Source organism: Miscanthus floridulus, chromosome 7 (assembly GCF_019320115.1).
Source record: "Miscanthus floridulus cultivar M001 chromosome 7, ASM1932011v1, whole genome shotgun sequence".
Taxonomy (NCBI): domain Eukaryota; kingdom Viridiplantae; phylum Streptophyta; class Magnoliopsida; order Poales; family Poaceae; genus Miscanthus; species Miscanthus floridulus.
The window spans coordinates 109,646,381-109,718,153 of record NC_089586.1 but is presented as its reverse complement, the minus strand read 5'-3'; the positions used below and the strand labels follow the sequence as shown (position 1 = coordinate 109,718,153).

At 46.7% G+C, this 71,773-nt stretch overlaps 2 protein-coding genes and 1 pseudogene across 7 annotated transcripts; 2 read left to right on the top strand and 1 right to left on the bottom strand.

Annotated features, from left to right (window-relative positions):
- The first annotated feature begins 13,100 nt into the window (after positions 1–13,100).
- On the top strand, positions 13,101–21,324 carry LOC136467534 (protein Brevis radix-like 2). 2 transcript variants are annotated; one of them, XM_066466283.1, is made up of 7 exons: positions 13,101–13,489; positions 13,839–13,999; positions 15,922–16,117; positions 18,996–19,459; positions 19,542–19,683; positions 19,782–20,203; positions 20,332–21,324. In XM_066466283.1, the coding sequence occupies exons 3-7, from the start codon at positions 16,007–16,009 to the stop codon at positions 20,408–20,410; spliced, it is 1,218 nt and encodes a 405-aa protein (XP_066322380.1). In that variant the 5' UTR covers positions 13,101–13,489; positions 13,839–13,999; positions 15,922–16,006; the 3' UTR covers positions 20,411–21,324. The 2 variants fall into 2 exon arrangements, with proteins under 2 accessions (XP_066322380.1, XP_066322379.1); XM_066466282.1 differs by lacking the exons at positions 13,101–13,489; positions 13,839–13,999 and adding an exon at positions 15,648–15,727.
- On the bottom strand, positions 21,038–31,326 carry LOC136467533 (cyclin-dependent kinase F-4). 5 transcript variants are annotated; one of them, XM_066466277.1, is made up of 18 exons: positions 30,787–31,326; positions 29,463–29,726; positions 29,056–29,215; positions 28,822–28,974; positions 28,633–28,711; positions 28,467–28,535; positions 28,301–28,390; positions 28,081–28,219; positions 26,359–26,461; positions 26,213–26,265; positions 26,038–26,104; positions 25,647–25,755; positions 22,340–22,405; positions 22,182–22,250; positions 22,035–22,092; positions 21,836–21,952; positions 21,637–21,747; positions 21,038–21,548 (listed from the first exon to the last, which is right to left on the bottom strand). In XM_066466277.1, the coding sequence occupies exons 4-18, from the start codon at positions 28,827–28,829 to the stop codon at positions 21,316–21,318; spliced, it is 1,371 nt and encodes a 456-aa protein (XP_066322374.1). In that variant the 5' UTR covers positions 28,830–28,974; positions 29,056–29,215; positions 29,463–29,726; positions 30,787–31,326; the 3' UTR covers positions 21,038–21,315. The 5 variants fall into 5 exon arrangements, with proteins under 5 accessions (XP_066322374.1, XP_066322373.1, XP_066322376.1 ...); XM_066466276.1 differs by having other exon boundaries at positions 28,822–28,949; positions 30,787–31,325; XM_066466279.1 differs by having other exon boundaries at positions 28,822–28,949; positions 29,463–29,719; positions 30,787–31,325.
- A 4,275-nt stretch (positions 31,327–35,601) lies between these two features.
- LOC136466044 (polyamine transporter PUT1-like) lies at positions 35,602–71,516 on the top strand (annotated as a pseudogene).
- The last annotated feature ends 257 nt before the right edge of the window (positions 71,517–71,773 follow it).

Below are 71,773 nucleotides of genomic sequence, written 5' to 3'. Positions count from 1 at the left end.
CACCTCAATCCCAACGGGATCCAGCACATGGCGGCGTTCATCGCCCTGTACGAGGGATTCCTAGGGATCAGCCCCCACTTTGATCTCTAGAGGTACTTCTTCACCACCACCCTGAAGAAGAAGAGGGAGAAAAGCGGCAGGTAGAAGCTGCACATGTCGATAGGGTGCGCTGGCATCTAGCTCCAGAACAATCGGGTCGGCGAGTACCCGTTGATGCGGCTATCGACATCCAACAAGGGATGGCACTTGTAGTGGTTCTATGTTAAGAACGACGTCGCCGCCACCCTACCAGAGTTCACTGGGCGCCTGATCGAGGAGGCCCTAGACATGGAGGAAGTGGGGCATCCCGAAGAAGGACAAGAAGAAGATCTAGGATCACATCATTGGTATCCACATCCTGAAGGAGGGCAACTTGAAGGGGTCGGGCATCATTGGGGCCTACCACACAAGGAGGGTGGTGCCGTTGATGATGTGCACGCTCCCGCTGTACGCGATGGCACCCAAGGCATCATTCGATGGAACGACTCTTGCCGAGGGGGCGCTCTCCAACTCTGAGATCACGCAATGCATCAAGGAGGTGATGGAGACTTTATGAGATGACATGGGTGCCCCCCTCGACTTCATTTATCTAGTGCTGGGGCATCCTCTAATGCGTCTGGAGCTAGGTCAAGTCGTCTTCATAAGTTTCCCCTTTTTGTGTCTTTTCTTCAGTTGATTTCCCGACCTCTTGATACAAACTTTGAGGGGGATGGGACTAGTCGAGGGACCTCATCTTTATGGATCACCTAGCTCCATTGCCGAGGGATTCGTCTGTGAGAGCGGGAAATCGCGCTGAGGGCGAGCGGCTGAGGAAGGCGAAGGAGGACAAGAGGAGGAAAAGGCAGCGGAAGTTGTAAGCATGGGTACGGGGGGAGGACACCAACAATGACGACGACGATGATGATGGCGACGTTCATAAGGTAGCCAACGATGTCGAGTGGGGCATTCTAGAGAACAAAGATGCGCTGACATGTAGTGGTTCGCCCTTACAGGAGTCTGGACCCTTTCCATTCCACGAAGGGGAGGGTACGTTTGGGGAGTCGGTGGAGGCGGGACATACCATCAGCCTCCCTCAGGAGTCAACAGGGACAGGTGGCTCTATCATCGTGCCTGAGATGCCAGCAGAGGCAGGAAACTTCGCTGCCATGCCCCAAGAGTCAAGGAGAGTGAGCCCCTCTGCCTAGGAGTAGGGGGCGGGCTCAAAGCGGCCTCGCCCTGATGAGGCAGAGCAGAGGTCAGGGGCTTCACCCCGTAAACGTATATGTCACCCAACGGCACTGAGGTAAGTAATCAGTTCCCCTGCTTCCTCTATTTTGGGTGGATTTCATGGTGACTTATGTTTTTTTGTTTCTTGCAGCGTCGGGAGGCAGCATAATCCTTTGGCGCTGGCGCCAAAGAAGAGCGTTGCCCTCTAAGCGAGGCGGTAGCCATTGGCTAGTACCGCTCCCATTTTAGGTGGGAGCGGCTCCAGTGCTACCGCGTCTCCAGCCGAACAGGCGCTGCCCACGGTGGTGCTCGTGCCCTCAGTTGGATGGGTAGACATGGGGGCCCAAGGGGAGCCTTCGGAGGTCGCTGAGTAGCCAGTGATGGCGCTGATACCACCACTAATGATGGGGCGGATGGGGCTACCGACCGCGCTCGTGGCGCCAACCACGGTGGGTGCGATGCAGCAGGTTGTGACCCCACCCACGTAGGTGGAGGTGGCGGTGGCTGTGATAGGTGGGTCATAGCTGGGCACTATCATGGTGGCATCTGAGGTACCGGCGTGACCCACGCCGTCGGCAGCCCAGGCGACGGAGTTTGACATGGTCCTCAGACTTTATGGTGCTGGGAGAGAGGTTGGCTCCCGTACCGCTGACCCCTTCCATCGCCAAAGGGGGTGTCCCTGTGGGAACATCATGGTGAGAGGGCTCGACGACGCTTGGAGCCGGTGGGGAGCCATCTCTGGCCCTAACATCGATGCTCTTCACCCTCGATGACATCGCCAAGAGCATGGAGCGGGAGAGCCTCAATGTGGGAGTAACGTCCGTGCTCGAAGCCCTAGGCCATGCTTGGGGAGCCTTGGCCGACATTGTCGTTTCTGCTGGCCGGGTATTTGCTTGATCCTACTTCTCGCCCTTTCCTTTCTCCACATATTTTTGTATTCTGACTATCGTCTTCTTTCAGTCCCTCATCGCTCATAGTCGGGGGAAGTCATGGTTCCTTCGTGAGTAGAAGGAAAACTAGGACCGCCTCGTCGATGAGGTGCAGCTGTGCGGGGAGGTGATGGCTCAGCTTGCTGCCGCCTAGCAGAAGGTGGCTGAGCTGACTCCCCTTGCTAAGGAGGCGGGTAGTCTTCGATCACGGGTGGCCAAGGCCTATCGACTTGCGGATGAGGCCGAGAAGGCATTCGAGGCCCTGTTGGTGAGGTCACGGATGAATGACGAGGAGACTGCCAAGGTCAGGAAGAAGAGGGATGAGCTGCTCTAGAAGAATGCTGAGACTCGCCAGCAGATCCTTGACCTTGTAGCCAAGGTTGAGAAGGAGAGGGAGCTGAAGCTGGGAGCCGAGGAGAAGCTTGCGCCCCTAGAGAAGAGGGCGAGCCTGGATGCCACGACGGTTGCCTGGTTGCTCAAGGAGCATGATGAGTTGCTCCAAACCTTAGAGAGGCTCCGCATGGAACAGGACATGGCTCATGAGGAGCGTGACCATGCCTTCTAAGAGTAGGACCAGGCCCGCCAAGAGCGCGATGACACACAGCAGAAGGTTGGCTCCCTCCAGGCCGAGCTCAGAATGGTGATGTCCCAGAAGCTAGAGGCCAAGAGCATTTCAATTAGGCTACCATGGACCTCGCTGAGGCGTGGAGGAATATTTAGGCAGAGAGCGACAAAGTCGCTATCTTGAGCATCGCCCTTGAAGTGGTCTATGGTGACCTTGAGGTGGTGCAGTCAGAGGGGGCTAGCTCGCTCGTAGCCTGTGTTGTTGAGATCACAACTCGAGTACGCCAGCTCGAGAGGAATGCCATTCGTGCCAGGGTGAATCAATCCTTCATGATTGCTCATTCTCATTATGGGGACAACATTGACTTGGAGACGACGAGCCATGGCTTCATACCTGGCTATGAAGCCCATGAGCTAGAGGAGATGGAGACGGTGGTGGCTCCCCTTTCGCAGGACTTGGTGGACAGAATAGAGAACATAGTTCTCCCTCTGAGGGGTTAGTTAGCCAGATAGGTCAGGTAATCATTCTTGTAACAAACGGACAAGCTCTGACCCCTCTGTATCATTTAAACAAACTCGTCATTTTGTTTCTTTTGATCAAGTATGTTCCTTTATTTTGGTGCGAATGGATTTGTTTTTCCTCCCATTTTATGTGTAAAAAGGGGTTAATGCATTCTGATCCTTCCATTTGTTAAGACCATAGAGCTTGAGGTATAGGACGGAAACTCTAATCATGCTGGTGAGCAAAGATGCCATAGCCGCCGAGGCGTAGGTCTCTCGCAGTCCGACCAGTTTTACTCAGCGTTCATTCCCACAGACCTTGCCGCTAGGTTTATCATGAGGAAGGGTGTCAGACACAGTGGCTATTTCAGAAAGGGTGTATGTATTCCCTTATTAGCTCTCGAGTGAGACCCAACCACTTGACGTCGCTGGGGTCAGGTGTCACTAAAGATCGAGGAGAGGATAGCGTAATTAGTAGGAAAAAACGTCTATTGTTTTTGCGTGTACCACCTCCATGGGATCTGAGCCATCATTCTACGACCGTGCGTTCGGTCTCTTTGCGAGTCAAACTTTTCTTGAGCCCCCACGTGTAACGCGGGTCTAGTCGAGTGTTGGCTCATCTTTGTGATCGTCGCCCCATCCATGGTTTCCACAACCGGAGGGGTTGAGCTAACGTCACTTGCCTCGATAACTCAAGTGACGCGCTTGATGAGCTCGCTAACAGGTATATTCGAGTGGAATCTAGGTACATCGTTTGTGATAGGTCGGCATAGCCCTCATGTGGCATTCGGCTGCTCCTTAACTCGCCTCTCGATAGATGCTCGTGTCGCTTCAGAGGGCGTCTTAGGTGGTCTCTTGACCTCTTCTTGATAGAGATTCTGTGGGCTTGGCTCGAGGTTAGGATCGAATGAGAAGGTCAAGATGACTTTGTCCGCCTCTAAGTGGGTCCAGCGAAGGTCGCTAGGGCTCATCTACGTTTTCTCCCCTGGCTCTGTTCGACGCGAGGTGGCCTCGGGCCCTTTGCGGGCCGGCCTTTGAACCCTGGTCTCCTGATTTTGGGTCGGGCAGCTCTAGCCCTCAAGCCCTGTGGGGGTCGGTAAGGGTCGACCAGATTTCATGCGTCACCTCATCCTCGATTTTTGCAACCGGAGGGGCTGAGGTAACGACACTTGCCTCGATGGCTTGAGTGTCACGCTTGGTGAGCTCGCTAATGGGTACGTCCGAGTGGAATCTAGGTCCATCATTCACTGACAGGGTCGGCATAGCCCTCATATGGCATTCCACTGATCCTCAACCCGCCTCTCGACAGATGCCCTAAGCCATTCGATTAGCTTGGGTGGCCCGGTGGCCTCTCCTCGATGGAGATTCTATGGGCTTGGCTCGAGATTAGGATCGAATGAGAAATGTCTATATGTCCCTGTCCACTTCTGAGCGGGGTCGAGCAAGGCCGTTGGGGCTCATCTGAGTTTTTCTCCCCAGGCTCTGTTTGACGTGAGGCGGCCTTGAGCCCTTCACGGTCTGGCATTCAAACCTCAGTCGGTTGCCGCTCATGTCGAATGAGACGACTACCGCTTTGTGACATGACGCGAAGCGTTGTGAAGCAATAATTGCATATGTAATGCTTGGATATATGAGATGAATGTATGGATGAATGTATGAATTCATGCATGAGAATGGATGAATGAATGTTCATGTATTGGAAAAGTAAAGTGGGGATTGGTAAAGTTACATCGATGGCTCGAGTGACGGGTTTGAGGAGCTCTTACCAGAACATGCCCGCATGGGGTCTAGGTCCATCGTTCATGATGGAGTTGGCACAACCTGCATGGAGCATCCTGTTTTTCTCTACCCGTCTGTCGGCAACGGCCTTAGCCATTCGATCGACTTGGGCGACCTACGGGCCTCTCCTCGGTGGAGATTCCGCAAGTAGGCCCCTCCAAACCCTTCTGAGGGAGTAGGAGGCTAAAGCTTGGGGTGTAGGGACAAAAACTTTGATCGCGCTGGTGAGTAGAAATGTCATAGCCGTTGGGGCGTAGGAGTCTAGCGGTCTGACCAGTTTTTCTCAGAGTTTGTTTCCACGCACCTTGCTTCTAGTTTTTTTAATGTGGGACGGGGTCAGTCATAAAGAATGTCTAGCGAACAGATATTCTTGCCAACCCCCGAGCGAGGCTCGACCCCATGTCATTGCTGGGGTCGGGGGCTTGATAGCTAAATAAATGCACGTACAGTAAGGGTGATCTGCTGGCACAGGAATTACCTCGATGGCATGCGTGACCAGTTTTCGGAGCGCTTACCAGATATGTTCGAGTGGAATCTCGGTCCGTCATTCATAACGAGGTCAGCATAACCTGCATGGGGCATCCTGCCACTCCCTACTCGTCCTCTCGGTAGTGACTAAGCCATCTAGTCACTTGTATTGCCCTGCTGGGATCGGACTTACCTACGGAGATAGAGGATGAGAACATCCCTCGAAAGACTTTAGTTAGGCAGATAAGCCAGGTGGCGAACTTATAATAAATGGACAAGCTCTTAAATTTTGTTATGGCCAAACAGTTTTTAGCCCTCCTCCCCTTTTGGTATAAAAAGGTTAGCGCGTTCGAACCCTTTCTGTCATCAAGGCCATAAAGCTCAGGGCATGGGTGAGCAAACTCTAATCACGCTGGTGAGCAAAGGTGCTATAGCTGCTGAGGCGTAGGTTTCTCGCATTCTAAGCACTTTTACTTAGAGTTTGTTTCCATATCCCTAGCTTCTAGGTCTCAACGTGAGAGGGAATCGAGCACGAAAAATGTTCGCCTGGTGGATATACTCTTAGACGCGCACCGACCTCTTCGGTAGCTAAGGCCAAAAAGCCTGGGGTGTGAAAAAAAACTCTGATCACGCTGGTGAGCAAAGGCCCCATAGCCGTCGAGGCGTAGGTTTCTCACAGTCCGACCAGTTTTACTCAGCGTTTGTTTCTGCAAACCTCGCTTCTAGGCCTTAACATGAGAGAAGGTCAGGCATAGACATTGTCTACCAGATAGGTACGCTCTTATTAGCCCCCGAGTGAGGCCCGGCCCCTACCATTGCTGGGGTCAGGCATCACCTAAAGATCAGGGTGTTGATAACAAAACTGATAAGAGAAAGTATGAGTATATTAAGGGTAGAAAGTGGCATAGCTGCTCGATGTTACAGGAATCAATGAAAACTTCATCGTCGATGGCCTTGTGCTTGTAGGCGCCTAGTCAGAGCACCCCCACGATGACATGCAGCCCCTCCTACGGTGGAGATAACTTGTGGCAGTTCTTGTTGTTTAGGATGAAGCGGAGCGGTAGGTCCCTGATGTTGAAGGCCCGACCTCGCACTCGATGGCCATGGTACCAGCGCAACGCTTGCTGGTACTTGGCCAAGTGGAGGAGGGCGATGTTGCGCGCTTCATCTAGCTAGTCTCCTTCATGTGCTCTTCCCTATTGAAGCCACCAGACAAGAACCGCTTTAAGAAGCCACAGTTCTTGTATAGGTGCTCGGTGGGGAAAGCATGGTTCAGGCATGGCCCTTCGAGCAGCCTCTCAAAGTGGTTCGTGGTACCCTCGGTGGGCTTCCGACCTCCCTTACGGTCGCCCATGACCATGAGCGAGCCCTCACGCTACTGTTTGTTCTTCTTCTTGTTGGAACAGTTGGAGGTGCCTTCACCGGCATCCTCGTCCCGCTTCGCCTTGCCCTTGAGGATGCATTGGCCAAAGGCCTAAGGTCTCGGTAAGCCAGGGCTTGGGCTTTGGTCCTTATCACTATCATAGTGTCTGCCATGACGTGGGTGGTAGCCATAGCTAGCCCCCTCCCTTGCATCGCTGCAGGTACACCTACGGGCATTGAGGATGTCGCATGCGTCACGGTGGAGGCTAAGATGCTCTTGCACCAGAACTGCGGTGCATGGCCTGCCACCTTGCTGTGCCTGGTGGATCAACACATCCTCATTAGGTTGTTCTGAGGGCGTGTTACGCCTGTGGGCATCAAGGGTGTCGCGTGCATCTTGGTGGGGACCGAGACGCTCATGCACTGGAACCGCGGTGCGCGGCCTGCATGGGAGCGCTGTCGGGGCGCTCCGGACTATGTATTCCAGAGAGAGCGGCTCTCCTCTAGCAAGCTGTGTCATGATGTTGGTGAATGAAAAAGTGAGGTGGCGCAGGTCCTCCTAGGATGGTCGGGGTCCCAGGAAGGCGCTGAGCTGGTGCTCTAGCCTCCTGTAGTTGAAGTTGAGGAGCTGGTCGCTTCCGGCGATATGGGTGTGTGTAGCTACAGCTCCTCTAGTACCTCGATGATTGCACCGAGGCTAGTGGGGTGGAGAGGTTGGATGGCGGTGGGAGCCTGTGCCAACTCTCCTTCCATCGTGGCGATGAAGTCTAGGTCCCCAAAGCGCACGTGCATGCCTGAGACCTAGCTGACGTTGCGATTAGCCATCCAAGGCCTGGTGTGGGTGTCAAGACACATAAAAGGCCCCTACCTGGCATGTGAACTGTTGGAGTTTCGAGTAAACATAAACTAGTAAATTTCTAATATTGCACGTCTGACTCGGATGGTATGTTAAGAGGACACGAGGTTTATATTGGTTCGGGTAGAATGTCTCTATGTCCAGTTCATTGCTGCTGCTCATGTTATTAGCACTAAAAAGTTTATAGTAAGGGTTACAAATGGGTGAGAGAGGGACAGGTCCCAAGTCTCTTATGGAAAGAATGAATTTGTACTGAGAGCTCGATCGCTGCTCTGCTATGTGTTTGAGGTTTGGTGCTAGTGGTCTTTATCTGATGTGGTGCGATGAGTTCTCCTACACCTTAGTGGGGTTCCCTGCTTTTCCTTTTATAGGCCAAGGAAAAGCGTGGGTTACACCGGGAGAAAAGAGGAGAACGAGAGAGAGAGAGAGTCCTTTAGGGTCGCCAGGCCTTTCTTTTCCTTTACGTGGGTCCCGCTGACACGATAGGTGGTGATAGGGATAGCTCCACACCGAGCGCCTGTCCGTCAATGATGCCATGCCCTAGTGTTGTCAGTGGGTCATGACGTCCCACTCCGGCTCGATGGGCGGCATGGTGAACCAGTGTGCTGATTAGTAGTCGTACAGAGAGTAGATACCATAGTGACCACATGTTCGTCAATGTGGGTGATGTGAGTTCCCTGGAATGACAAGTCGTGGGGATGGGTTATGTTGAGACATGACCGCTCTCTACACAATGATAGAAGTTTAACCTTGGGTTGTACTTTCTGGCCCATAGTGGTTGATGGAGGTGTGAGCTTCTGTTAGGACTTAGGAGCCATGCCTGAGGGATAGGACGAGGCGGAGCCTACCCTCAGGCGTCGTGTGAGGCGGAGCCCATCCCTAGAGGCCGGGCAAGGCGGATCGTATGACCTTGGGGTTGGGCAAGTGGGGAGCGCACCCTTAGAGGTCGGGCGAGGTGGAGCCCATGGCCTCGGTGTCGAGCGAGGTGGAGCCCATCCCCAGAGGTCGAGTGAGGCGGATCGCACGACCTTAGGGGTGGTCGAGGTAAAGCCCACCCTTAGAGGTCGGGCGAGGCAAAGCCCACGGCCTCGGTGTCGGACGAGGTGGAGCTCGCCCTTAGAGGTTAGGCGAGGCGGATCGCATGACCTTAGGGGCGGACGAGGCAGAGCCCGTAGCCAGAGGTCGGGCGAGGCGGTGCCCGTGGCCTCGGTGTCGATTGGAGCTATAGTCGCACCTTTGACTGCCTGAATGGATTAACATATAACGATCATTAGCCCCTCCTCTTCGGGTACCCTAGTATTGGTCCCCGACACTGGCTACATGGTCTACTAACTGCAATTGTTTCTGATTGTGACTGCATATTCACCGATAAATTGTGGCGTGAGCTATTCCGTCTCTCTAGGGTGGAGCTGAGAATAGGTTCCGCATATCACCCTCGGTCCGATGGATAGACCGAGCATGTGAACCAATGCATGGAGACTTTCCTCCTAAGTTTTGCTAACGTAGTACCCTCAAGATGGTTTGACTGGCTCCATTTGGTGGAATTTTGGTACAACACCTCCTGGCACTCTTCTCTGCAGCAGTCACCATTTCAGGCCCTCTATGGACCACGGCGTTCGCATGATGGGACGCCGAGAACGCCTTGCGCACGCCCTCATTGTAACACCCTTGGTGTTACACCATAAATCATTTACTAAAACACTATATGAGCATCATGTTTATGTGTTAATGCATGTAATAAAGAGTGTAGATAAATTTCCGCAACTCAAAACGATCAATGGAAGTGCAAAACGAAAGTTAATTCAATAGTCGTGTTATATCACTTAGGGTTTAAAACCAATTTTTATTAAGCAAAAATGCTATAGAACATGTATGTGATACTTAAATAAGGTTTAAAGTGCAAACTTTATAGATGACAATGAAATACTCACGGTCGAAAAATGATATTACTAGCTAAGATTTCCAGTAGCTTAGAAATGCAATTTGAAATAGAGTTAAATGCAAAACTTAGAAAACTTTCAAAGTTTGCCGACAGATAGACACTGCTAGGTTTGGCAATTTATTGTGTGAGATTGGGTTAAGCAGTAGGGTAGTATTATGGCTTGTTTTTGTAGTCTAATATACCCTATTGGGTATAGCTAAAGTGGTTTGGGGATGAGATCAACAGTTTAGTCATGGTTGATGCTTTAAAAAGCGTGCAGTACACGTTTTGGGCCAGTCAGCCGAGAGTGTGTGGTCATTGCATGCCTGGGGCACCACTGGCCACCCTGACCGGGCGCCTGGCACGCTACACACTACTGCTGGCACCACTGTGGCTGCACGTCGCCCTACTGCCCTACCCTACTGGTCACTAGTGCTGCTGCCATCGCGTCACCGCTACGATGCGCACCGCCCTCCACTTGCTCAGGGGGGCAGTGGCATTGCATGGCCATAGCCGCTATTGCCAACATGCGCACATTCCCTCTGCGCCACGTTGTCCCACTGAGGGCACTACGCGCACAGGGCCACGACACCCCCACGTGCACCTGCTATCCCTGGCATCCGTGTCCCACCAAGGTGGCACAGTGCCCCTCTGCACATCGTGCCGCTACCACTTCCTCCCTTGCTCTGCCTGGACATGTAGCGTCATGCCGCATTTCCCAACCACCACCGCTTTGAATGGCATCGCACCGGCACGATTGAGCCACGCAAAACCTACAACCGTAGTGCTTGGTCACCTCAGGGTAATTGCGCTCGCCTGAGGCTCGATTAGGAACCTAGCTACGCGCCAAGCCCACCTACTTCCACAACCGTGCGATGCCGAGCTCCAATTTGGAGTTTTCCCCGTCACCGGTCAACTTATGGCCAAATTCAAGCCACTCCAAAGCACCCCTTCACAGAGCTTTATCATCTAATTCTGTGGCACCGTTATCTTTGCCTTGATTCCCTCTTCACCCTACGCCCCTCTGTCGAACCACAACTATCGTCCTCGGGGTGTTGCCGTGGCCGTGTCCATCGTGGAGAGTCGCTAAGCCGGTCGGTCGCTCGTGGCCAGCGCCGCTCAGGCTGTCCCTGACCGAACAGTCACCGTGTCTAGGTTTATGGTCAGTCACTGTAGCTTGTACGCTAGCTAGTTGATCACCTAGCTGCCCTAGTTCGTCGGAATGGTCGCACCGCCGTGCGTCGCCGCCACACGCCCTAGTGCGTCCTCTAGCTCCCTACCTCTTTCCAGGGCGGTCGTTCGAGCTAGCGATGGCGATTGACCCATCAGAAAAGCTAGGGTGGGTCCTAGTTGCTCGGCGTGAGCGTGGAATGTCGGCGGAGGTCACGTCGTCGCGTGCGCCGCCACCAGGGGCTTTGCTATAGGAATTGGCAGAAAACTAGGGTGCTAGGTGAAAGGGCTAAGAGAAGGGGGAATAGTGGTGAGGACCGCGGGTTAATTTGCCATTAGCGTAAGGTCCTTTTTGCAAGGTTGCTAGTGCGCGCGGCCTCCCCATGTGGGCTGCTTTTGCTGGGCCTGTCCATTAGGCGTGGGCCACGCACACACGTGCACTGTGCCGCGTGGGCCGCGCGTTGTGGGCCACGCGGAGGAATTGGTTTTCTTTTTTTTCAGGGAATTAGTAAACGCTTTTGCAATTTAGTTTTGAGGTGATCTTTGGTAAATTATATAAAATCATGTAGGTGTCCAAAAGTTGTGAAATAAATTTTGTTAGATTCCTAAATTTATGATCTATCTATTAGTATATTTAGTTCATATAGTTCTGTGGTATTTTTAGGGTTACTTTATTTATTTTAGAATGCTTGTTATTATTATGATTACTTAGAGAATGAATTTTTGTGATGAAAGGGTAAAAATGCTAGCTTTGAAATTTTTACAGTAGGTTCAATAGATTATTATGTACTCACTGTAATTTTTGTAGCCTTAGAATAGGTTGAGAAATAGGGTAGCTAAGTACTCCCTGTTTTAGTATATGTATTAAATCAGTAATAAGAATAAGGATGCCTTTAGTTGCTAAGATAATACGTGGAATGTTTCATACCTGTTTAGCGGGAATAATATGTAACTTAGCGTCTTAGTCATTAGAGCTAGCTTAGTAGCTTGATAGATGTATTCTTATTTTAAGAGTTGTTGTTGTCGTATTACTAAGTGTTGCATCATTATTTCATGCATGTAGATAACAAGTTGGTAGAGTTTGTGACCACGGACGAGCCAGAGTATGAGGAGATAATCGAGGAGTACGAGGAGGAGATCCTCGTCCAGATGGAAGCCTCGGAGCCACCAGCTGCTGACTTTGCTGACACCACGCCTGCCCAAGACAAGCCCCGGTGCATAACCCTTATTTTAAATAATCACTATATATATATATATATATATATGTGTGTGTGTGTGTGTGTGTGTGTGTGTGATGTGCATTTATGTTACAGGCATTTTATGAAAACTACATGCATAGATATACCTACCTATGAGTCCTACTAGCTTAGGTCGAGTAGCTGCTATGCTTAGATTTTTCGGTAGCATGAGTAACATGTCGTTACTCACAATAGGTGATTATTATTATCACTCTTATGATAAAATGGTGAAATGAATTGAAGACCGGGCAGAGATATGATACGGATATTGGTGGGTGTAAGGGATTGTGTCCCGTGGCCACCGGGGCATAACTTGGTTACACTGTTTTCCTTGTCCGTGTCGGTTAAGTACTAGTCGTTGCATTGGATTCTAATCAGGTCACAAACTTATTATTCTGAGCACATACTTGTTTATGGAAGCAGGGAAGTCTTGTTGCTCTCTTGTCGTTCCGGCTCTTTCCGAACCGACTGATTGGAGGCGGGGATAGTGGATGTCTAAGCATCACACTGAGTCCAGGACTCAGGAGTGGAGGCTTGGAGTCCAAGTTTAGACGTGGATCTGGACCCCTTGATAGAAGAGTGATGTGTTGGTCCTGCTTGTGCCAGGGTACTGGCGGGCGTGTGTTTTGAGATGCCCAGCTGGGCACATTGATTCGCGAATCGCCGGATAATCCGGTACGAGTTGTCTACAAACTAACACCGTAGTAAAAACTGAAAGATGAAAGATGGTGAAATAAATATGTTTGCTTAACTCTTGTTTGAAAGTATAACCTATGTTTATATAGAATGGTTGGATAATGAACTAAGCATGAATGCTAATAAGAAATGTATGGCCTACTACGCCCCGGTGTGCGTGGCCTACTACGCCGCCACGAAGCAGGAAGAAGAAGCATCGCTCGCTAGCTCGGCATTCCGCACTGCTCCAATCCAGTCGCGGCGGTCCCCCGGCGGGCGATTCGGACGGGCCCGATCGCGTGGGGCCCGCCCACCCTGCAGCGCCCGTGTATAAATACGCGAAGACAGGCTCGGTCCGCGCGTGCTCTCGCTCGATTTCGGGGGCGCGGGCGGATCAGACGGCGGGGAGCGAATCCGGGGGGCCAGTTCCCGCACCTGCCTGGCTGCGAGGCTGCCTCCCCCCTCCACTCCACTCCACCCTTCTCCACCACCTCCTCCCCTGCGCCACTGCTGCTGATCTCGGACTCGGAGCAAAAAAACAAGGGGAAGAAATCTCCTCCCTCGTGCTGTTGCCGTTTGTTTGGCCTCGACCGCGGACCGCCGCTACCATCCAAAAGGCGGGCAGCAGGCCGGTGTCGTCGCCCACGCCCCAGCGGGATCTTGCTGCTCCACCGCCGCCTGCTGGGATCCTCCATTCAACTCGCGCCTGCTCCAGATATTTGACCCGTGAGGCGGCGGCGGCGGCGGCAGGTACCCAACCCGGGTGAAGAAGAGCAGGAAGGTAATGGGGACTCTGCGACCTCTCGTTTCCATGACAAGATCTTGTTCTTAGAACATAGCATTTGGGGCCTCGCTGGCTCTACTTCTCGCTACTCGTTTCTCGATATAGCTAGTGTTTTTTTAGGTGTATGTCTTTATCTCTGCGCGCTGCTCCGTTGGCTGTGATATGATGTTGATCATCAAGATCTCCGACCCTTGCCTTTTGCTCTGGCGTGGACACCCCTGCCGGGCAATGAGTACTCCTCGTTTGCTCCTTTATCGAGACACGATTGCTTGTTAATCTGCGCACCTCACATGTAGCCGCCGGCTTGCTTCATATAAATCGTTCCTCTTTTTTTATTTTTTGGCAGGTGTTCTTCACTTGAGCTCAGCTCATCGTCAGAGGCATGCAGGCAGGCCAGCAGTAAGCAGATTCCACTGTTGCTGCGGCGCAAGGAGCATTGTCGTGGCGTGGCGTGGCTGGCCAATTCGCGTGGAGACGGGGAAACAGCGGATGGGCGTTTGCTAACCAGTAAGTTAACTGTACCTAGCTTTGGCATCAACCACTGCCATTATTGGTTGCTTAACTGTAGTTATTTTTCATTAGTAGTGCTTAGTGCGGTTGTTAATCTCTGGGTACCATGTTTCTTGGGGAGATTTGGCAGATAAGTGATAATACAGAGAAGTTGTGTTTGCCAATAGTGGGCACCACTCCCAGTCACTGAACAAAAACAATTGCTGTGACCCCTCCGCTGCGCCTGCCTAAAAGCGCCTATTTATCCAGGCAGTATGTGCATCCTTCTTGTTTCTGCTCTTCTTAAGCAGTTTCTTCTCAATGAAAACAAAGGGCTTTCAAAGCGCAAGGACCCACGTACTACCATAGTAGGCTTAGTTGGCTCCAAGTGTTTGTCAACCTTCTAGGTGATGCTGCCAGCCACTGTTAGCCATTTGTTGCTGTTCATTGTTTCCTGTTCTCCTCCGGCAGCTTTGGTCTTACTGTTGCATGCACTTCAGCCCTTGTTTAGTTGGAGAAATTTGGATTTTGGGGTTGCACGTTCGTTTTTATTTGGCAAATAGTGTTCAAACATGGACTAATTAGGCTCAAAACGTTCGTCTCGCAATTTTCCACCAAACTGTGCAATTAGTTTTTCTTTTCGTCTACATTTAATGCTCCATGCATGGACCACAAACATTCGATATGACAGGTACTGTAGCAACTTTTTGAAATTTGGGTTCAACTAGACAAGGGCTCACTCGCTCTGGGCTCTGCTGGGCTCTGGATTTTGGTTTCAGATGGAGTGATACTACCGTATGGTAAGAGATCTATCAAGTTCAGAACCTTCTTGTCGTTGGCCACGAGTGAAGTCGGCATCATATTTGGAAGAGACACTCGTTCTCTCTAGGGAGCTCAAGAACCTCTACCGGTGCTCAGGCGTCCAGCAGCCAGCTTTGCTGTGATACTGGCACCTGCGTGTGCCACGCCCGCACACATCAATCAATCCGTCTATCCTTCTGCTTTGCCGTAGCTTCTCTGTGCCCGTAGCAAAGCGGCCTTCGCCACTCCGCATTGACTTCGTTCTGTCGATGCATAGTGCCCCTACTCCCTAGCTCTTGCGAGCTAGCTAGGTCGAGCTCAGGCTGGACCAGCTCAGGCCTTGTTTAGATGACTTCATTTTGCAAAATGAAGCACTGTAGCAGTTTTGTTGTTATTTAGTAATTAGTGTTCAATCATAGTCTAATTAGGCTTAAAAGATTCGTCTCGTGGATTTCGTCTAAACTATGTAATTAGTTTTATTTTTTATTTGTATTTAATGCTTCATGCATGCGTCCAAAGATTCGATGTGACGGAGAATGTGAAAAATTTTGCAAAATTTTTGGGAACTAAACTGGGCCTCAGTGGGACAAGCATGCACTGCATGTCGACTGTCGTAGCTAGCTAGAGTCGACAGTGGCATGCCTGGCCTGCGACATGCATGGCATGGAGCTCTGAGCTCTACGGCCCGGCGCGTGCACGCACACACGGGGCCGGCGCGGGCCGGGGCCGGTCGGGTCGGGTCCGCTTGCGCACGCGTGGGCTCTAGCGTCACTGTTTGGCTGTTGCCGGCCGTGCAGCGGTGCAGGTTCTTGATGGCGAGTGGTTGCGAACCGCTGGCCGTGGCGTGCGTGGGTTGGAACGGAACGGGCCACGGACGGCGCCAGCGTCACGCTGGTCTGAAATTGATAGCCTGCCGCTTCCTTCCCCGGGCACGGGCATGTCTAGGTGATGCATCTGCCCCTGTTCATGTGTTTCCTTCCTGCGTCGGAGCTCTGGACGCGCGCGTCCGGTGCTATCTGATCTGGAAATGTTCGGCCGCAGCAGTTCTTGCAAGCTTCTGTTGGATTTGGTTCTGACTTCTCTGAAGATCTTTTAGGTATGCTTGCGCTTGCATGACTGATGAGTTTGCTCTGGTGCAGGCGCACGTACTTTTCCATTCCACTTCCACCGGCGGTCGACGCGAGGACTGCTCTTGCCCTGCGGCGGCGGCAAAGGGGTTTCATAATGCTGGCGTGCATCGCCTGCTCGACCAAGGACGGCGGGGATCAGGACGGCGGCCCCGGCGCCGCCACGCCCCACGGAAGGGACGCTAGCGGCAAGTCCCTCACCTCCCAGGTAGAGTGCTCCACAATCTATACTATGCCTCGTTCGTTTGGCCGACAAGTCATAACTGAAATCATTGTTGGATAATTTATTATAAAAAAAAATATTATTTATTGACTAAAAAAATATAATTTATAAGCTAAGCGAACGAGTTGCTACTGCCCCACTGCACTTGCATTGCATGCACGCTCCCCCATCCTACGTGGATTATGGATGTGACGGCGGTGGATATCGGGCTGTCCTACTAGGTCTGGGCGGTGGTCTAAGGACAATCTCTAAAATAGAAGACATATTTATTCTTTGTGTAGCGCTATAGATAAAAAAGTTTAATATCTATTCAGCATCTTCTTCAATAACTATATCTAAAAGATAATCATTTTTGTAAATAAGTTTCCAACAAAAAGGATGCCTATATTAGTCGTATCTCTCAGATAACCCAAAATTATATCTTCTATATTAGTATTTGTTGAAGACTGATTTATATCATTTCCTATTTATTTTGGTTGTGAGTAGGGTTGCTTGTCGGAGACAGTCTTCCATGCGACGCATTGATCCGTGGATTCAATGCGCTGCGCAGCTCATCGTCGTCTCCCCATAATTTTCGTACGGCGTCTGCTGTTTCTTGTCCGGCTTATGGTTGTCTCCACGCTGTTGACGCCCAAACAGAGGCCGAGACAGGGAGCGCAGCTTTTCTCTGCCACACAAAATACTTTTGGCCACGTTTAGTTCCAAAACTAAATTTCAAAAAAATGTTACAGTAGCCATCGTATCGAATCTTACGATACGTGCATGGAGCATTAAATGTAGATAAAAAAAAATAATTACACAGTTTGGTTGAAAATCGCGAGACGAACGTTTTGAGCCTAATTAGTCCATGATTGAACACTAATTACCAAATAAAAACAAAAGTGCTATGGTAGCCAAATTCCCAAATTTCCCCCACTAAACACAGTCAGGTTTCCATAAGGTGGCTTATTAAGTCACGTGATCGAAAACCAGTGACTTATAAATTATATTTGTTTGGTTGTAGATGACTTATAAGCTCATAGTATCTGTTAAGTAAAAGGTGTGGGTCCATGCGAAAAAGGGTGGCTTATAAGTTTTAAGCAGGGGTGACTTATAAGTTGGTGGTGTTTGACAAAATCAGTCACTTATTTCACTTTTTAACTTATAAGTAGGTGACTTATTTGAACCAAACAGGGAGTCGTAGTACTCGCAGTAGTATTTCCTAATTTCGTTGACGTCAAAAATCCATTCTCGTTTGAGGTGGTGTTTGGATTCAGTGACTAAAATTTAGGAGGTGTGTCAGGAGGATGTTGCATAGGGTATTCGGATACTAATAAAAATACAAATTACATAATCCGTCAGTACTCCACGAGACGAATTTTTTAAACCTAATTAATCCGTCATTAGCATATATTTACGGTAGCACCACATTATCAAATCATGGATTAATTAGGCTTAAAAGATTCGTCTCACAAATTAATCGTAAACTATACAATTAGTTTTATAATTAATCTATATTTAATACTCTATGCATATGTCAAATACTCGATACCACAGCGACTAAAATTGAACCAAACACCAGTTGGAACTAGTACAGGGGTGAGTGTGACGGTGAAATAACGTTTGAAAACGTCCGTTGGGTATAAAGCTGGTGAAGGCCTAGCCTAGTGGAATGTGACGGAGTGGGTACATGAGTCGACGTGGTGAAGGCTGCTTTTCCTTGCACTTTATGGATCCCCACACCCAAGGTTTTGGAGTTTGGACTCTGCGCGCAATGTGATGTTGTGATTTGATTTTCTCACTTTTGTTCCCCCGTTCCGCTAGTACTTTTTTTTCCCTTTTGCACTTAGATGCTGCTGTACTCTAGCTCCAGCTCCAAGCAAGCTGATCCTGGGTTGCTAGCAGTACTCTGCATGATATTTTATCCTCTCGCTCCTTTTTCTTTGTTCTGCTGCCAAAGATGCGATCGTCTCGTTGTGGAAGCTGGAAAGACATTATTTGGTTGATTTAACCTGAGCTTTACTCTCTCGTCAAAGAATGTTTCATATCTGGTCCTTAGCAAGTCTCACACCAAAAGAAAAAAAAAACAAAGAATGTTTGCAGCCACACGTTGTGTGGTCCTGTACATGGGCTGGCTTGGGGGCCCTAGGCCCAGGCTGGGCCTGTCGTAGCTGCCTGTTGCATCCTCATGCTCATGACACGAAGTCACGAACAAGGCTGATGAAATGCATCACTTGGACTCGAGTATCCTTGTGTTGGCTTCCCGCGGCATGCTTTTGCCTTTGCTGTGCTTTAAGGCAAGGTACAAATGTGCTCTCCCACAGCACACACCAACACATGCACTCGTAGATCGTCCCCTCGGGGTGTTATTATGCGCAGCACCACTAACTGCTTTGTTGGTGCTTTGTTCGTACCTTGCTTCAGACGAAAGATGTGCTGGGTTAGCGGGGAGGGTGCTTTTGTGTTCTGTAGCCTTCGCCTAAGTCATCTCATCTAACCCCTAAAGCCTCAAGTGCCTTGTGTCTGCTACTGCTAATCTTAAGTCCTAACCGGAGTGGAATCTATCATTAACCATCTGTTGTTATCATTGACGCTTTACTTAAAGACTGAATTCTCGCTTACGCTTGATTGTCTGTAGGCTCTCGTTTGCTATTTGGAAAGAAATGTGCCTACGCCCTATACTTCCAAATTAAACAAAGTGATCGTTACTGTTGCAAGATTTGTAACTGAACAGTGTTAGGTTGTTCAAGAACGTAATCGTCTGAAAAATTAAAAGCCAACTACGTATTCCGTGCTAATTCATGCAAATATATCATGTGCCATGTCATAAATTCTGCACCTGCGACCATCTGACAAAGGAAGCCTTCGGCAAATGTGCTTTCAGCTCAAGGACATGGTGCTCAAGTTCTCCGGCTCCGGCAGGCAGTACAAGGCCGCGGCGAGCCCGTCGTTCAGGGGCAACCGCTTCCACCGCAACAGCCGCCTTGCCGCGTACCCGGGTGTCATCGACGACTCGGGCTTCACGTCGGACGGGACCGCCGAGGGCTACAGTAGTTACATGAGGACGACGACGACAGGCGCGACAGCCACGAGAACCATGCCGGCCCCTCCGCCGTGGGACGCGGCCACCAAGGTCGCCCGTGGCTTCCCGCAGCGCATCAGGAGCCCGAGCGCGATCTGGATACCGAGCATCGGGGAGGAGGACGAGGAGGAGGATGACGAGGTTGCCGTCCTGGAGGAGGACCGCGTGCCGCGGGAGTGGACGGCCCAGGTGGAGCCCGGCGTGCAGATCACCTTCGTCTCCATCCCGGGCGGCGCCGGCAACGACCTAAAGCGAATCCGCTTCAGGTGCCTATCATGCACGAACAGTTTTGCGCGCAATTGCTTGATCAAATGCGTGATCAGCTAACGGAGCATCGAACGTGTGCAGCCGCGACATGTTCAACAAGTGGGAGGCGCAGCGGTGGTGGGGGGAGAACTACGACCGCGTGGTGGAGCTCTACAACGTGCAGACATTCAGCCGGCAGCAGGGCATCTCGACGCCGACGTCCTCCATCGACGACGCCACTCAGGTCCGTCGCCGACTCGCCGTCTCGACCGCCGGTCTAGCGTACGTTTTTGTGCTGTCGTCGTGGATCAGACCACACCAACTGAAACTGTTGGCATGCAGAGAGACTCGTTGTTCTACTCCCGCTCCGGCTCGACGAGGGAGAGCCCGGTGATCCTGCCGCCGACGGCAGCGGTGGGCAGGGAGCAGCCGATCGTCCGCGCCACTTCGTGCAGGGCCATGGCGGCGGCGGCTTCCACGGCCCGAGCCGCGTGCAACCCGTCGTCCAGTGCCGTGCCGGACCCGTCGGACCACGTGTGGGCGCACCACTTCAACCTGCTCAACTCCGCGCCGGCGCCGCCGGCTGCTCCGCACCTGGACCCGTCGCGCGCTACCACGTCGTCCCTGGACGAGGCGTCCGTGTCCGTGAGCAACGCGAGCGACCTGGAGGCCACGGAGTGGGTGGAGCAGGACGAGCCCGGCGTGTCGATCACCATCCGCGAGTTCGGCGACGGCACCCGCGAGCTCCGCCGCGTCCGCTTCAGGCAAGTCAATGGCCACACTAGCTATTCATTCTCCGGATGCAAGATTCATCGTCGGACATCTAATCATGCTGGAAATCTTGTTATGCTAATGGGATGTGATCTCGCGTTCTTGTGTGCCGTTGCTGCAGCCGGGAGATGTTCGGCGAGGATAGGGCCAAGGTGTGGTGGGAGCAGAACAGAGACCGAATACACGCGCAGTACCTGTGACGTCGGAGCAAGCTAGCTAGCTTGCTCCTGGATGTGCAGTGCACGCCTTGGATGCAAGCCAAGCCACCAATCCATGGACAATACTAGAGTACTGTAGGGCTGAGTGCTAGTTTTTACTTTTTACAGGGTGAACAGAGAGGTGAAAGAGGTCCACGGAGTGGGGCCTGTGTAAAACATGTTTGCTACTACTGATCAGGGTTTGTGTGTTGATGACCAATGTATTTTCTCTCTCTTTGTGATGCACTAATACTGTATTGTGTTGATCTCATCAGATCAACTGTGCTCACATTACCATTTTCTAAGCGCGGGCACAGATCATCCACAAAAGACCCAACAAGTTGCCCCTGGCATAAATAACTTTGCCTATATGGGAGAAAATTCACTCTGCAATGACAAAAGAAAGCAAGACAAAAATTCTCGCCAGTTTCGAGTTTTTGACAAGTGTACGATAAGGAGGACGCGTTTGCCATCGTTACATGACGTACGTCAAATTGACACTTTACTGTGTCCTCACTTGTACGCTGTACCTGTACATTCAAACCATATGTGAAATGTCCGTCCCTTGTTGGGCTCAAGGATTTACAGGCTATTAATGTGCATATAAGCGGACAGTTTGTGACAGAAAGATTGGTGCAAGACAAACCAAATCAAATTAATAGCACAATCATGTTTATTAAAACATTGGGGGCAAGCTTCATGCAGGCAACAAGCAGATCAGCGGCTATAGCACTTCGCGAAGGAATTTGCAACCCATTCTACTCGATGCAGCAAAACTGTGGCATGGCAAATCCGCACAACCATCAACAGGTAAACGCTCAGCTATCCTCTTCAGCACACTGGTTTCTGCACACTATACACTATACCCCTCCTGCAGCTGATCGAATTTCCACTCTACATATCCTCATTTAGCTGACCAATTTTCTTGTCAGCCTCTTTGCTGGAGGGATATCGTCAGACTTACCAAGAAAGTCCGACTTACCATGTCCGGCCTTCATCATCGGGGCAGCAGGCTTCACAGTGCTTCGTATTCTCGAGGTCACAGACATTTGGGATAGTTTCTCTGTAATTGATGAGACCTTTTGTATTGCTCCTCGACCAGTTTCAGGCAAGCTGCGTGAATGCCTAAGTACAGGATTCCCTACAATTCCAAGAAAAGAAGTTTCTAAAAATCAAAACCCAAATTTCATGCAAGGAATTGGTAATGCAACCCTATATTGTAAACTTGCCTGGGCTATTCCGAGCTGGTACCCGATTTGTAGTTAGTTTATTGCTATTCTCGGTTGGTTTTGTACTCTTCTGTGATGGCTGACGATCCAAGTGAAGTTTTCTTTGTACACCTGCAATGTTGGTAACAAAATATACAATCAAACTAAATCCTTTAAATCTTGCTTGCTCCAGCCCAATTAAAACAGATAAGAAACATACCAGTCTTAGATAAACCATTTAATTTTGTGGATGCATTGCTATGAGATTTCATCGTTGAGAGAGTTCCAGTTGAGAATCTTCTAGCAACACTGTTCTCTGAAATTCCTTTTGCTCCAACTAAAACAAATGAACCAACATGTAAAACAACAATATCCTAAATGAATTAGTTGTAAAGCAAAATACTAGTCTGTTAACTAACCACATGGAGGTGTTTTAGGAGCTTTTGGACGGACAGGAAGTGGAACATATGTACAACCCTAAAAGTTGTCAACCGGAAAACTGATTATAGTCCTGAGGAGACAGTAACTGAACCTTGTCAATAAAAATAGAGTTGAAAGACTATTACCTGAAAGAAGGTATGCTGGAGGACTTCTGTGGCCTTTGGTCTCTTGCTAGGATCCCATGAGCATAGTGACTGCAAGACATGCAGAAATTTAAATTATCAAGTAATGCAATGATCGATTGATATACCATCTAAGATAATACTATAACTGAAGAACTTACTGATATGAGGTCAATTGCCTCGCTACTAGCTGTTGTCATCACCTCAGACAGTTGACTGCCTTTGATCTGCATGGATAGAATACACACTCAACATTAGATCAAACATTAACCAGTCATTCAACATGTATTCACATTCACAATGAGGGGGCAAAAGGTAGCACAATCCATCCTTTTCAGTGGAGTCCAACTATGGTAATCAAGAAAGAGAATGGCATAAACAGCATAACACTTCTGGTATCTGATGGGGATTTTGGAAACAAGTACAAGAGTAATAGGATTTGAATGGACTGTAGCGGAATCGATGAGGATTCGAGAAAAACTTAGGACAAACAGATTCTAACATTTTAGGACGAATTAAATGACGTGTGTAGTGCACTGTTTCATTTGTTGCAACAAACAAGTTCCTAAAAGAAAGTATCAAGAAAATCATGATGTGTGTAGTGTACTGTTTCATTTGTTGCAACAAAGTTCCTAAAAGCAGTGGCGGACCCAGGATTTGAAACCAGGGTAGTCCTAGTCAAAAAATTTCATGTGTAACACGACAAAATTCAAAGAAAAAGTTTGGTAAAATGGCTATAAATTAACCAAATTGAGATAATACAATTGAAAGGTTCAAAATTTATATAAATAGATCCGAAACTTGCACAAATAGATTATACATAAGATAAGGTCTTACATAAATAAGAGATTACAATACAAGTTCTAGTTCAAGGCTTTTGCTTTGCGCTTTCTCATTGCCATGAAAGCATGAACTATGCCATCCTCGCTTACAGTGGAGAATATATCACGCTCAATAAAGGTAACCAAACAATCATTCAATAACCTGTCACTCATACTATTTCTCACCTTATTCTTCACTAAACACAATGCAGAGCTTCAAAGCCTCTTCTACGTTTTTTTTTAGCAAAAAGCCTCTTCTACGTTCTGCAACAACCATGACGGCGTTGTGGCTCTGAGTTGAAAAGCGCGGACATGAGCCCGGGAACTGAAAAGGGCGCTGTATCAGGAGATGGGCTGATTCCTGCGGCAGGCGGCCCAGTCCCTCAGATCGATTCAAAGCGGAGCTGCTGAACGTCCAACCGACGGTGGACTTGAAGCGACCCCGAAGGCCTGAACAGATGGGGGGAGCTTGGCCCAAAGGAGCGGGCGGGACCTCTAACCGGCCGAAGCCCAGGACGGAAGGAACAGACGGCGGGAGATACATGATGCTTGCTAACGTGGGCTTCTTTTAGTTTTTTATTAGGCCAGACTTTCTATAGACTAAAAGATTAAAAATGTTGAGTACTAAATAAACTTTGGGCCAGATTTCAAGGTAGTCCTGGGCCTACCTGAACTACCCTTTGGGCCCGCCACTGGTCACTCATACTATTTCTCACCTTATTCTTCACTAAACACAATGCAGAGCTTCAAAGCCTCTTCTACGTTTTTTTTTAGCAAAAAGCCTCTTCTACGTTCTGCAACAACCATGACGGCGTTGTGGCTCTGAGTTGAAAAGCGCGGACATGAGCCCGGGAACTGAAAAGGGCGCTGTATCAGGAGATGGGCTGATTCCTGCGGCAGGCGGCCCAGTCCCTCAGATCGATTCAAAGCGGAGCTGCTGAACGTCCAACCGACGGTGGACTTGAAGCGACCCCGAAGGCCTGAACAGATGGGGGGAGCTTGGCCCAAAGGAGCGGGCGGGACCTCTAACCGGCCGAAGCCCAGGACGGAAGGAACAGACGGCGGGAGATACATGATGCTTGCTAACGTGGGCTTCTTTTAGTTTTTTATTAGGCCAGACTTTCTATAGACTAAAAGATTAAAAGTGTTGAGTACTAAATAAACTTTGGGCCAGATTTCAGGGTAGTCCTGGGCCTACCTGAACTACCCTTTGGGCCCGCCACTGGTCACTCATACTATTTCTCACCTTATTCTTCACTAAACACAATGCAGAGCTTCAAAGCCTCTTCTACGTTTTTTTTTAGCAAAAAGCCTCTTCTACGTTCTGCAACAACCATGACGGCGTTGTGGCTCTGAGTTGAAAAGCGCGGACATGAGCCCGGGAACTGAAAAGGGCGCTGTATCAGGAGATGGGCTGATTCCTGCGGCAGGCGGCCCAGTCCCTCAGATCGATTCAAAGCGGAGCTGCTGAACGTCCAACCGACGGTGGACTTGAAGCGACCCCGAAGGCCTGAACAGATGGGGGGAGCTTGGCCCAAAGGAGCGGGCGGGACCTCTAACCGGCCGAAGCCCAGGACGGAAGGAACAGACGGCGGGAGATACATGATGCTTGCTAACGTGGGCTTCTTTTAGTTTTTTATTAGGCCAGACTTTCTATAGACTAAAAGATTAAAAATGTTGAGTACTAAATAAACTTTGGGCCAGATTTCAGGGTAGTCCTGGGCCTACCTGAACTACCCTTTGGGCCCGCCACTGGTCACTCATACTATTTCTCACCTTATTCTTCACTAAACACAATGCAGAGCTTCAAAGCCTCTTCTACGTTTTTTTTAGCAAAAAGCCTCTTCTACGTTCTGCAACAACCATGACGGCGTTGTGGCTCTGAGTTGAAAAGCGCGGACATGAGCCCGGGAACTGAAAAGGGCGCTGTATCAGGAGATGGGCTGATTCCTGCGGCAGGCGGCCCAGTCCCTCAGATCGATTCAAAGCGGAGCTGCTGAACGTCCAACCGACGGTGGACTTGAAGCGATCCCGAAGGCCTGAACAGATGGGGGGAGCTTGGCCCAAAGGAGCGGGCGGGACCTCTAACCGGCCGAAGCCCAGGACGGAAGGAACAGACGGCGGGAGATACATGATGCTTGCTAACGTGGGCTTCTTTTAGTTTTTTATTAGGCCAGACTTTCTATAGACTAAAAGATTAAAAATGTTGAGTACTAAATAAACTTTGGGCCAGATTTCAGGGTAGTCCTGGGCCTACCTGAACTACCCTTTGGGCCCGCCACTGCCTAAAAGAAGGTATCAAGAAAATCATGATAATAGTCCCTCCATTGAAGAAAAAGCATTATTTTGGACACTGAGAGTGTCTTAAACATAATCTTAATCACTTGATGTAAAATAATTTTAAAACTAAAAAAAATTAAAATGTTCAGGAAATATTTGTTCCTAAAAGATCCTACTTTTACAAATAAAGAACTACAACTGATTTGACATAACACCAACAGAACAACTGGGGCATGTTGTAGTTTTCTGGTATTTAATCTACTTTTATTAGATCCAAATACACTTGCTGCATAATTCTAGGTTAACGCATGTTTCTTTAAAAAATTTGAGGCGGCATCAAAGAGAAAATAAACTAGTGAATATTGACCTGTGGGAACTGATACTTCATTGCTTCTGCAAGAGACAATCCTTGAGGCCAAGATTGCTCATCTGGACTACCGATAACATTGCATATCTTGTGAATCTCATCAGCTTCACTAATAAGTAGTGAAATAAGAAAACAAGGGGTAAGAGAATAGCCATGATGAGACAAAACAAGAAAATAGAGATTCTTAATTATTTAATTGAAATGAGGGGTCTGCAACAAATCTATTTTCTGGAGAGATAAAAACTAAAAGAAACTAAATTTTGGAACAAATTTCGGCATTTAATTTGAGATAAGTCAAACATTAAGGTGACCAACAAGAAAGCAGCAAACAAATTGAGCAACAGATTTGTGAGTTACAAGCTTTAGCAGCATACACAGTCAACCCTATTACCTGGTTCCAGGAAAGAGAGGATGGAGTGTCAACAGCTCAGCCATTATGGCACCCATTGCCCACATATCTATGAGATGGCAAGGTGAAGAAATGTCAGATTACGAGTTGAGTTGGTCCATCCATAAATAGGCAAACAATAAGCAAATAGTAAGTTTTTTATTTTTATTTTTCATACCAACTGCAGAATCATAAGCAGATGACTGGAGCAAGACTTCTGGTGCCCGATACCTAAGGCATTCAAACATAGGGATTAACAAAAGATAAGACACGACTGATTCCTTTTATTTTGGTGTCTAGCTTTGAAGAGAGGGCAGTGCTAACCAGCGAGTTGAGACATATTCTGTATATGGTGGCAATGATGAGACTTCCCTTGCAAGACCAAAGTCTGCTAGCTTTATGATATCTTTGCTAACCAACAGATTCTCTGCACAACCAAAGCATTATCAGTGCAATATGGCATACACATAAGTAAAACTGAGCTGCTGATTCAGATGCAATCATGACATATAGGCCTTGTTTGGCATGGCTCCAACTCTGGGTGGAGCTGCTCCACTCCAGAACTCCAGGTGGAGCCAGCTCTGGGTAGAGTTGGAGCTGTCTGATGGAGGTGTTTGGCTGGGAGGGTGTCCCCAGCTCCACAAAAGAGGAGTTTGAGGGTAGATTGCCATTCTTGCCACTGGTTTGAATAAATACACCATTCTTTAGACAAAATGAATGACTTGAACTTCTCACAAATATGAAATGAAAATACATGCAGTAAATTCCAAAATAATTACTAATACATTTCAAGCCAAGTCATCCCAATTTGTTCAACACATAATGAGTAGTATAGATAAACAATCAGCAGCCAATTAGTAGATATTTGGACTGCATCTATCTACTGCTCTCCATGCCCCAGCGCTCGAGGTCTCCCCAGCCTCGCCGCCCCCGCCCTCGTATCTGCTCGCCGAGAAGTCCAGCGCCGCGTCGCCGCCGCCGCCATGTCCTCCGCCACGTTCCACTTCCCGACGCCCGCGCTGCTCACGCTGGCGCTGGACTTCCGCAAGCGGATGTACGCGCCGCTGCCGTGGGGGTACTACGGCAGCGTCGTCCACTTCACCCGTGTGCGCGCCGACCTCGACGCCGGGCTGCCCGCCGTCGTGGCGGCGTTGGACCGCCACGTTGCCGGCGTGCCAGAGGACGAGCTGTGGCGCGCCGTGGAGTGGCTCCACGCCCGCCAGCAGCAGGAGGGCGGTGGCATTCGGCGGGGCTCGGCGGACGGCGGCGGGGCTCGGGCAGCCGGCGGCGGGGATGGATGGTGGCCGCCGGTGTGGGTGGTGGCGGGCAAACCCTAGCGGCGGCGGGGGTCGGGCGCCAGAACAAAGCAGTTGCGGATTGGAGGAGGCGCAGGAGGGAGATGTGGCGCAGGGGTTTCGGGAGGAAAAGAACGAACCGTTTTTCTGTGTAGCCAGTGGCATTGGTGGGTAATTACCCACCAACTCCACGAGGGGGTTCATATTGGGTGGTTCTGGAGCTACAAAAGAGGTGCTCCAAAACTCCACCTCCATTTGCACTACAGCTCCATGGAGTTGGCAGCTCCATGGAGTTTTGGAGCTGGGGTGTTTGGCTGGAAAATTGGTTGGAGTTGCTGGAGTTCAGCTCCAGAGCCATGCCAAACAGGACCATAATCCCTCTAGTGCAAGAAGTATCGTTTATGGGTTGCATGTGGTCAAAATATCTAAATTTCAGCCATGAATTGACATTTTTTTAGCAAGAATAATCATTTGAAAATGGTATGTGTACATTTTTTTAAAAAATAGTTGGTATGTTTTATGAACATCATGCGATGTTACACCAACGTGCTTATCTCACAATGTGGGGAGTATCTCGCCTGAGGGAGGATATGTACAGGGTGTATGTGAGTTTACTAGACTACCTATATTGCAATATTATATAGACTGGTAGTCAAATTTATGTTTCGGTAATCATTTGATGACTAAGTAACCATTTTTTTATATGCTATGGAAACATCTCAACTGATTGTTGACAACACTGAGAACCTACCAGGTTTGAGGTCACGATGAAAGTAGCCCCTCTGGTGCATGTAAGCAAGAGCCTGAAATATCTGAAAGCACCAGTTGCGGACTTCAGACTCTGAGAAAGGCTTGACCCTATCTTTCATAAGTTGGTAGAGATTACACTCCTAGAAAAACAAGGGTTCAGATTCAACAAGAGCGCAATAATGGCGCAGTACAATATTTGCTATCCATAACATCTTAATTACCATGTATTCCATTATGAAGTATAATATATCATTTTCCCTGATAACCTCTTTAAGCTTCACAATGTTAGGATGATTCATGCGCCGCAAAGACTTCATCAATTAAAAAAAGGTCAGCTGAAAGAACATAACAGGGAATGATAGAAAGAACATCACTGGTCTAAAATACCTTTACTTCACGCAGACTCATACATTCCTCAAAAGAATAATACTTTTTCTTCATTTTCTTAACAGCAACCTACATTAAAGCATCGGCAAATTCTCTTGTTATTATTATTTCATTCAGAGTTCACAGTAAAAATGTTTCCAGATAAGTTCTATCTTCAGATACATACAACTTCACCATTCTGTTTATTTATAGCACGCCATACACTCCCGAAAGTCCCATCGCCAACTTCCTTAATCAACTTGAATCTGCAAAGACATGTTGTAAGACAAAAATAACCTAAAATAGAGAATCTGTAGAACTAAGAAGTGTTATAAGATAAAAGCAACCTAAAATAGCCAGTCAGTATAAAAGTTACCTATCCATTGTTGTGGTATCTGAGCTGCCTTGTGCAAGTTTTCCCCTTCAGAATAACCTAGTCAAGAGAAATATGAACAGCCAACCACAGGCACGTGTTTGCCAAGTTCTAGCTGATCAATCTCTTGCCTGCAATTAGCAAATAAGATAAGGCCTGCAATTAATTGACAGTCTCAGAGCAGAGAAAAAAGATGATCCGTAAGGCTGATATGGTTTGAAAAAAATAAACAACTACCTCAGTATGTAGGATTCTGTTCCACTACAAGCCCACTGCAACCATAGCATAAGTTGCTAAGTGTAGCAAGGATGAGCCCTGACCTCAAATAGTACAAAAAGACAAAACAACTAACTAGGGCAGCAACAGATGTCGGCTGAACACAGCAAAGATATTAACCCTGTAAAAAGAGAAAATAAGAAATGAAATTTAGAATATTTCAAGTTAGCCACTAGAATTGAATTTCTTCACATGCCAATGTATGTGGCAAAGTGGAGAGATTTGCACACCCCACTTATATGAGCACCATCTACCTGAAAAGAAGCTTTTCAGGAGTTGATGTGCTGGTAGGAATTGGGGAAATGAGAAGGAAAAAACATGTGAATACAATAACACAAAACAAAGGAAGACCAAGGCGGTGGAGTTACATGTAGATGTCTGGCATAGACTGAAATATATAAACTTCAGGAAAATATCGCATCAGCCTGCTTGTTGTTGAGCATAGAGGAGCATATAACCACTATGTGTAGTTCACCAGAGAGGAGAGATGGGTGTTCCCACGAGCTAAGACACACCAATCAAGAGTTTCTTTCGAAAAGAACTGCTTGCATTGAAGGAGATATGCCCGGCAGATCACTTTTTCCATGTCTCAGATGAACGCTTCAAGCCCCCAAATTCACTGCTCCTGCAATCTAATCAACAGTTTGAGTCAGAAAGCACACAATAAGCAAAAGGGACTAAAAGACACTAATCAAAACTTGACAACATTTCAAGCTACAGAGCATGTCAAATTGTTGCAAAATGAATTAACCTTAGGCTCTTAGCATGTTCAAATATACCAGAATACATACAAATAAAAGGCACTACTGGAATTTCTAATAAAAGTTGGGCTACCTTTCTCGTGAAAAATAATGAAATTGTTCCGGCCACGCATTGGTAACAAGTCTGTTGCCGACATGGTGACATTCTAAGTCACCGTGCCCTTGGGAAAACCAATACAATTGCATTTGCAGCTAAATTCAAGATGAACTTGAGTATTATCAATGTAGAGCATGAGCACCACACCACACCACAACAGAGATACATCCAGGCTGCTATTCTATGAGTTGCAATAACAATTTCATGAAAATCATGATATACTCCAAACAAAAACATAGACAATGGTCTATTAGGCAATTAGGGGCAACAACAACTATCTTGCAAAGACAAACAAGCACAAACAGCCACCCCCGAAGAGGAAAATGATAGCATTAGGCTGTAACTTAGAGCAAACAGCCTGCATTGGCCCTGAATCACAATTTACACCTTCTCCGCAACAAAAAAACATAAATTTTATCGTCCAAACCAAGACAAGGAAAAAGAAGAGGATACTTTTACCATCTTGGATGAGGGGGAGAAAAGGACCGCAACAAAAAAAACATAAATTTTATCGTCCAAACCAAGACAAGGAAAAAGAAGATGATACTTTTACCATCTTGGATGAGGGGGAGAAAAAGACCTTTTTCCAACATAATACAAATCAAGCCAATGAAACAGATCCAAAACACCGTACCACAAAACACAGCATCACGCAAGAGCCATTACAGCGCACCAACTCGCCGCCCAGATCCGGCGTCCGGTGCACAGATCCAGGGCCAAATCCCGCCCAGCAAGCAAAACACAAAACAGAGAGAGGCGAGGAAGCCTCCGCAGAGACAGGGCGCACAGAAAAGCGCGAGGCGCCTAGAGGCGACACAGGAATCGATTCCATACCTTACCCTGCGGGCGAGGACAGAGCATAGGGTGGTGTCGTCGCCTCCCCACGTGGTTGCCGCGTGCCCTGCCTCCCTGTGCTCGCGCAGGCAGCCCTCGCGGACCGGGGGGGAAGGAAGCGAGCCGCACCGGCACCGGCACCGGCGGCGGCGGCGGCTGCTGCGTGTGTGGGACGGGAAGGAAGAAGGGGGCAGCAGCGGGCCTTCCGGATTCTACCCGCGTCGCGCTCCGTTACTTTTTATAACCATGGAGGCCACCGCAGCACAGCACCGCCTCCTCCTCTCCTCGCGTCACCTCTCGCGCTCCGCCCCCGCCTTGGCCTTGCCTGCCTTCCTGTCTGCCGCTCGCGGCGTCTCCCCTTTTTTGCCCGCTTTTTAACCGCTCCCCCTGCTCGTTTTTTTTGGGCTCGCCCCGCCGGACGTCAAAGCGCTCGCCTTTCACCCTCCCTCTTCTGGTCTTCTCTTTCTATGGAGCCGCTTGCTATTGGCAACTTGGCATCAGGGCGAATGCTCCGGAAGAGGAGTTGGCATCGATGCCGGCTGGCATGAGATCGCGCGCGGCCTAATGCATTGTTAATGACGATTTGGAGCGAGATGATGGGCCACTTATCGCCGGGTGGACTTTTCCGGCACGATGGCGACGCCTCTGTTAGCTAGTGAATATACCTACCAACTGCGACGATGCGTCGTATGCAAAACTGTATCTGCTCTGCTCGACCTTGATTTCTATCATAGATTGCGTGATAAAGAACTCCGTTGAATGGTGGTAATGTCTCATTCCGATGACCTTGTGGTGTTACTCGTCTTCAAACATGAATACTCAGAGCTGCAGTTCATTCCGAAATCTCTAGCCACGGGAATGATGACGGATATCCTATTATAGCTACTCCTACTTTCTTACGGTCTCACCGGTATTTCCACTCGGATCATTCCATCGGTCCTGCGTTGGATGGCAACGGACCTCGATGGCTCGATGGTCCTAGCCGACCAACCTAGCTACCTGCTGCCGTTAGGTTTGGCACTCGCAGCTGCTGAGCACCGCAGAGAGAGGGGCTGATCCGGCCATCCGGGTGCTCACGAGCCACAGGCCCCCACACCACAGGCCATAGCACCGAGTGCCGTGCCCGCATCTCTGCATCCCGTGCCATCGACAGCACGCAGTACGGTCCCCGCTGCTTGGCGGAAGTGTATAATGGCGGTGGATTGGTCCCGACGCAAGCAAGCAAGCTGACACGGATCCCTGCTCCCCGGTTGGTAGCCCGTCGCCATTGCTGGCTCGGTGGGCTAATCCATCCTGATACATAAGCCTGCTCTGCTCCAACGGACAAGTCGGTCCGATTAATTGTAGAAGAATTTCAGGTATACTACTATATAAAAACTATTTCGTTCTGCTATTATTGGGGGAGTTAAGTTAGTTCTCTATTCTCTGCAGATTTTGTGTTCTAGTGGAAGAACAGGTAGTACAATGATTTTGCTTGATCATGTGGGTGCCTGCCTTAACTGGTGATGAAATGATTGTCCGATTGCTAGCCTGACTTAATGCTCGACTACTCCTAAAAACTGAATCATGCACCCCCGGCTCGGAAACTGATACCCAGCTGCACCGCAGCCCATCATAATGCAAGCTTCGTCCAGACTCCAGCCTGCCAAGGCCTCGAAGTTTTTTCACTCTCTCTTTATCACATCAAATCTTTAGACACATGCATGAAGTATTAAATATAAATAAAAAATAACTAATTACATAGTTTGATGGTAAATTACGATACGAATCTTTTAAGCCTAGTTAGGCCATGATTGGACAATAATTATCAAATATAAACGAAAGTGCTACAGTGTCAAATACTGATTCATAATCTTAATCTAAACCACACCCAAATGCTATACTGGATGCTTTGCATCTCGCTGTCCTACGTCCTCCCTGTGATGCCTTTGACTCGTCGAATGCGACGGAGCATGAGCAGCGCGCTGCGGGTTTGGACGGGAATGGCGCGATGCAGTCCATAAATCCAAGTATCCATCCAACTGCTCGCTCACGTGCTAGATCTGGCTACAGTGCCAGGAGCCCATGCAGGCACAGGCAACACAGACACAGCAGACGAATGGGCCCTCGCCATGCGCACATGCCAAGATGCTCTTGCTCTTCAGTCTCGCGCGGGCGTCTTGTGCTGCTGTGCACCAAGGTGGGTCAGGGATCAGCAGCCAGCGCTGCGCTCGCCACGAAACTGACCTCCCCCTTTGCTGGGAACCAACATCGCCCGGTGCTGATACGATCGTATATGATTATTACTGTTGATTGATTTAGTATAAGAAAAAAATACTGTTCTGGCTAGAAATTTACGATCGTTTACGACCAAGCGAACAAACTGATTTTCTTATCTGCATCCCAGACCGGCAAATCCACACCGCACGGACTTGGTCAGTTGGTCTCCCTATGGATTACTACCGCCGAATCAGTAGCAGGCCGGTTATGTGCGCCGCATGGCAGATTGCTCCCGACAAAGGCCCCGTTCGCTTGTCTGAAACTTGGTTGAAAAACATTGTTCTAGCTGAAATGTTGTGAGAGAAAAATACTATTTCGGCTGAAAAAAGAAGCCGAACAAGCCGGATTCAAGGTCAGTCAAACGGGGCCAAAGGCGAGCCTTTTCCCTTTTTTTTACAAACAACCCCCCCCCCACCCCCCGCACGGGCTTCTCGCCGCCCAGGGCCGTGCCCATATGGGTGTGCAACCCGTACGTCCGTACAGGGCCCAAAAAATACAGGACCTCACAAAATAAGCCCAGTAATAGAAGACCCTACGTATTCTAGTGAGGTCAGAGCGGCAGAGCCCAGCTCGAGTCCAAGCACTCGTCTCCCGTCTCCGCAAGTCCGCAGCCCTCGCGACGACTTCACGTGTGTGGTGACGGCGCGGCGCTTCGTGTTCATCTCGTCTCCGGTCGGCGCTCGTCTGTTCATGTTCATCTAGCTAGCAGGCACCAACGATAGGAATAGGGCTGAGGCGGAGGCCCCGGCAGGACTGGATGTATTGTTTTTTTTTCAATTCCATCTGTATCTCTACCACATATAATGCACCGATAAAACTTCCCTAAAGCCACACAAAAAATTGTCTACCACAATCATAAACTCTCCTAAGTGCACCAAAAAAATGCACCCAACAAAACCTAACTTTTCAAATGGAAGAACAAGATTCAATCTGTACACCCCTTCCTCTTACTCACTCGTATCCAACTGACGGATCAAATCTCATCACTCGTCCCTCCTCCTCCACCTCCTCTTGTCCCACACCCACCCCACGCGCGAAGCGCGAGGTGTAACCCATACACACCTTGTATTAGATTTTTTTTTGTGAAATTAAGTTTGCTGTTTGGGGTATCTAACTTGCGGTTGATGTCGTATGCAGGGATGAGCTATTAGGTTTGTTTCAGAGAAACAATCTCTGTCATTTCTTAAATTAGATGGCTACATCAGGCTATGGCTTTGCCAATATTAGCTCTACAAAGTTAAGTAAGCCTTAGCTTCACATTGATGCAACCTACATGTTACTGGATTGAATTGTGATATATTGGATCACAGCCAGTTTAGGGCATTGGAGAAGGCATGAAGTTTTTCTCTACACAAGCCATTAATTATGAAATATTGAAATGACCTAAACATGTATACAGCCATGAGAACTATCTCTGTTTTGCTTTTTTTTCTTGCACCAAGAGTCAGGTAGCTAGAATTGAGAATTTATTTTTATAGCTGGCTAAATGTTTATGTAATTTGGTGAATTGTTTCGTTCAGCTATAATACTTCTTGTATGGTTGAACTATGTCCATTTGCCTGCAGCTCCAAGCTTGGTCTTTGTCTCCGTTGACGGGATCGACGGAAGACGTCTAAGCTAGCTGGGAGACTCTGTTGAAGGCTGAAATAGTCGTCAAATGTTTAGTATGCGAGACATGACTTTATTATGTCTTATTATGCATGAGTGTATTCCGGATCATATGCACGGTCGTATACAAATTGCGTGAGACTAAAACTATGAAAAAAATATCGTCGTTTGGTTGAAAATAGTTGTTTTCGAGTGCATCCCTAAAATAAAGTCATGATATTAACACGGCACTATACTAGTTGTACTAATTAAATCCTTCGCATGAAAGTCTCGAACTGCTTGTATAATTTTAATTTTATTCTTTTCATCTTTTTGAAGCCATGTCTATTACAAATCGATTTAGAAAATATGAATCTGGTTACCAAAAGTGTAAGAAGAAACAAAGAATTGAGGAGTTAACTCAATCTCAAAACACTAAGAGAACGATGTTATTCAAGTAAAGATTAGTTTAAAGGGTACTATTCTTGATATATCACATTTGCTCTACAGTATACATATTATTTGACTATATTTGGAACTTTGATTCAGGACTCACCTAGAGCTCCGAACAGGGCCTGTAAATCTGACGGCACGGCCCTGTCGCCGACGTGTACTGAGCGTTGTTTTCTCTTCAATCGGCAAACGTGATGCGCACAACTTTTGCGTGTTTTGGGAACTGAAAAATATCCAGACGTGCAAGGCTCTGCTCAGCTGTGGGCCGTGCTTGACGCTGGGATTGCAAGGGAAGTGACCTGTTGCCTCTTCGGTCCCCAATCTCTCTGCTCAGTACTTATACATCACGTCCACACCGCACGGTGTTGCTCGTGAGAGGAAGAAGCATCGTTCGGATCGGAGCTCATCAGGGGCGACGCGCGGTCGGAGGTGCCGCTGGCCGTGCTCCAGGACCGCGGCCAGGGCTCGACGGCGACGCCACGGCCGCCCGCCGACGCTGGCTCCGGTGACACCGGACAACAAGAGGTGAGCTCGCTCGGTCTCCCGCGCTGCGCCCTTAGCTCAGTAGCTGTTTGTCTCTTGCTGTATGCACTATGCTTGTATCACCGGCGTTGATCGGCGCATGAGCTGGCTAGCGCGGTGCAGCCGGCCCGCAGACGAACGGCTGGCTCACGTGGGGCGCTTTGCTTCTTGGGTGTCCCCGTTCGCCAGCCTGCTGGCTGCCTAGCCGCCGGAGAACGTTGACCAACCTTATGGTCTCGGAAACGAATCTTCCGAGTCGTTCGGCTGGGCTGCCGTTCGCTGGACTGATCAGCCCAGCCATTCGGCTGGCTCAAGTCCAGCCGAACGGCTATAAAGCTAGTTTTTCGCCATATCCGTCAGTCGCTCGTTCACTCACTCCGAACGGCAGCGTAGTCCTCCCTCCCTCACTCCGTCCCCCGCACCCCCACGCCTAGGGTTTTCGCCGCGCGGGTCGCCGCCGGTGTGAGCTCCGCTTCTCCGTTCCTTCCCCGGCGCCGTCGAAACCACCAAGTTTGTCGAAGTAGAGCGCCGCATCCCCCTTCAACCCGCCGACGTCAAGTAGGTACCCCCGGATCTGAGTTCACCTCCCTCCCTCCCCACCTGTTCGGACACCGCCGTCGTACCCACCTTCCGGATCCGACATCACTGTCGGCCCCCCTCCCCGACCCCCACTGGATCTGACCCCCATGTGCTCCTATTACAGCTAAGCCCGTCCGCCGCCAACGGATCCGTCTCTCAGTTCGCCGGATTCGCCAGCCTTCTCGTCGGATCTGCCACATTGGCAGCATCGTCCGCTTCGTCCGGCTCCTCTCCTGAAGGCAGGCACTGCATCCATCGTTCTAAACGCGCGAAGACTTCTAGCAAGGCAAGTCCCTTTGTATTATGACCTAAATCCCCTGTTTGTTACTCTTACAAGTGCTGCAAATTTTCTTGTTTGCTACAATCATCATACCATACAATTTGCAAATGACAACAGATGTCCAATGACCGTGCTAACTGGGATGAAGCCACCTTGAGGACCTTTCTCGAATTAGTCATAGAACAGAAAAACCTCTTGCACTGGAACCAATGAGGCCTCACGACCATCGGGTGGTCAAATCTGTATCCACTATTCGAAAACAAAACGCAGTTGGGTTATGAAAAGAAACAACTTCAGAACAAGTTGAATGACCTGAAGCAGTCATATTTCGCTTGGCACGACCTTCAAACCCACACTGGCCTGGGCCGTGACCCGATCACAGGAGGCGTCGCAGTTGACCCCTCATTTTTTTAGGATGGCAACGGGGTACTGTCGGTGCGGGACCTACGGGATACCCCGCAAGGAAGGGAGAAGATCTAGTCTAATTAGGATTCTTCCCCTGTAATCTTAGTAGCAGTGTTACTCTGTAATCCTACTAGGAATTCTCATTGTAAACCGACTAGGACTCTGACCTTCTGACTATATAAAGTAGGACAGGGCTCCTTAGATCGAGAGTTCAAGAGAACAATTGTACACAACACCACGCTTCATAATCAATCGGGACCATGCGTGAAGGATCCTTAGCCCTAGAGTACTCGAAGCCAAGGTGCTCTCGCTCCTTCAAAGGCTGAACTCGACAACGAAGAAAACTCAAGACAATGCCAAAACCGGTTAAACCCTGCTGTTTCAGCATACTAATCCTATCAAGGAATGGCTGGATTGCCTGAACCTCAGCAGACGACACAGGGTTCTTATCCCATCAGTCATTACCCACAGGACCAGATCTAGAGTGGACAGCAAGAGAAGGGATCAGATTGGCGGCATAAAACCAGTCGGCACGCCAATCCCTTACAGAATCAACCAGGTCATAGTCAAAGAACTTGCTCTTAAGACCCTGGCGAAATTGAATCCCACAACCACCAAGAACACTGGTGTCTTCACGGCGGGGTTGGGGTTTTCAGGCGAAAAAAGTAAAGAAACAGAGAAAGAGAAGGGAGAATTCTAAGGAAAGCTTCACAAAGATGAACGAAGACAGAAAGATGAAGGACTGCATTAGGAGCAAGATGATTCAAGCAAATCCCAAAATAGCTGAGAAATTGATGAAGAAAGGCAGAGGCAGGAAGGCAAAGTCCAGTACGAATGAAAGAGACAAAAAGAACGATCTCACCAGGACCTGGAGCAGGGACCCGATGCTCGTCTAGAACTCTCCATTCAACAAAGGCCTCGCTCTGGATCAAGCCGTCGCTGACGAGCTCACGGAGCTACTCTTCAGTTGTTGTCGGAGCCAGCCAAGACTTCTGGGCGGCCCTCATGGCCACAAACTCTTGATTCTCAATCACGGAGAGTGATGACTCCTCGTCCACGAAGGAAGACTGAGCCTTGCTTACGGTTTTCTTCTTACCCATGTACTGACGGAGACAAAAAAGAAACTAGGGGAAGAAAAAACTTAGATAGCGGCGCTAAAGACGGCGGCGGCAATGGCGACGGCGGGTGACTAAGAGCTAGGGTTTGAAGGCAAGAGAAGGGCAGTAAAGAAAAAGAAGATGAAGGGTCTTTAAATAGATTTTATAGCGTTAAAAACGGCCCACTAGGCCCGTTAAAGCACCGTGTGAGAACGCAATGGTCCATTTACTGACACAGCTAAAATGACGGAGGGCATAAATCCACACAATAGTACAATTCAACGGGCAGATTTCAGACTTATCCGTCCAGCACTACTGTGGAGTTATCAGATAACTGCAAGAACAACCCGTCAACCAAGAAGAAAAGAAGAGCAACTTCACAAGGAATATAGGAACTCGGTTCTTATGGAAAGAACTCGGGAATATCCTAAACAACTGGAACTACAGCATAAAAATAAATGACAACTCAGAAGACAAGATTCTTTCCATTACAAGCAACTTCAAAAATAGAAGATTACAAATCTTACAAGACCCAACGTACTCGGTACCATGAAAAGTAAAGTAGCAAAGAAGAACATGGACGCGGCTAGGCTTTGCAATGACTACGTGTCCCAAATTGCTACTCAAAAGGACAAACCGCTATCGGCTACACTATTTTCTTCAAAGGAAGGACACAGTGCATCCAAGGCAGAAATCAGCAGCACGGCAGGACAACACGGAGTAGAGAAGGCCGGCAGGCATCTGTCTACCTAAGACCGATGTGATGCTAGATATGGTGTTGATCTGCACCGGACAGTCTCAAGACAGGCGACGAAGATCAACCCAGAACTGCCAGATGAAGGAACAAAGTCCACATCACAAGACTTCCTCCAACTACCGCCACGTACAACCTGGTACAATGCTGCCACGGGTTTAGCCTACCTCTAATCCCTATCACAAGACTTCCTCCAGCTATGACAAGACACACAGGAACTACAAAACACGCTTGGGGGTTGCTCTACTTCATAAACTACCATGTTCATGACCACGAAGGTTTCTACAGAATGTTTAATGGATGAAAACAAGCACTCTAAGAAGGGTATTTATAGATCAAAGGAGCGGTGCACATGGACTAGGAGTACCAACGAAATAAGCCTAACAAAAGACACAGTGAAAAAATAGGACTCAATAATGGAAGACTCAGGCGAGAGGGAACAGTACTCAAAGACGGGCATATTCGAAAGAATATACCAGCACGGTGCAACCCGTGAACGAAAGACATTTACACTCAACCACCACCATACAACTACATCTAACAACAGCAGACTACCAGAGAATACACCAAAACTCTGCTTCCGAGTTCCTCCTGAACAAAACAACCTAGATATATGCTCAGGGGCTGCAAAAGGAGAGGTATACAGTTCTATCGAACAACTCGAAGACTTCTTCAAGACAGCAATTTTCAAACAACATAAGATTCAAGACCCTCCAGCTCCTTGTTCCAAATAAGAAGAGGCTCAGGGGCTACACTCAGTGAGTGCACTTCTTCCTTCAAAAAAGCGCATGTCACCAAGAAGACCTCTTCAAGACAAAGCTACCTCAAGGACTCCTGACAAAAAGAAGCCGGACCGCGCACGTCACCAAGAAGACCTCTTCAAGACAAAGCTACTTCAAGGACTTCTGACAAAAAGAAGCCGGACCGAGCTATATCCGAGTTCTTTTCGATAAAGAATCCAGGTATATGCTCGGGAGCCTTTCAACAAAGAATCGGAATGATTTCAAGATAAGACCCTCAAGCTCCTTGTACTAAATAGTAAGAGGCTCGGGGGCTACATCCAAATAGGAGTACTTTTTTCTTCAAAAAGATACATAGCCACGCAAAGATCTCACGGAGCGCTGCATGGTTTTGCTCAAGAAAGCACTCGGACGACGCTTGTTCCTACTCAACGAGGCTTAAAGGAACAAGACGAGGCTTCTAGAACTCAACTATGAAATGCTCGGAGGCTTGTCGGTGTGGGACCTATGGGATACCCCGCAAGGAAGGGAGAAGATCTAGTCTAATTAGGATTCTTCCCCTGTAATCTTAGTAGCAGTGTTACTCTGTAATCCTACTAGGAATTCTTATTGTAAACCGACTAGGACTCTGACCTCCTGACTATATAAAGGAGGGCAGGGCTCCTTAGATTGGGAGTTCAAGAGAACAATTGTACACAACACCATGCTTCATAATCAATCCAACGCAAAAGCTAACACCAACTGAACGTAGGGCTATTACTCGATCTACGATCGAGGGCCTAAACCAGGATAAATCGACTGTCTCTTGCGTTAACCATCGAGTTCTGCATACGCTGAAACCCGAACATACTGCCCCGGGTACCCCCGTGGCAGGCTATCGGTGGTCAAACATCGACAGCTATGGGACCCATGGGGTTTCCCACAGAGGAGAGAGAAGAAGACCTAGTCCAACTAGGATTCCCTACATGTAATCTTACTAGAACTAGTTACACGTAATCCTACTAGGATCTCTACTTTATAACTGACTAGGACTCCCGCCTCTCCTAGACTATATAAAGGAGGGCAGGGGTCCCTAGATCGGCACCTATACATAACCGACAGAACTCACAACCAAAACATACCTCGCAACACAACAAATAGCACAGGGCGCAATATACTATCCACACCAGACTGGACGTAGGGCGCCGTGACTTTTCGGTGTGCTGAACTAGTATAAATCATTGTCTCCCTGCGTTTACCATCGAGTTCCTACAAACGCCGATACCCCTCTAAACAAATCACCGTCCCGGGTACCCCGTGACGGGTTACCGGTGGTAAAACATCGATAGCTGGGGTCCCTAGATCAGCACCTACACATAACCGATAGAACTCACAACCACAACATACCTCATAGCACAATAAATAGCACAGGGCGCAATATACTATCCACACCAAACTAGACATAGGGCGTTGTGACTTTCCGACGTGCCAAACCAGTATAAACCATTGTCTCCCTGCGTTTACCATCGAGTTCCTACAAACACCGATACCCCTCTGAACAAATCACCGTCCCGGGTACCCCGTGATGGGTTGCCGGTGGTAAAACATCGATAGCTGGGGCGCCAGGTAGGGGATCTTGGGGCTTTGCATTCGAGAGCTCGATGGACCTCGATAGCATGATCTTCTCGATGGGATCAACCTTCATCTTCGGCTCGTGGATCTGCGAGGCAGGCGACGATGGCAAGCTCCAAAGCCATCTCCTCAAAGATTCGGTTCACCACGAAGACTTTTTCATTTCAGCAACGACGACAGATCAAATCACTAGAAGATTCATGTAGCTCGTGAATTCATTCAGTGCTGCGCGTTTGAATTATTGACAAATCGGCGATTCGATGTGACGCAACAAGACCAAGACGGAGTCGAAGACCTGGCTCGAAATCAATCTACGATGGCATGTTTTTGCGGGTTGAACTTTCGTCTTCGAAGCAAGACAGTGGGTTCCATCTACATCGAGAGAAGAGAATTTGCTGGTGAATCAGAGAGGAATTTCTCTGTTTCGTTGCCTGAAGAGGAAACAATTTCGCTGCTGCCGCACATGTTTCAAAACATACCTACCAGAGAGGTCATGGAGTATTTTCTGCTATATGCACACAAAGGATCACCAGGACATCTATTGCTCTTGCCAATCGTACTTGGAAGACATACAGGGGCACACATATTGCGTCATCGAACTCGAGACGGGAACTGAGTCGGCCAGGCGGAATTCAGGCGGAGTCAGATTTCATGGATCGCACGTCCGGTGCTTGAATTGAGTTAGAAGATTATGTCCGCATATGCAAGCAAGAAATGCACCAAGGATCGCACCGATCAAGATTACAGCCCGCGTGGCAACACCTACAATCGACAGGCCGACACGCCAGCGACTACCTCAACTACTTGTCTCGACTAGAAACTAGTCGGGAGAAGCATCACACCGTCACTACGACTACTCTGACTTTGTGAGGACCCTCAGTGACTCGTCGATGACTACCTCGACTACTCATCACGAATACAAAACTAGTCGGAGGTGGGCCTCACACCGTCGACAACTAGTTGGAATCAACTCTGACTAGTCGGCTTCATCAACACCCATCCTGGCTTCATCGACGACCACCACGGCTTCGTCGACAATCATCCACAAATCAAGGTAAGTCACTTTTTAAAAATTTTTTTTCTCTGGCCTGTTTCAACATGATTGACCGATGCACCCAACACGTGCTCTATTCGCTGGAGGGCAGCAAACTCTTGCGCACAATCGCGCTCTCTTTTTGTCGCAACGACGACTACTCATTTTTGTCTTCTCTTAAAGTCACTAATCTCCTTGAGTTGAACACGCCTTAATTCATGAAAGCCTTAGGTGCACCTGTTACGCCTAAGTGCCAGCACACATATACGAGACAAAGATCTCAGCTGTGCAAATGGCAGTGCCCGTACGCGTATACGAGACAAAGATCTCACACACGTAGTGCTGCGGCTAAACGGGGACTGAGAGCCTAAATGTAACAGGCTAACTACTCGGGAGAGATGTTGCCGAAATAAGAGCATGACACAAAATGTTTATATTAATCACTGAATAAATTTCAGTAGTTCCAATATCCTACAAATATGCTACATAATGTATGCATCTTTTCTTTTAGATCAAACTTTGACGACGACGCTCCAGGATGCCAAGCATACAGACTAGTTCCCAAACTCGGGGGCTAAGCGCCAAACACTACTCGGTTGGGGTGATCAACTACTCGGCAGCTAAGGTCGACCTTGTTGCGGTGATTTGGAAATTCTAAGGTGGGGATGATACGGGGTCTCCGGTAAGGGGACTGCCCACCCAAAGCCTTTTGATGGATTTTCCAGGTTGCCTTACTCGGATCGGATCATGATCGAACGATAGACTATCAAGGCTGACTTACCTAGAGAAGATTTATTATTGCGTCGGCAAGATGGGCACAAATATGAGGATGCACATGCATGTTTATATGTGTTTTCATTACTCAAGCGAAATAAAGGAAGAGGCACGGCATCCTCGAATAGAAAGCAGGCTACTTGAGAATATGACAAAAGATCCTATATCCGAGTTCTTCTTGAATCAAAAGAACCCGGATATATGCTCGGGGGCTGCAGGGTATATATCCTCAGAAGAGATTTTCAATTTTTCCAATGATAATGATTCAAGACCCTCCAACTTTTTGTTCTAAATAGCAAGAGGCTTAGGGGCTACACTCAGTGAGTGCACTTTTTTCTTCAAAAAAGCGCACGTCACCAAGAAGACTTCTTCAAGACAGGACCACTTCAAGGCTTCACGTTGAAAGAACCCGAAGAGGTGCTGCAAGTACCAAGACAAATTCAGAAAGAACCTGGATCGATCAGAAAACAACCCTGAAGAGGTGCTTTAAGTACCAAGACAAATTCAGAAAGAACCCGGATTGATCAAAAAATAACCCGGATAAGGGGAGCTACATCTGTACCATGAGATCAGGAAAAACACGCTACTGAGAGCTAGCCTAGAAACAACCTGGTTTGATAAAAAAGAACCCCAACAAGGTGCGGCAAGAACCAAGACAAACGCTTAGAAAGAACTCAGATCGACCCGAAAACAACCCTGAAGAGGTGCTGCAAGTACCAAGACAAATTTAGAAAGAACCCGGATTGATCAGAAAACAACCCGGATAAGGTACATACAAGTTCAGAAAGAACCTGGACGAAGTGCAAACAACCTGGAAGAGGTACATCAAGAACCATAGAAGTCTAGAAATGACCTAGATGAATAAAAACAACTCAAAAGAGCATCACGGCTTAGTCAAACACTAAGCTCGGAGGCTCGGCATTCACTTCAACTACGCCCGGGGGCTCGAATTCAAGGACGAAAGACCAAGAATACAAGTACTCAAGACTACAACAACAACAACACATCAAGACCCTTCATCCGATTTCCATTCTAAAGAAAAGTACTCGGAGAAGGCTCGGGGGCTGCGGGATACATAACCCTAGAAATTTTTGAAGACAAGAATTTGTACCCTCCAACTTTTGCAAGGAAAAGCAAGAGGCTCGGGGGATACACTCAGTGAGTGCAATTTTTACAAAAAATTGCACCCACAGAAAAAGAACTCAGAGCAACCAAGAAGACTAAAGGGACCCTCTGGCTTCTTGTCCCAACAAGCAAGAGGCTCGGGGGCTACACTCACTGAGTGCACTTTTTAGAAAAAAAGTGCACATCAGTCATGACGAACCAACCAAAAGAAGACCATCTCAAGGTTTCACTTCAGAAGAACCTGGAACGGATTTACAATAACTCAACGAAGGCCAAAAAGAACAAGAAGGCTTCCGAAGCTCATCCATGAGATGCTTGGGGGCTTGTCGATGCGGGACCCATGGGGTTTCCCACATAGGAGAGAGAAGAAGACTTAGTCCAACTAGGATTCCCTACATATAATCCTACTAGAACTAGTTACACGTAATCCTACTAGGATCTCTACTTTGTAACCGACTAGGACTCCCGCCTCTTCTAGACTATATAAAGGAGGGCAGGGGTCCCTAGATCGGCACCTACACATAACTGATAGAACTCACAACCACAACATACCTCGCAACACAACAAATAGCATAGGGCGCAATATACTATCCACACCAGACTAGACGTAGGGCGCCGTGACTTTCCGGCATGCCGAACGCCAGCTGTCGATGTTTTACCATCGGCAACCCATCAAGGGGTACCTAGGATGGTGATTTGTTCGGAGGGGTATCGGCATTTGCAGGAACTCGATGGTAAACGTAGGGAGATAATGATTTATACTGGTTTGGCATGCCGGAAAGTCACGGTGCCCTATGTCTAGTCTGGTGTGGATAGTATATTGCGCCCTGCGCTATTTGTTGTGTTGCGAGGTATGTTATGGTTGTGTGTTCTGTCGGTTATGTGTAGGTGATGATCTAGGGACCCCTGCCCTCCTTTATATAGTCTTGGAGAGGCGGGAGTCCTAGTCGGTTACAAAGTAGAGATCCTAGTAGGATTACGTGTAACTAGTTCTAGTAGGATTACATGTAGGGAATCCTAGTTGGACTAGGTCTTCTTCTCTCTCCTCTATGGGAAACCCCATGGGTCCCGCATTGACAAGTACTTCCTTCCACCTATTTTCTTTCTAACCCACTGACTACCAAGTACTAGGGATGGTCCTATTCTATTCAGCCTAACTTGTGGAACCATGGCGCGTGTGTAGGAAAATAGCCATTCGGCTGCGTAGTGGATTAAAGTTCCCAAATGCCTTGACCTACTAGTCACTCTTTGGGGACGCACCCCCCCGTGAAAGGGGCACGTTGCTCGCTGCTGGTGGACATCATCACGAGAGAACACCGAGTACTCCAACCAATGAAAGTCCACATGACATGTCCTAGGAACCTATAGGTACACATAGTGTCAGCCAGTCATCCAAATGAACCAATAGAGAACATTCCATCAACAGCCCTCCTAGTAAGAAGACTATTTTCATTGAAGAGTGCCTTGAAGACCTGACCCAGTTCATTAAGAACCAACAACAGCAGAAGGCGAGGTCAAGCAAGCACGACGACGAGATGGCCAAAGTGAAGCAACTTATGAAACAAGATGGGGTGCCTGAGTCTGATCCTACGTTTGCTCATGCTTTAGTTGTTTTCAAGATGACCATAGGAACTTTTTGACCATAGAAATGAAAGAGGGACACATGAACTTGATTGAGGCCTGCTGGGAGGTTCTGAGAGCTAGATCTAAGTAGTCGTTATCCCAATGAACGTTCCTTCTACGGCAGTCTATCTAGGTTTATGTTCGAATTGTGCATGTTGAGGATGTATGTTTGCCCTATGTTCGTTTCGTTTTATATTGGCATTGTAATATTCCTTGGACATTGTTTGGTTAGTTGCATCGATGTGTTGTGGCCTGTGGCCTGAACTTTGTGTACTCGTTGTTTTTTCCTAATTGAAATAAATTGTGTTATGTGATGTACATATATTGGTTGTAGGTTGACCTACAACTCGTGACAAGACAAGACTCTATTAATTGGAGTTCTGTCATTTGTTGTCTTTTTAGGTTATCAGCTCAAAGGTTATTGTTTTGGTTTTCAGATCAGAAGTAAGTCATAGAAATTACTACTATTTTGTTCTCTTCCTCGCTGTTGGGTGTCTATTCAGAAACTTGGTGCAACAGCCATTCATATAAAGTTCAGGTATTATTCTCTCAACCATTGTCAGTTTAGATATGGAATCTAGGTTTAGTCCTTGTCATTAATCAATAATTGGTTTGTAATCCTCTTTTTGTACATTTAGCTATATTCTCTTGCTAGGTTTTTTTGTCAGCCTGCTAGTAAACAATAAAAAAAACTTGACTGCAATTGAGTTTGACTATTAATTATTTCAGTTTTATTTTGTTTTGTATATAGGCATAATTTTTAATTGGTCACCATGTGTCTTGGGTGTTATGTATTAGATCTGTTATACACTAAGCTATGGAGCTTGAGTGCTTTCTTAGTTTGATTAATTTTTTAAGAACATCTCATTTTTCAGTATATGTCAGTTTTTAGTATTAAGTATCTCTCAGTATTTGTCATAAGTAGTTATTACAACATCTTATTTTTTAGTATCTCTCACTGAAACTAGACTAGATTTAACCTAGATTTTACTAAACTGCACAGTTTAGCAATATAAGGCTTGTGGTGTCCAACTTAGCCAACACTGCTATTTTGTTTGTCATCCATATCTAATTTGTATATCATGCTCTTACAGATGAGCAGCTCTGAGGACTCCTACATCAGCGACACCTCCAGCGAAGGAACGACAACTTACAACATAGTGGCTGCTGCTGTCCTCCTTGTACGGTTAAAAGCAGCAGTGGACAATGCGGCTCTAGTAGTCAACCCAACCGTCTCTTTCCCAAAGATGAGCGGGCGGCAGTGGATGCAACTGAATCTGCAAAACAGACAAAGGTGCAAAGATAACCTACGTATGTCTCCTGATGCTTTCCTTCATTTGCACAATATTTTAGTTGAGTATGGATTGAAGGGTACACAACAGACTGAATCCATAGAAACTTTAGGTATGTATGTGTGGACTTGTGCTCACAATGGGGCAGCTAGAAGGAGCAGGGATAGATTTGAACGGTCTTTAGATACAGTTAGTAGGAAGGTTACTCATGTGGCCGAGGTTATTAGTAGATGGGCAGATAGTATTTTAGTTCCAATTGATAGTAGTTATGCTAGAGTGCACGCTCAGTTTTCAACATATGCACCATTTTTTGATGGGTGCATTGGGGTGTTGGATGGAACTCATATTAAAGTGGGGGTGAACAAGGAGGCCAAACTTGACTACATAAACATGAAAGGAGATGTAACAATTAATGTTTGTGCCATTGTGGATATGGATATGCGTTTCATGTTTGTCGGGGCCGAGATGGCGGGGTTAGTACATGACATGGCCGTACGAAGAGAATGTTGGTGGCAACCAACGTTCCCGCATCTGCCACAAGGTTAGTGATTAGTGCCATGCAATAGTTGAACCATCTTTGTATTTGGTTTTGAAGATAACGAAAATGAATTGTGGAAATGGTGCATGCATTGCAGGACGATACTATCTGGTGGACGCAGGATATGCATTGGAGACTGGCTACATGGCTCCATTCAAAAATAACAGGTACCATCTGGACGATTTTAGGGGTGTAGACATGGACACATTATCACGACAGGAAAAATTTAACTTCACTCATTCGAGCCTCCGCAATGTAGTTGAAAGGACATTTGGGGTTCTCAAAGCCCGTTGGCACATATTGCATGGGGTACCGTTTTGTCATAGGGAAAAGCAAAAGATGATAGTTATGTCATGCTTTGCAATGCACATTTTTTTACAAAATTGTGAGATTGTAGTTGGTTCGCCTACATACCCCCCGTCAGATTGGGTTCAGATCAATGCTAATTCCACTATGTCATTAGTGAGGGAGTACATATCTGTGGCTCTCTAGGGACAATGATGTAACAAAGGTAATTATAATTAAGATGCCAAGTACTTCAATTACAGTTAGTTGTCCCATGTATTTGTGCCATTAATAAAGACTAGGTAATGTTGCCCTTAGTGGCCATTAATATAGGATGGGTTCTTTTGTTATATAGGTTGCCCTAGACACACTTGTGCTGCTTCATAGGCTTCTTTCCAAAGGTGATCCTACATTATGTGAAGAGTTTCTTACATTTACAGTTTTATACAAAATGTTCAAGTTTTTAAGTTGTAGGTTCATGTTCATATTAGATGTACAGTCTTACAGGATCCTGCTTAGTTTATATGAGATTTACAGTAACATGGCTGAAAATGGCTCGGACTCATTGATACTCGGTAGCTGATAATGCAAACTGCTTTTGCTTCTAGTAACTATGATTGAAAATGCTGCAACTGCTACCTAGCACTTGTTTATCATTCTAGCAGTCTGTGTTTGTAGATTTGAGGGAATCGTGTGCTTGTTTACATTGTGACCATCGTTCTGTAGTGCTGCCACTTGGCCAATTACTGGTCTGGTGACCACAGAAAAGGAATGGGTTGCATCAGTTGCCGAACTAGGTTGGTTTGCCACCTGCTTTGGCTGCTTGGGTTAGTAAATGTTACATTGGTCAATGTTGCTTTCATCTCACAAGCTAATTCTTTCTGTTATTACTGTATGTCATTCCCATTTATCTTCTTCCAATAGCGTTACCAATTGACCATCTTGTTTCTATCGTGCACGGCGGTGAGCCAGGCATTTGTGCTGATTGCATTACTTTGCTTCCACTGGGTGTTGGATTTGGTGGGCTGATCAATGTGAATGTTGTATCTCTGCTTTTAGTGCGGTCCGTCGTCTTCGTGCTGTGGCGAAATGTGCAACTCGTGGAGCCTCAGGTCTGTAACTGGTTTCATGGTTATATTGTACTTTGTGTAATGGATTTGTTGGAGGTCTTGAGTAATGGTTTGAAGCAATGTGTTGCCACAGATAATACAACACGTGCTTCTCGATATGACCGAGCTTGAATTGCAATTTGAATTAGCAGCAAGAATTGTAATTTGAATTGTTGTGTGCAATTTGAACTGTTGTATAAGTGCTTGTAGGCAACTGGTATGTGTAGTGAGCTTCTAATGGACTATTAGTAGCCCCTAACAAACTGTTATTTGAGCTATTGTATTGTTATTTGAATGAGTCCTGGGTTTGGCGCCATTGAATGGATGTGGTGTTGGCGCCATTTTTTTGAATTGTGCTGGATGTGGTGTTGGCGCCATTAGTTTGAATTGAGTTAGATGTGGTGTTGGCTAGATGTGGGGTTGGCTGGATGGAACTGTGCTTGCTGGTTTTTCCTATGGCAACTGGTTTCCAGCACCAGCCGGTTCATACCAGCCGAACAGACTGTTCACTTCTGAGTTCACTTCCATAGTTAGGAGAAGCTTCATCAGCCCGATAAGGCCCCGTGAATTGATAAATGGGCCGTATGGTCAAGCCATCCAAAGCCCATGTTTGGTCTAGTTCCAGTTAGGTATCCCTATAGTTTGTAGCTGCAACAAAATATTACAGTGATTGTCATTGCAAATTGCAATGCAGAATTGGTGTCTCTTGGTTCAGCTGCTACTCTGTAATATCTTGTTGCGCCTACTAGAGACTGATCGATGTAGAATGGCACGACGACGGCGGTGACCGTGTCGCTTAACCACTTCCCCCTAGGGCCTAGGGTGCAGTTATACTGAGGCACCACGCCTCCATGGCTAGCGTGCCATGGGGAACCCAAATTCTCACATCACAATCCAGCATGCAACAAGTGTGGCCACCCTGCAGCGGTGGCGGTTTGGCACGCTCCATTGAGGTTTGGGGAATGCTCTTGGCTTTTAATTCTTGTCCAACTAAAATCATGGTAAGCCAAAAAAATTATGGTAAGCCATAATTTAAGTTTGCCAAAATCAAAACTTGCCAAAGTTAGTGCAAAAAATATAGGTGTATAATTGATTGAGTGACATAACAGTAGTAGAAGTCATTTTTTCTCTCTTACGTAATTTAATAAGTTTCTAGAAACTTGCCAATTCATTGACAATGAGCCAATTGATGCATAAAAGTTTTGGCTTGCCATAATTTTGGGTGCAAAAAAATTGAAAGCCAACCAAGTAGGCCATTGAAGTGGGGGGTGACTCCTATGTAAGCCTTGTTTCATTGGAGATGCCTTTAAGAATTAATATTATAGGGATAATAGGACGACCTAAGAGATCCTCTATCTTTTCTAAAATAAGTGCACATCTTGTACTTTGAGGAGTCAAACTTTTTTATGTTTGACATATAAAAAAATTTAAAATGTTATGACATTAAAATAGATATTAGATTAAACATGTCATATATTTTCATACAGAACCTATTTAGAGATTTAAATGTTAATATTATTTTCTTAAGATCTGTTGACTTCTTGAAATGCGAGATAAGCATTATTTGGAACAGAAGAAGTATGTTGGAGCATCTCTTCATCTCCTACACTGCTGCTAGTTTCTATAGGCTAAGAAGTTGAATAGAATATGTAGCTACATCTGCTAGAGATGCTCCTATATTGTCCACGGTCCACACTGCATGGCCTTGCTCGCTAGAGGAAGAAGCATCATCCCGAGCTAAGGTCCTAAGGACCATGGGTGAGGGCGACGCGCAGTCAGAGGTGCTGCTCACTGTGCTCTAGGATCACCAACAGGGATTGACGGAGATGTCACCAGCGTCGCCATCGCCTCCTATGGAAGCTGGCTTCGACACTGGGCAAGGAGAGGTGAGCTGTTCGGCCTACACCCTTCTCACCTGACTAGCCGTTTCTTGCGGTATCTTGTGTTCGCCGCCGGCGATTAGTGGGCAAACTGGCTTAGCACGGTGAAGCAGGCTCTGCTCTTCGGTAACGGAGGCCGGCACATGAAACCGCTCACCACCTGCCTCGCCACCGAACAATTCCATTTCTATTGACCCCTCACCTTATCTTCTCCGTGACGGACCTCGACTTCTAAGGCCTCATCAATGATTTTCTTCTTTTATTTTCCTGTCTTTTGCCTCATCAATGATTTTCTTCTTTTATTTTCCTGTCTTTTTTATTTGGTGATGAGAAGGAATTTTCCTCTGTTCTTGGATTTGGAGAAGCTTAGACTGTGTCTAACAATCGTGACCCAAAATACAAGACTCATTTGTCCTTTAGGTAGCGCTACAGACGAAGGGTTTAATATCTATTTTTGTCTTCTCCAACAACAAGATCCAAAAGACAACCCTTTCTGCAAATGGTTCTCTAGGAGAGAGAATACTTGGATTTGGGTTATGCCTCTCCTGACACCCAAAATAGGTGTTTCGTATAGGTACTCTGTTGGAGGCTATAGGTATTATGTCAGAGACAGCATTATTAAGCTTGGTAAGGCTCATTGAATCAATAAGGGCATGATTGGTTGCCCGAACTGGGTTGTCATATGGCCCATTCCGCACCCTTTGGTGCATTCGCCTATGTTTGGTTGCCCTACTCGCACCTTTCTACTACTTCCTCTCGTGTAGACTCCCTCCTCCATCTCGGACGGCGCCGTCTTCTCGATCCCCACTTCCCTCTTGGTGCAGGCTCGCTTGGTGCTTGGTGAGAACCTTTTGCGGAGAGCACGGGAGATGAGGCCATCCTCGTGATAAAAGCGCGCACGGGGGTCACGGCTAGGGTTATCGCCCTCACTCTTTGCCTCTCTTTTAGCCACAGCTCTAGTGCGAACCCCCCTTTAGCTCCCCCTCGACCTCGGTAGCTCTATTGAAAGGTCCTAATGGCTAGAGGGGGTGAATAGCCTAATAAAATTTCTACAACAACACTTAACAAAATGGTTAGATAATTATAAGGCGAAGCAAGTGTTGCATTAGCCTACTCAAAATGCAAGCCACCTACCACAATTCTAATTTAGATAATATCTATTCACACAATAGCTATGACACTACTCTATGTTAGTGTGCTCTCAAAGGCTAACTAAAGAGCCACACCAACCAAGCAAGCAAGCTCTCACAACTAGCTACACTAAAGAGCTTGACAACTAGTTTGTGGTAATGTAAAGAGAGTGATCAAGAAGGTTATACCGCCATATAGATGAAGGAACCAATCAATCACAAGGATCAATAATAATGTAGACCAATCACCTCGGAATCAATGATTAACACAATGATTTTTACCGAGGTTCACTAGCTTGCCGGCAAGCTAGTCCTCGTTGTGGAGATTCACTCACTTGGAGGTTCATGCGCTAATTGGCTTCACACGCCAACCCTCAATAGGGTGCCGCACAACCAACACAAGATGAGAATCACACAAGCCACAAGTAATCCACTAGAGTACCTTTTGGCTCTCCGCCGGGGAAAGGTCAAGAACCCCTCACAATCACCACAATCGGAGCTGAAGACAATCACCAACCTCCGCTCGATGATCCTCGCTGCTCCAAGCTGTCTAGGTGGTGGCAACCACCAAGAGTAACAAGCGAAATCCGCAGTGAAATACGAACACCAAGTGCCTCTAGATGCAATCACTCAAGCAATGCACTTGGATTCACTCCCAATCTCACAAAGATGATGAATCAATGATGGAGATGAGTGGGAGGACTTTGGCTAAGCTCACAAGGTTGCTATGTCAACAAAAATGGCCAAAGGTGTGAGCTTCAACCGGCCATGGGGCTTAAATAGAAGCCCCCATGAAATAGAGCTATTGTACCCCTTCACTGGGCACAACATGGGCTGACCGGACACTCCGGTCATGTTGACCGGACGCTGGACCTCAGTGTCCGGTCGCCCGACGATAGCCACGTGTCCCAAACTCAACGATCACTTGAGTTGATCGGACGCTGCGCTATAACTGACTGGACACTGAGCCACCAGCGTCCGGTAGTTTCCAGTAAGGTTCCAGAAATGCATTTTGCCCACCGGACGCGTCCGGTCAAGCACGACCGGACCCTTCCATCGTCCGGTCAGAGACCCTAGCCTCTGTGCGCTGCCCGACAACAGGACCGGACACACCTCACCAGCGTTCGGTCACTGAGTGACCCAGCGTCTAGTCGTTTGACCGACACCAGCATCTTCGCTATAACAATTGACCGGACACGCCGGTCTGCCTGAGACCAGCGTTCGGTCACCTTGTGACCAGCGAGACTAACTCTTTTTCACTTCTAACTTCTTCACCCTTGCTCAAATGTGCCAACCACCAAGTATATCACCTTGTGCACATGTGTTAGCATATTTTCACAAATATTTTCAATGGTGTTAGCATTCCACTAGATCCTAAATGCATATGCAATGTGTTAGAGCATCTAGTGACACTTTGATAACCGCATTCCGATACGAGTTTCACCCCTCTTAATAGTACGGCTATCAAACCTAAATGTGATCACACTCTCTAAGTGTCTTGATCACCAAAATAAAATAGCTCCTATGGTTTATATCTTAGCCTTGAACTTTTTGTTTTTCTCTTTCTTCTTTCCAAGTCCAAGCACTTGATCATCACCATGGTATCATCATCATCATGCTATGATCTTCATTTGCTTCATCACGTGGAATGTGCTATCTATCTCATGATCACTTGATAAACTAGGTTAGCACTTAGGGTTTCATCAATTCACCAAAACCAAACTAGAGCTTTCAATCTCCCCCTTTTTGGTAATTGATGACAACCCATATACAAAGATATAAAATAAAATTCAATTAAATCTATGTTGCTTGCCCAAGCATATTTACTATGTGTAAAAGAATATAGACAAGTTTCATGAATCCTAAATGGTAGCAATTGCTCCCCCTACATATGTGCTAAGAGTTTAGATTGAAGCTTGCACATATGCTTAGATAAGAAATATAGGAGACAATGTCTACCAAATGATGCTAAGATATAAAGGATGGACCTTTGAAGCGTGATACCAATTGGAGTGCACCATTATATCATTCTTAGCACCATGGTTAGCTTTATACTACTTGAAATCATACTTTGAAAAGATACCACTTGGAAATACTTGGAAATGAAATCATTAGATATCCTATGCATACTAGTTTTTCATTTTATCATTCAAACCTACAATTCGCATACATCACACAAACATGGATATTTTAAATTTAGAACTTGTGCCATGCAAGCAAACATATGAAATGCACATTCAAATGCACCATACAAGTTCATGAGCTTGCTCCCCCTACTTGTGTGCTCAAAATTTTAATTGATTCCTTTTCTTTGTCATATCTCTCCCCCTATGTCAAATTCTCCCTTTTTGATGTCTTTTCACCATCTTAGTACACTAATATATCTTTTGTCTTTCTCCCCATGTACTAATATCTTTGTTATTTCTCCCCCTATCACTTATATCTTTGTTTCTCTCCCCTTTCACTATCTTTGTGCACTATTTCTCCCCCTTTGTCATCAATGACCACAAAGACTTGAAATATAGATAGTACCACTTGTAGGGTCGAGATTATCAATGTTAATCAATGGGGTGAGGATCATTTTTCCAAATTTGGTCTAATCTAGATCATTGACCAAAGTTATTTAACTTGGTTTAATCCAAGGACAAGCTTCTTCACACCTCCAAATAAGGGTTATCTTGTACCATGTTGAGTTAAACACTTAGAGTTCATTTTCTAAATTAAACACTAAGTTTACAAGCCTATAAACACATCATATGCTATCACTAGATCAAGTCAAGCATAGAAGCAATAGTGATACCATATAAATATCAAATTCATTTGATTTTCATAAATGAGCCTAATAAAATTGAACCACTTGAAGGTCCTAAAAAGATTGAAAATATGACTAGATGCACTAAACATGTTCTTAGCAAGGATGTATGTCATGCCAATCAACTTTTACCTTGAATAGCTCGAAGGAGAGGCATGCCATATGAGTGGGGGGTGCATCAACACATATTTGAGAAATTCAATATGTTCAACTCATTCCTTAGCTTGCAAAACCTTTTCTCATCCAATGGCTTGGTGAATATATCGGCAAGTTGATCTTCGATGCCTACACTCTCAATGCAAATATCCCCTTTTTGTTGGTGATCTCTTATGAAATAGTGGCGGACATCAATGTGCTTTGTTCTTGCATGTTGAACCGGATTGTTGGTCAACTTGATTGTACTCTCATTGTCACATAGCAATGGCACTTTCTTGAACTTGATCGATTCTGAAGTCATTTAAAGTGGCCTTCATCCAAAGTACTTGTACACAACAACTACCGGTGGATATGTATTCGGCTTCGGCGGTTGATAATGCAACACTATTTTACTTTTTTGATGACCATGAAACAAGTGATCTTCCTAATAATTGACATGTGTCTGAGGTGCTCTTCCTTTCAACCTTGTATCCCGCATAATCCGAGTTAGAGTAACCAACTAGCTCAAATTTTGCTCCTTTGGGATACCACAAACCAACATTTGATGTATGCTTCAAGTACCTCAATATTCTTTTTGTAGCCTTCAAATGACCTTCTCTTGGTGAGGCTTGAAATCTTGCACACATGCATACACTAAACATGACATCCGGCCTTGATGCGGTCACATAGAGTAGAATTCCAATCATAGACCGATACAATTTTTGATCCACCATATTTCCACTTGCATCACTATCCAAGTTGCCATTGGTTCCCATTGGTGTGCTAATGGCTTTACTATCAATCATTTTAAACTTCTTGATCATGTCCTTGATGTACTTGCCTTGACTTACAAATGTACCATTCTTCAATTACTTGATTTGAAGACCAAGGAAGTAACTCAACTCTCCAATCATGGATATCTCAAACTCATTAGCCATCATCTTTCCAAACTCGTCACAAAAAAATTGATTAGTTGATCCAAATATGATGTCATTAACATATATTTGCAACAAAAATAGATCTTTACCAATCTTCTTAATGAAAAGAGTGGTATTAACCTTGCCCATTGTGAACCCTTTAGAGAGTAGGAAGTCTCTCAATCTCTCATACCATGCTCTAGGTGTTGCTTCAAGCCATACAAAGCTTTCTTCAACTTGTACACATGGTTGGGCTTCTTGTCATCTTCAAAACTGGGAGGTTGCTCAACATATACTTCTTCATTGATGTAGCCATTGAGAAATGCACTCTTAACATCCATTTGATAGAGCTTGATGTTGTAGGCACAAGCATAGGCTAGCAAGATTCTTATTGCTTCTAATCTAGTAACCGGGGCATATGTTTCTCTAAAGTCAAGATCGTCTACTTGTGTATAGCCTTGGCTACCAATCTTGCTTTGTTCCTTACTACTATCTCATCTTGATCTTGCTTGTTTCTAAAGACCCATTTGGTTCCAATCACATTGTGTCCCTTTGGTCTTTCTACCAACTCCCATACTTGATTTCTTGTGAAGTTATTCAATTCTTCATGCATAGCATTCATCCAATCAAAATCCTTTAATGCTTCATCTATCTTCTTTGGTTCAATGGATGACACAAATGAGAAGTGTTTACAAAATGATATCAATCTATATCTTATTTATACAACTCTTGAAATATCACCAATGATAGTGTCCAATAGATGATCCCTTGCAACATTGGTTGGTTGGAGTATTGGAACTTGATTGCTTGCACTTGCTTGATCATTGGATTAAGATGATGTACTAGCCACTTGATCTTGTTCATTGTCATGAGAGCCACTTGTACTAGCTTGATTTGTATCATCTTGCACATTTGAGTTAGAGAGCATTTGCACTTGATCATCTTCATCATCATTCACTTGCCTAGGCCTCAATTCACTAATATCCATATTCTTCATGGCATTTGAAAGTTGAATGCCTCTAACATCTTCCAAGTTCTCATTCTCTACTTGTGAACCCTTGGTTTCATCAAATTCAACATCATGAACTTCCTCAAGAGTACCACTATCCAAATTCCAAACTCTATATGCTTTGCTTGTAGTGGAGTAACCAAGTAGGAATCCTTCATCACATTTCTTTTCAAACTTGCCCAATCTAGTGCCTTTCTTCAAGATATAGCATTTGCTACCAAAGACCCAAAAATATACAATGTTGGGCTTTCTACCATTCAAGAGCTCATATGGTGTCTTCTCTTTCAATGGGTGACAATAGAGGCGATTGACACAATAGCAAGCCATGTTGATAGCTTTGGCCCAAAAAGATTGACTCATATTGTACTCACTAAGCATAGACCTTGCCATATCAATGAGTATTCTATTCTTCCTCTCAACAAGGCCATTTGATTGTGGAGTGTACTTGGTCAAGAATTGATGTCTAATTCCAAATTCATCACATAACTCATCAATTCTAGTGTTCTTGAACTCACTACTATTGTCACTTCTAACTCTCTTGATGGTTGTTTTAAACTCATTGTGAATGCCCTTGACAAATGATTTGAATATTGCAAACACATCACTTTTATCCACTAGAAAGAATACTCATATGTATCTAGTGTAATCATCCACTATCACAAAGCCATATTTATTACCACCGATGCTAGTGTATTGCGTTGGCCCAAACAAATCCATGTGCAACAACTCAAATGCTTTACTAGTGCTCATCATGCTTTTTTAGGATGGGTGTTTCCAATTTGTTTGTCGGCTTAACAAGAGCTACAAAGTTTATCCTTTTCAAACACAACATCTTTCAAGCCTCTAACCAAGACGTGCTTAACCAATCTATTCAATTATTTCATTCCAATATAACCAAGCCTTCTATGCCATAACCAACCTGTGCTAGACTTAGTGAACAAGTATGTAGATAATTTAGCTTCACTGGCATTGAAATCAACCAAGTATAAATTCTCATATCTAAAGCCTTTAAAGATTAAATTAGAGCCATCTACACTTATGATCTCTACATCATCTACCCAAAATATGCATTTGAATCTAAGATCACATAATTGAGCTACGGATAGCAAATTAAAGTTCAAGCTCTCTACTAGCAACACATTGGATATGCTCATGTCATTGGATATTGCAATCTTACCAAGCCCTTTGACCTTGCCTTTGCCATTGTCATCAAATGTGATACTATCATAACCATTATTGCCATTGGTGTTGATTGAGTTGAATATTCTTGTATCACCGGTCATGTATTGAGTACACCCACTATCAAGAACCCAATGCCTTCCTCTGGCTTTGTAATTAACCTACAAAAGAAAATCAATTCCTTTTAGGTACCCAAACTTGCTTGGGTCCTTGAATGTTAGTCACTAAGATCTTTGGTACCCAAATGGCTTTCTTCTTTGAGCCCATCCATGGTTTACCAATAAACTTAGCCTTCACACTATTTGTACCCTTAGTAAGCATATAGCATGAATCAAGCTTAAGGGAGGATACATTAGTATTTTTGCTCTTGTTTTTGCACTCTTGCTCTTTATGGCCAACTTGCTTGCAACTAGTGCAAAACCGACCATTGTTCTTCATAAAACTAGTCTTGTAAGGAGCAAAGGCCGCCTTGCCTTTCTTGGGGGTATAGTCCAATCCATCTTTGTAGAGAGAAGCTCTTTGGCTACCCAAGCACATAAGCAAGCGATCCTCACCTCCATAGGCCTTAGCCAAAGTGTGAGTGAGCTTGTTGACCTCCTTCTTGAGATTCTCATTCTCAACCATTAATGAGGCATCATAAGTGAAACCATCACTACTAGATAAGGTAGAAGTGGAAGTGCTACAAGAAGGGTTAGTAGGAGCAACAATGATAGGCATGGATAGCGATTCATCAATTATATCATAAGTTAAACCTACATTGTAAGTTTCAACATGCTTCTTTTTATTTTGCTCATCAAGCAAAAAGGAATAAGCCTTTTCAAGCTTTTTGTGAGCTTTGCCAAGCTTCTTATTGGCTTCCTCTAGCCTCTCATGAGATGCATTAAGCTCATCAAAGGCTTGCTTAAGGTCTTTTAGTTCCTTACGTAAGCTTTTGCATCCCTTTCTCTTGATAGTCAAAGTGTTCTCTAGCATCCTCTAGCATGTCAAATAATTCATCTTTAGTGGATTCATCATTATCACTATCACTATCATTTTCATTTTCATGTTCATTTTATCATCATGTTCTTCATCACTTTCATCATCACAAGATTGTACCTTAGTGGCCTTAGCCATGAAGCATGATGAAGATTCGAAGAGAGAATGCTTCCCATTGATAACAATGCTTGCAAGAACCTTCTTTTTGATGGTCCTGTTATCATCACTATCATCATCATCATCACTTGAGGAAGCATCACTATCCCAAGTGACTATATATAAACCACCCTTTTTCTTGAATGCCATCTTGTCCTTCTTCTCTTTCTTTTCCTTCTTGTCCTTCTTCTTGTTCTTCTTGTTGTCATCATCATTGTCGCTATTGTATGGGGATTGAGCAATAAGATGATCTTTGCTTCCACATTTGAAGCACCTTCTTGACTCTTCTTTGTTCTTGGATGAAGACTCCTTTCTTCTAGCATGGTAGCCTTTCTTCACCATGAACTTGCCAAATCTCTTCACAAAGAGGGCCATCTTCTCATCATCATCATCATCCCAAGATTCATCTTCTTCACTTGATGTTTCTTGCTTAGCTTTACCCTTGGATGATGTGGCCTTGAATGCCACACTCTTCTTCTTCTCATCCTTCTTCTCATCTTTATTTTCCTTCTTTTCTTCCTTCTCATCTTCATCTCTATATGTATCATCGGTCATGATGTCTCCCAACACTTGGTTTAGGTGTCATGGTGTCCAAACCACTCCTTACTAGAATAGTGACCAATGTGTCAAATCTTGAAGGTAAGCATCTCAAGAACTTGTGGGAGAAGTCCTTGTCCTTCACCTCTTCTCCAAGTGCTTTGAGATCATTGATAAGCACTAGAAGCCTATGAAAAATCTCCAGCATACTCTCATCCTCCTTCATCTTGAAGCTTACAAACTTCTCTTTGAGGATATATGCCTTAGCACCCTTTATGGCTTGAGTGCCCTCAAATGATTCTTCCTAACTTCTTCCAAGCTTCATGTGCCATCTTAATATTCTTAATTTGCTCAAATGTTCTTTTCATCAATTGCATCATGAATAGCACTTAGAGCAATATCATTATTTTGGAGAAGCACTTCTTCGGCCGCGGTGGAATTCTCCGGATCTTCAATCTCAATTTTGGTTTCTACCACCTTCCACACCTTTCTATTGATTGACTTGATGTGTGCGATCATCTTTGACTTCCAATAAGGATAATTTGTGCCATCAAATTAGGGTGGCTTCTTGGTGTTGTTGATTTGAGCCATTTTTACACTGAAGGTTGTTAAGCCTCAAATCATAGTGACCTCGGCTCTGATACCAATTGAAAGGTCCTAATGGCTAGAGGGGGTGAATAGCCTAATAAAATTTCTACAACAACACTTAACAAAATGGTTAGACAATTATGAGGCGAAGCAAGTGTTGTATTAGCCTACTCAAAATATAAGCCACCTACCACAATTCTAATTTAGATAATATCTATTCACACAATAGCTATGACACTACTCTATGTTAGTGTGCTCTCAAAGGCTAACTAAAGAGCCACACCAACCAAGCAAGCAAGCTCTCACAACTAGCTACACTAAAGATCTTGATAACTAGTTTGCGGTAATGTAAAGAGAGTGATTAAGAAGGTTATACCGCTGTGTAGATGAAGGAACCAATCAATCACAAGGATGAATAACAATGAAGACCAATCACCTCGGAATCAATGATTAACACAATGATTTTTACCGAGGTTCACTTGCTTGCCGGCAAGCTAGTCCTCGTTGTGACGATTCACTCACTTGGAGGTTCATGCGCTAATTGGCTTCACACGCCAAACCCTCAATAGGGTGCTGCACAACCAACACAAGATGAGGATCACATAAGCCACTGAGCAATCCACTAGAGTACCTTTTGGCTCTCTATCGGGAAAAGGTCAAGAACCCCTCACAATCCCCACGATCGGAGCTAGGGACAATTACCAACCTCCGCTCGATGATCCTCGCTGCTCCAAGCCATCTAGGTGGCTGGCAACCACCAAGAGTAACAAGCGAAATCCGTAGCGAAAACACGAACACCAAGTGCCTCTAGATGCAATCACTCAAGCAATGCACTTAGATTCACTCCCAATCTCACAAAGATGATGAATCAATGATGGAGATGAGTGGGAGGGCTTTGGCCAAGCTCACAAGGTTGCTATATCAATGAAAATGGCCAAAGGTGTGAGCTTCAATCGGCCATGGGGCTTAAATAGAAGCCCCCATGAAATAGAGTTGTACCCCTTCACTGGGCACAACACGGGCTGACCGGACACTCTGGTCATGTTGACCGGACGCTGGACCTCAGCGTCTGGTCACCCGACGACAGCCACATGTCCCAAACTCAATGATCACTTGAGTTGACCGGACGCTATGCTATAACTGATCGAACGCTGAGCCACCAGCATCCGGTCATTTCCAGTAAGGTTCTAGAAACACATTTTGCCCACCGGACGCGTCCGGTCAAGCACGGCCGGACCCTTCCATCGTCCGATCAGAGACCCTAGCCTCTATGCGCTGCCCAACAATAGGACCGGACACACCTCGCCAACATCCGATCGCTGAGCGACCCAGCGTCCGGTCGTTTGACCGACGCCAACATCTTCGCTGTAACAATTGATCGGACACGCCGGTCTGCCTAAGACCAGCGTTCGGTCACCTTGTGACCAGCGAGACTAACTCCTTTTCACTTCTAACTTCTTCACCCTTGCTCAGATGTGCCAACCACCAAGTGTATCACCTTATGCACATGTGTTAGCATATTTTCACAAACATTTTCAAGGGTGTTAGCATTCCACTAGATCCTAAATGCATATGCAATGAGTTAGAGCATCTAGTGGCACTTTGATAACCGCATTCCGATACGAGTTTCACCCCTCTTAATAGTACGGACTATCAAACCTAAATGTGATTACACTCTCTAAGTGTCTTGATCACCAAAACAAAATAGCTCCTATGGTTTATACCTTAGCCTTGAGCTTTTTGTTTTTCTCTTTCTTCTTTCCAAGTCTAAGCACTTGATCATCACCATGGTATCATCATCATCATGCTATGATCTTCATTTGCTTCATCACGTAGAATGTGCTACCTATCTCATGATCACTTGATAAACTAGGTTAGCACTTAGGGTTTCATCAATTCACCAAAACCAAACTAGAGCTTTCACCTACTGTGAGGTCGAGATAGCGGACTAGAGGGGGGTGAATAGTCCTTTCTAAAATTTATCAGCGTTGGCTAACCGAAACAAGTGCGGAATTAAAACTATCGGTCTAGCCAAGACTACACCCTCTTTATTTATGTTCTCTAGCACCTTCCAAAGATACTAATTAAGCAACAAAGGTGCCGGGCTAGCTAGAGCTCACCTAACTAATTCTAGGAGCAAGGTCATACAAACCTATGCCACTAGTACTTCAAGCAATGAGGGAGCTCCTACACAAGCTAGTAAGCAAAAGCACAAAGCCACCTAAGCTCACTAGCAATGCTCAATAACAAGGCAACCAATGCCAAATTAGAGAGCGCAATTACTTAGCTACACAAACTAAGTAATATGACTAACAAGGTTACACAAACTAAATTAGCCACGCAAGGGAGCTACTTCTATGCTACACAAGCAAGAAGGTAACTAGTAAGCTACACAAGCTAACTAATTACAAGAGCAACTACACAAGCACAATGTATATGAAATATAAATACATGCTTGTGAAAGGGGATTGCAAACCAACGGGAAGAACAAGGTTGATATGGTGATTTTTCTCCCGAGGTTCACGTGCTTGCCAACACGCTAGTCCCCGTTGTGTCGACCGCTCACTTGGTGGTTTGGCGGCTAATTGGCATCACCCGCCAAGCCCACACGTCGGGCGCCACAAGAACCTACCCTAAAAGTGAGGGTAGCTCAATGACACGCTCAACTAGAGTTGCTCTTCGCGGCTCCCACGGGGCGAGCACAATGCCCCTCACAAAGTTCTTCTCTGGAGCACCACACAAGCATCTTGCGGGCTTCGACAGAGACCACCACCAAGCCATCTAGGAGGTGGCAACCTCCAAGAATAACAATCACCACTGGCTTGCAACTCGATCACCTAGTGTCACTCGATGCAACCTCACGATGCAATCGCACTAAAATCGCTCTCTCATACAATCGGATGATCACTATCAAGCATATGTGAGATGGAGGGCTCCCAAGCACTACTACACGAGCCACCAAGGCTCTAATGTGCTCAGCTACCGGCCCAAGGCCAAGGCCCCTTCTATTTATAGCTCCATGGGCTAAAATAGCCGTTACCCCTTCACTGGGCGTTTTTCGGGTTAATCGGACGCGCCGGTCATATCGATCGGACGTAGGACCTCAGCATCCGGTCAACAGATGCTCGCCACATGTCGCCTCCATTCAACCTCAGTCACTTGATCTTAATGGTCAAGTGATGACCAGACGCAGCTACTCAAACTGACCGGACGCAGCAACCCCAACGTTTAGTCATTTCCAGTAAGGTACCAGTTGCGACCGGACACGTCTGGTCAGTCACGATTGGACGTAGCATCAGCGTTTGGTCCTTCTCCAACTTCTCTGTGTTGCCTATGTCACTGTACATCAGCCTGACCGGACGCACCCTACCAGCATTCGGTCACTTTCAGCGCTAGCGTCTGGTCGAAGACCGATGCCTGTGCGCTCTTTGCTGCCACTGACCGGATGTAGGACCCCAGCATCCGGTCACCACATGACCAGTGTCCGGTCCACTCTATGAGACCTTGTCTTTTCTATATAGGGTGCCGGTGGCACCGTCAGACTGTCCGCACTCCGGTGAAGTTTGAACCCTTGCCTCCGTTCCTTCGCCGACTTGATCCACATCAACTCCAACTTCATCTCCTTTGAAAATGTGCCAACACCACCAAGTGTACACCACCATGTGTATGTGTGTTAGCATTTTCACAAACCTTTTCCATAGGATTAGCCACTCAACTTGCCATGCTACTCAATCCTAGCAATGATGCAAAGTTAGATCACTCGAGTGGCACTTAGATGGCCGATATGCAAACAAGTTTGCCCCTCTTGATAGTACGGCCATCTATCCTAAATCTGGTCATCAACTTCTCTACACACCTATGACCAGGTGAAATAAAATGCCCTAGGTTATACCTTTGCCTTGCGCATTCCATTCCATCTCCTCCAATGTCGATGCAACACATGCACCAACACAATCAACAATGATATGATCCACTTCATATCATCACATGATCATATTGGTTCATCGATCTTGACTTCATTTGCTTTTCACTGTTGCCTTCGTCCATCAGCGCCAAGTCTTGCTTAAGCTTCACCGCCACGTGGTCCATCACTCCAAAGCCTCCAACTTACCCTTCACGCTTGCAACCGGTCCATCAAGCAAAGTCTTGTCTTAATCTTCTCCACCTTGGTCACATGACTCAATGTCATGTCTCATTTGCAATGAGCTCCTTTATCATCACATGTGTGAGCTTTGCAACATCTCTAAGCTATTTTCACCTTCATGGCATATGTTGCTCACACACATATACCTATGGACTAATCACCTGTGTATCTCATATAAACACAATTAGTCCACCTAGGCTGTCACTCAATTACCAAAACCACACAAGGACCTTTCACCTACCGAGGTGACCACCATCAGCAGATTTCTCTCGGTCCTCCAGCGCTTCGACGGTATATACCACCTACGCTCTTCCCCTCCTCCTTCTTCAGTGTCGATTTTGTTGATTTGTCTGTGGATTTTGCTTGCAATGCTAAGAAATTAGGGTTCTTGGTTTGACATGCTAAGATCTGTGCGATGCTAACCTGATTTGCCTGTTCCTAGCTCAGATCTGTATATGATACTTTGTATTGGGTGTATACCTCATGTTTTGTGTAGATCTTGTACATGTTGATGCCTATTTTGTTGTACACACTGAGCAAAGTGCCTAGAGGTCAGTGATGTTGATTGTGTAATAGTATACGCTAGAGAAGCACCCTTTGGTGTGGCAGCCGTGTCTTTCATAGTTCATTTTGTCTGATTTGTTTGCTTGCTAAGCAGTACACACCCATATTGCATGCTCCCTTTCTAATGTTGCCCTCCATCCTATTGGTAGACATAGCCTTTGAAGCTAGGCACAGGGTTGTCGTTGCTGTGGTTGTTGCAGTGGCTGCTTGGTTTTTCATGTGGTTTAGGAGGAGAGTTGAAGATTCACGCTCAGTCACCTATGGTCCCATGGCTGAGAGGGACAAATAGAGGATGAACAGCCTTAGATACATTTATGAATATGATGATGTGCACTGTGTCAACCTTCTTAGAATGAAGAGGGCCCCTTTTTCAACTTTGTGACCTTTTCCGTAGTAGAGAGCTTGTCACTGACAGCATACATGCATCTGTTGAAGAAAAAGTAGCCATGTTCTTGCATGTTGTTGGTCACAATGAGAGGTTTAGGGTGGTTGACCTCACCTTCAGGAGGTCCATAGAGACAATTAGTAGATTCTTCTAGAATGTGTTATATGCGGTAGGAGAGCTGAGGAATAAATTAATTGTCCCTCCTGCTACCAATGTCCTATCCTAGGATCCTTGGGAGCAGAAGGTGGTACCCCTATTTCAAGGTTGGTATCCATAACTTGTCATACACTAGGTCTCATTCATTATCAGTTTAGTGTCAATGTTCACTTGCACTTATGTTTTGTTGATTTAGGACTGTATAGGAGTAATTGATGGTACTCATGTCTTAGCTAGAGTGCATGTGAAGATGCAAGCTGCCTTTAGAGGCAGGAAGCACACCATCACACAAAATATGTTGGCAATCGTGGACTTTGACCTTAGATTCACCTATGTGCTTGTTGGCTGGGAGGGATCTGCACATGATGCTCTTATCTTATCTGATGCTCTTGAAAGAGCTGAAGGCCTTAGAGTGCCACCAGGTATCATCCAAACCACAAAAAACCATTGACACTTTGCTTAATCCTAAATAAAACTACTAAAACATATCCCTATCTGCTAATTTCTAGGCAAATTCTATCTTGCCGATGCTGGCTATGCAGTGAGGCCTGGTTTGTTGCCACCATTTTGTGCCACAAGGTACCATTTAAGGGACTTTGGTTCAAACCGACCTCAAAATCAAAGAGAGCTTTTTAATCTAAGGCATTCGTCTCTTAGAGTAACAGTTGAGAGGGCTTTTGGGACTCTAAAGAATAGATTCATGATATTAGACAACAAGCCTTTCCATCTATACAAGATCCAAGTGAAGCTTGTTCTTGCCTATTGTATTCTTCACAATTGGACCCTCAGGCATGGGCAGGACAAGCATGTGCCTGTTAAATTCACATGGACTCCTAACATCAATGACAATGCCTCACAACCAGATCATGTCCTAGACAATGGTACCTAGGCATAAAAGAGGGAGGCATAGGCTGCACAGATGTGGCAAAACAGGGGGAATTCTAGGGTGTAGTGGCATGGTGTGTGTACTGTTTAGATGAAACTTGTATTTTAATTGAGACCTATGGCACTTCAGCAATGATGTACTACCTATTCTTTTTCTGCCTATTTGATCTATTGAACTTGTATTTCATATCATGCAATTTGTTTTCCTTACATACTGGTTTGTTCAATGTTATGCTAGTTGTGGATAGGAAATGAACAATATGCTTGACCAGGTTGTTAACATTGGTGGTGAGGATAGTGTTGTGGAACAGGGTAGGGTAGTTACTGCTGATGATGGCAATCTAGTAGCCCCTCGGCCCAATGGCCCTATGCACTGGACTCCTGTCCAGCCTAGGTTCATGATAAGGAGGTTCCATGATTTGGTGGGGCAGGGGGTCAAAACTGACAAAGGGTTCAAGAAGGTACATGTTAGGTAGGTTGCACTCATGGTCTCTGAGTTTGCTAGGGTCAATGTGAGCACCTAGCAGATTTACAATCACCTGAGAAAGTAGAGGCAAAGGTGGGTTAAGATTGTTAGGCTCAAGGATTTGAGTGGTGCTTTGTGGGATGAGGACCACCATATGATAGTACTTGATGACGAACACCTGCTTGGCCACACCAAAGTTAGAAACTGTTTGGATAACACCTCAGCTATCCCTTTTCTTTTGCTCCCCTATGTCTAATAGTTATATCTGTTTCACTAACTAGGACCATCCTGTTGATATTAAGTTCTTGAACACACTAATAGAGAACTATGTTCAGATGGAGGCCATCTTTGGTGGTAACCAGGCCATAAGCAGGTATGCAATGGGCTCAAATGAGCCTCTGGGTACTCCAAGTGGCATTGGCCAAGGTGATATTGATGCCGTTGAGGACATCACTGACTTAGGTGGTACAAATGCTGATTCTAGAAAGGAAACTCCTTCTAGTATGGAAGGCTCTAAGGGTTCTGATGCCAAGGGCCAAGAGGAAAGAGGTGGCAAGAGAAGGAAGGTTGCCTAAGAGGAAATAGACCTCATCAATGGAATGATCAAGGCTGTGGAGTCTGTAGGAGACGCTCTCAAGACTCCACAGCACAATGAGGTGCATCAGGACCTTTTATGATTGTGTTATGGACTGCCCTGGGTACTCACAGGAGGCACTCATGTTTGGCCTGGTTTACTTGCTGAAGAACAAGGCTAAGGGACTTTGCTTTGTTCAGATGACAACAGCTCATAGGATCCTGTGGCTTAGGACCTACCTAAGCACAATCTACTTTGCTTAGGTGCATATGAGTTGGCCTCTCCACTTTTGCATATAGCCATGCTAACTGTCTTATGCTGTAGGAAGTATTTTGATGTGTAGCACTGACCTCATCTGATGCTACAAAGAACCATTTGCCACCCGACCAAGGCTACACCTAGTTTTGTATAGCATAGGAGCCATGGTGATGGATGTGAGGCTGTGTTGATCTGTGTGGTGTAGACATTAACAACGGGTGATGGATTGTCACTTAGTTGATCTGAGCCCTAAAATACCTTGGATTGTCACTTAGTTGATCTGAGCCCTAAAATACCTTGGATTATCACTTAGTTGATCTGAGACATTTCAGATGTTGTTATTGTTCTTGTTATTCTTATTGTTGGAGTTCCTATTTGGTCGATGATGCAAACTATAGCAATCTAAGGTGGCTGTGGGTATTCTTCATGTTGCTGCTTTATTGTCTTCTTGTGTTTTCTCATGTCTGTCATCAAACCGTGGGATACATCTATTCCCTAGCAACTATTGTAGGCATGCCTATCAGATGGTTGGAATGGACGTGTCCCATGCTTCCATGACAACCATGAACTTGCCTCAACAATTTGTGTTCTTATTTGTCATCTGGGATGATTTCAGTTAGCTTGCAAGATGATCATAAGTTAGTTTGCAGTTAGCTGAGGCCTGCATTTTTTTGTGCCTATGATGTCCACCATTTTTTTACTGAGGCTGATACAATTGAGAGATCCTTTTCATGCCTATGAATATAACAGTGCCAGTTTGAGTAATGGATTATGCACACTGATGACCTTGGACTTGTGAGGTACTGGAGCATTGTTTCTTCTATCTTCTACTTATGCTTCTCATGGCTGTCATCAAACCATGTGAGACATCCATGCCCAAGCATCAGCTAGGCGGTTGTGATGATCTGATGGCTGGGTTGGATGTCTCTCATGGTTTCATGCCTGCCATGATTTTGATTTTCTACTATCTGTTTGAGGTTTGTTGCTGTCTATGTTTCTTAAGCTCCAAGTTCAAGGTCAAATGAAAAGGCAATTAAATCTGAGGCAAATCGATTGAACTAATCCTTATCTTATCAACATTTATACTTGCTTTTATGTGTTTTTAAGGGACACATGGCTTGGTATGTTGTGTACCGTGGCAAGGCTCCTGGGGTATATGCAACCTGGGCTAGATGCAATGTCTAGGTAACTGGTTTTAAAACAACAGCTACAAGAGCTTCCCTACCAAAGAAGAGGCAGGAGCATCATACTTGGAGTTTATGTGTTGTGAAGATGACAAAGTTTTTGTTAAGCCTCCACCAAAGGTGGTCAGGAACACACTAGTGTTATTTGTTGTGGTTGTGGTGCAGTCCTTTTTCTTGTTAGTGCTCCTGTGGTTCGTTCTTACTCGTTGCTACAACTGCCTGTGATGCTCAAAATGTGTCAGTGCAAACTTGTAATGACAATGACCTTATGAGGTACTGTGACCCTAATGGTGTTAACTATTATATGCCAGGACTGTTGTATGGTTCCAATTTGTCATTAGATGCTCCAAAGTCATTGTCGACGAAAAGACACAATGAACTGAGGCAAACAAATCCTCTGTCTTGCTTGTTTTCCTGAGAAGTGTGGTAACCTCATCAAAATCATACCTTGGTGTCCTGACATGTTGCCGTGCGGCAACCAAACAGAGTTAGGGGCACAACTTCATACTACTTAACGCTCCATGCTGACAACCAAACGAGAAGGAAGTCATCCAGGACGTAAGCCTCAAGTGCAACCAAACACAGGAGGGTGAACGGTGTCAGCTGGGCTATCCTGAGCCTATATGGGGCCTTCATCTCGAATGACCGAGCTCAGAGCAACCAATCACGCTCTAAATGGGCCGTATGATAAGCCACCCAAGGCCCGCATTCGGTCCAGTTTAACTACAGTAGCCTCGCCAGCCCAAATAAGATTGGCTTCTCGGTAGTGGACCGGGCACCCATCGCTATATCGCCGTCGTGATTTCGTTACAGGTGTAGCCGGAGCAGGCTGCATGGTCGTCTCTGCAGCGACAGGTGTCACCAGCCGGCCGTCACGGGCACCCCCTTCTCTCTGAACACCGCCCGCTCGTTCTCATGACAAATTCGTTTCAGGCGAGTAATCCAAGCGAGTCCTGTTATCGGGGTGTTTGGATACTTCGACTTCTATAGCATCCCGCTTCATCACGATCACAACGACTTCTGTAGTATTATGAGAAGATAGATACTACAGGCTCAACCCAAATAGCTGCTTGTTCTGTTGGTGAATCATTTTTTAGAGTTCTCTGATGGTGAATCATCTGTCTCCTTTTCCAAATTTTTACATGTTTCGTGATCATACTTGCATTGGCATGATTTGGTTTCTCATATGATGTGCAGTGTTTCATTGTTCTTCAATCTCTATCTATGCCGAACACTGCAATCCTGACCTGATACGATGGAATCATTTGACGGATCAATCTGACTCTATGCAGAAGCTCGCCGCCCAGAACACCGCACCGGCAGCCGGTACCGCTCCAATGGGCGAATGCAGCACGGAGTACAGGGGCCTCCCCGACGCCAATGGCGAGGACGCGGGGTCGGTGCCGGTGCCGGCGGCGCTCCGCAAGGTCTCCATCGTCCCGCTCGTTTTCCTCATCTTCTACGAGGTCTCCGGAGGGCCGTTCGGCATCGAGGACAGCGTGGGCGCGGCGGGGCCGCTCCTCGCCATCATCGGCTTCCTGGCCCTCCCCGTCATCTGGAGCATCCCGGAGGCGCTGATCACGGCGGAGCTTGGCACCATGTTCCCGGAGAACGGCGGGTACGTCGTGTGGGTCGCCTCGGCGCTCGGCCCCTACTGGGGATTCCAGCAGGGGTGGGTGAAGTGGCTGAGCGGCGTCATCGACAATGCCCTGTATCCCGTCCTCTTCCTGGACTACCTCAAGTCCGCCGTGCCGGCGCTGGGCGGCGGCCGGCCGAGGGCGTTCGCGGTGCTCGGACTCACGGCGTTGCTGACGCTGCTCAACTACAGGGGGCTCACCGTCGTCGGGTGGGTCTCCATATGCCTCGGGGTGTTCTCCATCCTGCCTTTCTTCGTCATGGGGCTCATCTCGCTGCCCAGGCTCCGGCCGGCCAGGTGGCTGGTGGTCGACCTCCACAACGTCGACTGGAACCTGTACCTCAACACGCTGTTCTGGAACCTCAACTACTGGGACTCCCATCAGCACGCAGTCCGGCGAGGTGGACAACCCGGGCAAGACGCTGCCCAAGGCGCTCTTCTACGCGGTCATCTTCGTGGTAGTGGGCTACCTGTACCCTCTCCTCGCCGGGACCGGCGCGGTGCCGCTGGACAGGGGCCAGTGGAGGGACGGCTACTTCTCGGACCTCGCCAAGCTCCTCGGCGGCGCGTGGCTCATGTGGTGGGTGCAGGCGGCGGCGGCGCTGTCCAACATGGGCATGTTCGTGGCGGAGATGAGCAGCGACTCGTACCAGCTGCTGGGCATGGCGGAGCGGGGCATGCTGCCGGCCTTCTTCGCGCGGCGGTCGCGGCACGGGACGCCGCTGGTGGGCATCCTCTTCTCGGCGTCGGGCGTCCTGCTGCTCTCCTCGCTGAGCTTCCAGGAGATCGTGGCCGCCGAGAACTTCCTCTACTGCTTCGGCATGCTGCTCGAGTTCATCGCCTTCGTGCTCCTGCGCGTGCGCCGGCCCGACGCGCCGCGGCCGTACCGCGTCCCGCTCGGGACCGCCGGGTGCGTCGCGATGCTGGTGCCGCCCACGGCGCTGATCGTCGTCGTGCTGGCGCTGTCGACGCTCAAGGTGGCGCTGGTCAGCCTCGGCGCCGTGGGCATCGGGCTCGTGCTGCAGCCGGCCCTGAGGTTCGTTGTCTTGCTTTGTTCCTTACTACTATCTCATCTTGATCTTGCTTGTTTCTAAAGACCCATTTGGTTCCAATCACATTGTGTCCCTTTGGTCTTTCTACCAACTCTCATACTTGATTTCTTGTGAAGTTATTCAATTCTTCATGCATAGCATTCATCCAATCAAATCCTTTAATGCTTCATCTATCTTTTTTGGTTCAATAGATGACATAAATGAGAAGTGTTTATAAAATGATATCAATCTTGATCTTATTTATACACTCTTGAAATATCACCAATGATAGTGTCCAATGATGATCCCTTGCAACATTG

Bases quoted from the DNA above. Each gene is read 5' to 3' on its own strand.
- LOC136467534 (XM_066466282.1), top strand. The intron at 19,460-19,541 runs GTGCCTATCATG...GAACGTGTGCAG, and splicing joins CTAAAGCGAATCCGCTTCAG to CCGCGACATGTTCAACAAGT. The intron at 20,204-20,331 runs GCAAGTCAATGG...CCGTTGCTGCAG, and splicing joins CTCCGCCGCGTCCGCTTCAG to CCGGGAGATGTTCGGCGAGG.
- LOC136467533 (XM_066466277.1), bottom strand. The intron at 28,220-28,300 runs GTAATTAAGATG...TTGTTTTTCTAG, and splicing joins ACTTCATAATGGAATACATG to GAGTGTAATCTCTACCAACT. The intron at 21,549-21,636 runs GCAAGTTTACAA...TTGGAATTGTAG, and splicing joins ACCAGCTCGGAATAGCCCAG to GGAATCCTGTACTTAGGCAT.